This window comes from Ursus arctos, unplaced genomic scaffold, assembly GCF_023065955.2.
Source record: "Ursus arctos isolate Adak ecotype North America unplaced genomic scaffold, UrsArc2.0 scaffold_32, whole genome shotgun sequence".
Classification (NCBI taxonomy): Eukaryota; Metazoa; Chordata; class Mammalia; order Carnivora; family Ursidae; genus Ursus; species Ursus arctos.
The window spans coordinates 26,058,266-26,130,354 of NW_026623008.1; the positions used below are offsets into that span (position 1 = coordinate 26,058,266).

Sequence of the window (72,089 nt, forward strand, 5' to 3'; positions counted from 1 at the left end):
CATCATTTTTTGGAAGGCTATCCTTCCTCCGTTGAACTTCTTTTACATCTTTGTCAAAAAAATTCAGGCACAGCAAACTAGAAATAGAAGGGAACTTCCTTACATGACAAAAAGCATTTATTAAAACACACACACACACACACACACACACACACACAGACAGCTAACATTACACTCAATGGAAAGCTTAAAAAGTGTTGCCCTTAAGTACAGAAACACGATAAGAGTGCCCACTTTCACCACTGCTACTCAAGATTGTACTAGGAGTCCTCGACAGAACCATTAGGCAAAGGGTGGGAGGAGGAAGGAAGGAACATGAAAGAAAAAGGGAGAGAGGGAGAGGGACAGAGGAAGAAAGGGGGAGGGAGAGAGAGAAAAATCCATTTGATGTTTGAGAAATTGTAGATGGTACTGTTTTTCATTTTTTTTAAAGATTTTATTTATTTGACAGAGAGAGAGAGACAGCCAGCGAGAGAGAGGACACAAGCAGGGGGAGTAGGAGAGGAAGAGGCAGGCTCCCAGCAGAACAGGGAGCCCGATGAGGGGCTCGATCCCAATCATGACCTGAGCCGAAGGCAGATGCTTAACGACTGATCCACCCAGTTGCCCCTGTTTTTCATTTTGGTTTCCACATTTTCATTGTTTGTATAAAGAAATACTATTGGGTTTTGTGTATTTATTTTATATCCTGCAAACTTGCTGAACTCACTTTGTTCTAGGAAGTTTTCTTGGTAAAAATCTCTTGAGATTTTCTACATGGACTTTGTTGTCTGCAAATGACAGTTTATTCATTTCTAACTGGTATGCCATTTCTTTCTTTTTCATTCTATTCTGGAGGTATAAACTTTTAAATTGTAGACAATATTATCAAATAAAAGCACAAAAATATTTATTGAGCATACCTAATATGTGCCAGATAGCTACTGGGAATATATCCTTGAAAAGAATAAAATCCCACCTCACATGGAGCTTGCATTCTGGTGGGAGGTGATAAACCATAACTAACCAAATATGTCAAATATACAGTGACTTTGAAAGTGTTAGATAATGTGTAGAAAAGAGGAAGATTTACTGGAGTCGTGTCTTTGAGAGGAGAGGGATCTAGTTCACAAATGGAGGTGTTGGCCTTAGCTACAAATATGGAGAGTTCATCTGTTATAACAGAAGAAAAGGAATACACAGGTACAGGTATAGGTAGGTCAGGAGATATGACTGTAGAAGCTCATGGAACTTCTTTTCTGAGTCCTTCTGTTTTCTCAGTGAAATAAGAAGCAAGGTTATCTGCTGAAAATGAAGACAAAAGAAAAGGCATTAGATATTTGAAGAAAGAGGATATGACATGAAATAGATTTTAATAGATTAAAGAAAAAGTGTGTGATTGCTGGGCAGCAAAGAGGGATCCCTAGGGATCGATAAACAGAATTTAAAGAGAGCAGTCAGTAGGTATGGACTAGATGGAGAGTTGAATTGGAGATGATTTTGATTTTTGCCGTCTGAGTTCAATTACTCAAAAGTGGGGCAGAGGAATTAGGACATTTGCAATTCCAACTTACAATTATCAGTATGAAGTACCATTTTATTTATTTATTTATTTATTTATTTATTTATTTAAGATTTAATTACTTCAGAGAGAGCACACAAGAATGCCGTGGTCACCAGAGGGGCAGGAGAGGGAAAGAGAGAATCTCAAGCAGACTCCCCGCTGAGCATGGAGCCCGACATGGGCCTCGATCTCAGGACCCCAAGATCATGAGCTGAGCCAAATTCAAGAGTCAGCCACTTAACCGACTGAGCCACCCAGGCACCCCTTAAGTACCATTTTAATGTGTGGTACTTACCATATACTAGGAACATTAAAAAGGAGAAAAATAAAAAGTAAGTTTTTTATTTACATGATTTCATCCATTCTTACATTATTTTTAGGAAACGGTGTTGACTCTTGATTTTACTCCCTGTTTACACAGACCAGATTTTCTAGGAAGATGGGAAGGGAAGCGAGCAAGCTGGAAGTGGTTTTCTAGATTACTTTAAATATAAATGGTTTAAACGCTCCAACAAAAAGACAGAGATTGGCAGAATGACTTTTTCTTTTTAATACATTTTTATAAAAGATGTGTTTATTTATTTTTGAGAGAGAGAGCACAAGTGGGAGGGGGAGAGGAAGAGTGAATCCCAAGCAGATGCTGTTCTGAGTGTGGAGCCAACATGGGGCTCAGTCTCACGACCCTGAGATCACAACCTGAGCTGAAACCAAGAGTTAGATGCTTAACCAACTGTGGAACCCAGGTGTCCCAGAATGGCTTTTTTTTTTTTTTAAGATTTTATTTATTTATTTATTTAGTTATTTATTTATTTGGGTGAGAGAGTAAGCAGGGGGACAAGAAGAGGGAGACAGACAAGCAGACTCCACACTGAGCGCAGAGCCCAATGTGGGGCTCAATCCCATGACTCTGAGACCATGACCTGAGCCAAAATCAAGAGTTGGACACTTAACTGACTGAGCCACCTAGGTGCCCTGGCAGAATAGATTTTTAAAAAATACACAATATGCTGTCAAAAAAAACTTATTTTAGATTCAAAGACATGAGTTGAAAGTGAAAAAATGGAAAAAATATATTCTATGCAAATAGCAACAAAAACAGAACAGTGGTGGCTATACAATATCAGACTGATTAGAATTTACATGAAAAAGTTAACAAGAGGGGCATCTGGCTGGCTCAGTCAGTGGAGCATGTGACTCTTGATCTAAGGGATCATGAGTTCAAGCCCTACATTGGGTGTAGAGCTTACTTTAAAAAATAAATAAATACAAATTAAACATTTTTAAATTAAAAAAAGGTTATAAGAGACAAGTACATATATTAATGGAAATGTCAAATACAGCAAGAAGATATATCAACTGTAAACATTTATGCACATAATGACAACATAAAAATATTTATGAACCAAAAATTGACAAAATTAAAGGGAGAAATGGTTCTACAATAACTGATGGGAACGTCAGTATCCTACTCTCCATAATGGATGGAACAACCACACAGAAGATAAGAAATAGAGGATTTGAACAACACAATAAGTCAGAACTATATTTAATAGACATATACCTTTACCCATCAACAAAATACACATTTTTCATAAGTACATGTTTTCCAGGACAGACCATGTGTTAGGCCATAATTAAGACTCAGCTGATTTTGGGCACCTGGGTGGCTCAGTCAGTTAAGCGTCTGCTTTTGGCTCAGGTCTGGGATCAAGCCCCACATCAGGCTCCCTGCTTAGCAGGTGTGTGCTTCTCCCTCTCTTCCTCACTCATGCTCTCTCTATCTCTGTCTCTCTCTCTCTCAAATAAATAAATAAAATCTTAAAAAAAGAAGGAAGGAAGGAAGAAAGAAAAGAAAGAAAAAAAAAGAAAAGAAAGAGACTCAGCTGATTTTAAAAGGTATCTTCGGGATGCCTGGGTGGCTCAGTTGGTTAAGCATCTGCCTTCAGCTCAGGTCATGATCCCAGGGTCCTGGGATCAAATCTCACATCAGGCTCTATGCTCAGTGGGGAGCCTGCTTCTCCCTCTGCCTGCTGCTCCCCCTGCTTGTGCTCTTTCTCTCTCTCTTTCTCTGATAAATAAATAAATAAAATCTAAAAAAAAAAAGATATCTTCTCTGACCACAATGAGATGAAGTTGGAAATCAGTAATGGAGGGGGAGCCTGGGTGGCTCAGTCAGTTAAGCATCTGACTCTTTATTTCAGCCCAGGTCATGATTTCAGGGTTGTGAGATTGAGCCCTACGTCAGGCCCCACACTGGGCATGAAGCCTGTTTAAGATTTTCTCTCTATCCCTCCCCCTCTGCCCTCTCTCCCCCTCTCTTAAAAAGAAAAAAGTCAGTAACAGGGAAAACTGAAACATGCATAAAGCTACAATAATCAAAACAACATGGTACTGGCATAAAGACAGACATATAGAAGAATGAGATAGAACAGAAACTCCAAAACAAATCTTCACATTCATGATCAGATGATTTGCAACCAGATTTCCAAGACCATTCAAAGGGGAAAAGATAGTCTTTTTTCTTTTTTAACGGTACTGGGAAAACTGGATATACACATACAAAAGAATGAAGTTTAACTCTTACCTAACATTATAAATAAAAATTAACATAAAATGGATCAGACCTACAGGTAAGACCTAAAGCTATAAAACTTTGAAGAAAACATAGGGCACAGCTTCATGACATTGGATTGGCAATGACTTCTTGGGTGTGACACCAAATACATAGGCAAAAAAAGAAATAGAGGGGCTCCTGGCTGGCTCAGTTGGTAGAGCATGTGACTCTTGAGCTCCAGGTCATGAGTTCAAGCCCCATGTTGTATGTAGAGTCTACTTTAAAGAGAGAGAGAGAGATAGGGAAGGAAGGAAGGAAGGAAGGAAGGAAGGAAGGAAGGAAGGGAGGGAGGGAGGGAAGAAGGGGAAGAGGGAAAAAAAAGAAAAGAAAAGAGAAAAACTGCAATGAAACTACCTCACACCCATTAGGATAGCTATTGAAAAAACAAAAAAGGAGAAATTAACAAGTGTTGGCAAGGATGTAGAGAAATTGGAATCTTTGTGCACTGTTGGTGGGAATGTGAAATGCTATATCCTCTATAGAAATGGTTTGGTGGTTCCCCAAAAAGTTAAAAGTAGAATTTCTATATGGTCCATGAATTCCACTTCTGGGTATACACACAAAAGAACTAAAAGCAGGGTCTTGAAGAAACACCTTTACACTCATGTTTATAGCTTAAGCATGGAAGCAACAGAAGTGTCCATCAATAGATGACTAGAGAAGCAAAATGTGGTGTATATATACAATGAAATATGATTAACCTTAGAGGGAGGAAATTCTCACACATGCTACAGCATAGATGAAACTTGAGGACATTGTGCTAAGTGAAATAAACCGGTCACTATAAAACAAATCCTGTATGATTCCATTTATGTGAGGTACTCAGAGTAGTCATAATCATAGAGACAGAATGTTGGATGGTAGTTAAAGGGGCGGGGAAAGTAGGGGAATGGGGAGTTACTGCTTAATGGGTAGTATCAGTTTTGATTTGGAAAGAGACAGGTGCTGGTGATGGTTGCACAGCAGAGCAGTATGAATGCCCTAACACTACTGAACTGTACACTTAAAAATGGTTAGGATAGGGGCACCTGAATAGCTCAGTTGGTGGAGCAAGCACCTCCTGATTTTGGGGTAGTGAGATCAAGCCCTACAGTGTGTATGGAGCCTACTTTTAAAAAAAAGTTAACATTGTAGATTTTATGTTAGGTGTGTTTTACCACAATAAAAAAAAATTGGGAAAAATTGGGGGGAAAGAGGGAGTTGGACAACAGAAAGCCTCCAGCCAACAAAAAATAATAATAACCTGATAAAGATATCAGGTTAAGCAACTGTCCTGAAAAGCAAGAGGAAGCATAAAGAAATGGAAGTCGTGAAAGAAAAGTTGAGATATGAAGAATAGAAGTAGAAATAACTTCTGTATAAAATACATTCCAGAAAGGCATGGGGGAGGTAAATAATTTTCCAAAATAGCCCTACAATCAAGCAGTTCTTTTCTAAAAAATAGTATTACATGTGTAATATATATCTGATGCAAGAAAGAGCACTCATGATAAAGTAAATGCAGTAAAATGTTATCAGTAGGTGACACTGAGTAAGTGATGATACATGGATGGTCTTTGTATTATTCTTATTCCAACTTTTTGTAAGGTTGAAATTATGTTCATATTTTTTTTAAGTTTTTAATTTCCCAGATTAGAGAAAGAGACATATAAATGCTAAAGAGGGTTGATTAAAAATGCCTAACAAGATAGACTTTAAAAGTCTTTCCTAGGGGCGCCTGGGTGGCTCAGTAGTTGGGCGTCTGCCTTCAGCTCAGGGCGTGATCCCAGAGTCCTGGGATCGAGCCCCGCATTGGGCTTCTCTGCTGGGAACCTGCTTCTTCCTCTCCCACTCCACCTGCTTGTGTCCCCTCTCTCGCCAGTTGTCTCTCTCTCTGTCAAATAAATAAATAAAATCTTTAAAAATAAATAAATAAAAATAAAAGTCTTTCCTGGGGGGTGGGGGAATGGGATAGACCAGTGATGGGTAGTAAGAAGGGCACGTATTGCATGGTGCACTGGGTGTTATACGCAACTAATGAATCATCGAGCCTTACATCGGAAACTGGGGATGTACTGTATGGTGACTAACATAATATAATAAAAAATCATTTAAAAAAAAGAAATGTTTACAGTTGACTCTTGAAAAACGTGTTTGAATTGCATGGGTCCACGTATATGCAGCTTTTTCGATAAATACAGTACTGTAAATGTAAAATAAATAAATAAATAAAAATAAAAAATAATTATAATAAAATAAAAGCCTTTCCTGCATCTACTACAAGATTCAAGACTCTTCAGTCAGACTATCAACATTCCAGAAAGTGTCAACATTACTCTGAAAGGACACACAGTTATTGTGCAGGGCCCCAGAAGAATCCTGTGGAGGAACTTCAATCACATCAGTGTAGAACTCAATCTCCTTGGAAAGAAAAAGAAGACTGACAAATTCTGGGGAAATAAGAACTGGCCACTATTCCCATGATCTTCATTAACAGAATATGACCCAAGTGTATCACACTGAGCTTCCATTGCAAAATCAGATCGTGTATGCCTATTTCCCTATCAAGCTTATTATTCAGGAGAACCAGTCTTTTGTTGAAATCTGAGATTTCTTGGGTGAAAAATACATCCGCAGGTTTCTTACGAGGCCAGGTGTTCCTTGTTCAGTATCTCAAGCCCAGGAAGGTGAGTTAATTATTGAAGGAAAGGACACTGAACTTCTATCAAATTCAGCTGCTTTGATTCAGCAAGCTACAACGTTGAAAACAAGGATGTCGGGAAAATATTTTATGGTATCTATGTCTCTGAAAACAGAACAGGTCAGCAGGCTAATGAGTAAGAGCTAAGTTAGCTACAGAAATAACACGATGCCAAATGATTCTTAAAACCTATTTTGATAGGTAAAAATTGGGACCTCGCACTACAAAACACTTAGATCCTACAATATACACATACTTTACGTGCACAAAAATCAACTTGAAATGGATTTAAGACTTGAATGTAAAACCTGAAGTGATAAAACTCCTTGAAGAAACATAGGTGGTGTAAGCTCTTTGACCTTGGTCTTGGCAATTATTTTTTTTTATTTGATTCCAAAAGCAAAGACAACAGAATACAACAGACAATATGAGATGTCTCATAATGACAAAAAATGAGAAGTGAAGCATAGAATGAAAATGTCTAACATCATCTAACCAACGTCTCAAAAGGGGAAAAGTCGAGAATGAAGGAGAGCCAATACTAGAAGAGAATAATGGCTGATAACTTACTGGAACTGTTAACGCTATAAATTAGGAGATACAAATATACATCAAGAAGTGTGACAAAAAGACACCCACATCTGGGGTTCTTGGGTGGCTCAGTTGGTTAGCGTCCAACTCTTGATTTTGACTCAGGTCATGATCTCAGGGTTGTGGGGTCGAGCCTCACATGAGGCTTTGTGCTGAGCATGGAGCCTGCTTGAGATTCTCTCCCTCTCCTTCTGCCCCTACCCCCCTCACTCTCTCTCTCTAAAAAGAAAAAAAGAAACAGGGGCGGCTGGGTGGCGCAGTCGTTAAGCATCTGCCTTCAGCTCAGGGCGTGATCCCGGCGTTCTGGGTTCGAGCCCCACTTCAGGCTCCTCCGCTATGAGCCTGCTTCTTCCTCTCCCACTCCCCCTGCTTGTGTTCCCTCTCTCGCTGGCTGTCTCTATCTCTGTCAAATAAATAAATAAAATCTTAAAAGAAAAAAAAAAGAAAGAAACAAAAAAGAAACCTACATCTGAGCTATAGTGTCATACAGAATAAAAAGACAAAAAAAGACCAGAAAGAAAGAGATCAGGTATAAACGAATGACACATTGATAGCAGATTTCTCAATGACAACAATGGACAGAGGATAAATGGAATACTATTTTTAAGCACCAAGAGAAAATTTTTATCAACCCAAATTTCTGTATCCAGAGAATCTATTTTTTTAATAATGGCAAGATAAACATTTTTTTCAGAAGAATCAAAGAGTTCATCACTGAGAGGTCTTCACTAAAGAAATCACTAAGGAGGGGCACCTGGGTGGCTCAGTCAGTTAAGTGTCTGCCTTCAGCTCAGGTCATGATCCCAAGGTCCTGGGATCAAGTCCCACGTTGGGTTCCCTGCTCAGTGAGGAGTCTGCTTCTCCCTCTCCATTTGCCCCCACCCCACCCTGCTCATGCTCTCTCTCACTCTCTCTCTCAAATAAAATCTTTAAAAAAAAATAGAAATTACTAAGGAATATACCTCAGGAAAAAGGAAAAGAATAATTTCAAAAAAATCCTGAGATGCAAGTAATAATGGTAAACTAAGAAATTGGTAAATATGCAAGTATATTTAAACAAATACTATTAATAATTTCTAATTCCTGTGGTTAAAAAAAAGTAAGACTAGACAGCAATACTATGTAATTGAGAGGGGGCGATCAGATTACAAAAGTGTCCTAGGTCCATGGTTTTTTTCCGGGACTGGGTTAAAATATTGACTAACTTTATATTCTAAGTGTGCATATTAATACATCAGGGGAAACTTCTAAAATAATAAGAGTATATAACTTAAAAACCAGCAGAAGAAGAAAAAAATGGAATTTAAAAAATAAAAAATCATTGCAAAAGAAAAATAAGGCAAAAAACAGAGGGAGGAAAGATATTTTTAAGTTAAATTTATGTGAAAAGCAAACTGGCATAAAACATCCAAATATATCAATAATTACAATAATTCTACATGAATTCAACTTGTTCATTAAAAGAGACTGTTGTGGCGGATCAAGTCAGAATGGCTAAAATTAACAACTCAGGAAACAACAGATGTCGGCGAAGATGTGGAGAAAGGGGAAACCTCTTACACTGTTGGTTAGAATGAAAAATGGTGCAGCCACTCTGGAGAACAGTATGGAGGTTCCTCAAAAAGTTAAAAATAGAACTGCCCTATGACCCAGCAATTGCACTACTAGGTATTTCTCCAAAGGATACAAATACAGTGATTCAAAGGGGCATATGCACCCCAATGTTTACAGCAGCAATGTCCACAACAGCCAAATTATGGAAAGAGCCCGGATGTCCATCAACAGATGAATGGATAAATAACATGTGGTATATATATACAATGGACTATTACTCAGCCATCAAAAAGAATGAAATCTTGCCATTTGTAATGATGTGGAGGGAACTAGAGTGTATTATGCTAAGGGAAGTAAGTCAGAGAAAGACAAATACCATATGATTTCACTCATATGTGGAATTTAAGAAACAAAACTCATGAACATAGGGGAAAGGAAGGAAAAATAAAATTAATTTAAAAAGGAGATGGAGACAAACCATAAGAAAGTCTTAACTGTAGAGAACAAACAGGGTTGCTGGAGGGGAGGTGGGTGGGAGATAGGGTAATTGGGGGATGGGCATTAAGGAGGTCACTCAATGGAACGAGCACTGGGTGTTATATGCAACTGATGAATCATTAAATTCTACCCTGAAATTAATAATACACTATATGTTAACTAACTTGAATTTAAATTTTAAAAAAGGGAGAGACTGTCATAGTGGATATAAAAAAACAAACAAATTTAGCTGTGTTCTGTTCAGAAGAGACATGTCTAACACAAAGATCCAAACAGGTTGAACTTAAAAAGTTGAAAGGCATACAGCTAGCAAATACAATCTAAAAGTTGCCATAGCGGGGCACCTGGGTGGCTCGTTGGTTGAGCGTCCAACTCTTGATTACTGCTCGGTTCATGATCTTAGTGTCCTGGGACCAAACCCTGCATTGAGCTCCGTGCTCAGTGTGGAGTCTACTTGGGATTCTCTCTCTCCCTCTCCTCCTGCCCCTCCCTGCCCCCCTGCTGGCACTCTCTATCTCTCTAAAATAAATAAGTAAAAAATCTTTAAAAAAAATAAATAAGAGTTACCATACTACATTAATATTCCTAAAAATAGGCTTTAGGACAAAAAAAGATATTACTACATAATGATCATAAATTCAGGGGCCCCTGGGTGGTGCAGTCGGTTAAGCCTCCAACTCTTGTTTTCCACTCAGGTCATGATATCAAGGTCGTGAGATCAAGCCCTGCATTGGGATCTGAGAGCAGCAAGTAGTCTAATAAAGTTTCTCCCTCTCCCTCTGCCCCTTCCACTGTGCTCACTCTCTCTCTTAAAATATATAAATCTTTTTAAAAATGATCATAAATTCAGTGTATCAGAAAGAACAATTCTTTTTTTAATTTAAATTCAATTAATTAACGTATTATGTATTATTGGTTTCAGAGATAGAGGTCAGTGATTACATAATACCCAGTGCTCATTATATCACGTGCTCTCCTTAATGTCCATCTCCCAGTTACCCCATCCAGAAAGAACAATTCTAAGCTTATACATTCCTAACAACACAGCCTTAAAATATTTGAAACAAAAACATATATTTGCTGGAAGAAGTTAACAAATCCACCATTATACTTAGAGAATTAAACACACATCTCAATTATAGATAAAAAGAACAGGGGCACCGGGGTCACTCAGTCAGTTAAGCATCTGCCTTCGGCTGGGGTTGTGATCCTGGGATCCTGGGATCGAGCCCCACATTGGGCTCCCTGCTCAGTGGGGAGTCTGCTTCTCCCTCTCCCTCTGCCCCTTCCCCCCTACTCATGCTCACATGCTCTCTCGCTCACACTGTTTCCCTCTATCAAATAAATAAATAAAATCTTTAAAGAAAAAAGAACAGACAAAAAAGAAAGTTATAGAATATTTAAAGAATGCCAACAAGAGGTTATAGTCGATAGATATAAATCGAACCTCCACCCCAAAATTAGAGCACGCATATTTTCAAGCACACATGGAACATTTACAAAAACTGATCACCAACACATAAATCAAGTTTCAACAAATTTCAAAGAATTGGTATCATACAGACAATATTCTTTGATCATAATGCAGTTGGTTTATATCTCAATGACAAGGAAATTATTTTTTAAAAGTAGACATTTTTAGGGGCACCTTGGTGGCACAGTTGTTTAAGCATCTGACTTTGACTCAGGTCATTATCTCAGTGTCCTGGGATTGAGCCCTGTACTGGGCTCCCTGCTCAGTGGGGTGTCTGCTTGTCCCTCTGCCCCTCCCCCCACTCATGCTCGCTCGTGGGCTCTCTATTGCAAAAAAATGTACACATTTTTAAAAATTTATTTTTTTAAAGATTTTATTTATTTATCTGACACAGAGAGAGAGAGGAAGCACAAGCAGGGGGAGCAGCAGGCAGAGGCAGAAAGAGTGAGAAAATAATAAAACCCCTAAGCTTATAGCTGGAATGGCAAAGGGATACAGTCTAGGAGTAAGGGTGTACTGCCCATAAACCAGACCTTGACTATCCTGAAGCCAAGCACCAAGTCAAGACTAAAGTTGGATTAAGGGGAATTAACATCCCAAATCCCAACTTTAGTACCCTAGGTACCTAGCAAACTAAACAAAAATCCTTGGAAAGCATTTCTAGTCCAAAAATTATTTTTACAGGGGCGCCTGGGTGGCTCAGTCATTGAGCGTCTGCCTTCGGCTCAGGGCGTGATCCCGGCGTTCTGGGATCAAGCCCCATGTCGGGCTCCTCCGCTGGGAGCCTGCTTCTTCCTCTCCCACTCCCCCTGCTTGTGTTCCCTCTCTCGCTGGCTGTCTCTCTCTCTGTCAAATGAATAAATAAAATCTTTTTTAAAAAATTATTTTTACAAATAATTTTTGAAATACAGTTATCAACATACAAGCATAAACAGATGTATGAGGATACAGGACAACATGAAGGAAAGTAGGTACCAACAACAGAAATTTGTTGGGGGGGTTGCACCTGGGTGGCTCAGTCCTTTGAGCAACTGATCTTGGTTTCCGCTCAGGTCATTATCTCAGGGTCGTGAGATCGAGCCCCAAGTCAGGCTTCACACTCAGTGGGGAGTCTGCCTGAGAGCCTCTCCCTTTCCCCCTTCCTCTGCCCCTCTAGAAAAATACTGTAAGTAAAATTATGTACTGGATAAATGAGTGACAGCAGTTTAGATAAGCCCTAGAGAAAATTAGTGTATTGAAAACTAGATCAGAAGAAACCATGCTGAAGAAAGCACAGAAAAATAGAGATAAAAATTCAACAGAAAGACAAGACACAGAATGGGAGAAAATATTTGCAGATCATATCTAATAAAGGTGTATTATCCAGAATATGTAAAGAATTCTTGAAGCATCTCTCTGGCTCCATTGGAAGAGCATGTGACTCTTGATCTTGAAGTCATGAGTTCAAGCCCCATTTTGGGCATCAAGATAACCTAAATAAATAAAACTTAAAAAAAAAAGGATTCTTATAACTCAACAGCAAAGAGACAGTCAGTTTTAAAATGAGAAAAAAATTCGAGGGATGGCTGGGTGGCTGTCGGTTAAGCATCTGACTTCAGCTATAGGTCATGATCCTGGGGTCCTGGGATCGAGCCCCACATCATGCTCCCTGCTCAGCAGGGAGTCTGCTTCTCCCTCTCCCTCTGGCCCTCCCCCTTCCCCCCACTTGTGTCTCTTTCTCTCTCTCAAATAAATAAGTACAATCTTCTTTAAAAATGAGCAAAGGATTTGAATAAACATGTTTCCCAAAAAGATGCACAAATAGCTAATAATCATATGAAAAGAGGCTTGATGTCATTGGTCATTGAGAAACTACATATATTTTTTAAAGATTTTATTTATTTGAGAGAGAAAGATCGAGATAGCAACAGAGAGCACAAGCAGGGAGGAGAGGGAGGAGCAGACTCCCCGCTGAGCTGGGATCCTGATGCGGGGCTCGACCCCAGGACCCTGGGTCATGACCTGAGCCGAAAGCAGATGCTTAACTGAGAAAGCCACCCAGGCGCCCCGAGGAACTACATATTAAAATCACAATGAATTACCACTTTAGACTCACTAGATGGGCCACAGTCAAAAAATTAAAAATATAAACGTGAGAAATTAGAACCCTCCTGTACATTGCTGTTGGTAATATAAAACGGTGTAGCCACTGGGGAAAAGTTTGTCAGCTCCTCAAAATGTTAAAAAGTTACCACACGAGGGGCGCCTGGGTGGCACAGCGGTTAAGCGTCTGCCTTCGGCTCAGGGCGTGATCCCGGCGTTCTGGCATCGAGCCCCACATCAGGCTCCTCCGCTGTGAGCCTGCTTCTTCCTCTCCCACTCCCCCTGCTTGTGTTCCCTCTTTCGCTGCCTGTCTCTCTCTCTCTGTCAAATAAATAAATAAAATCTTTAAAAAAAAAAAAAAAGATACTTTAAAAAAAAAAAAAAGTTACCACACGACTGAGGAATCTCGCTTCTTCGTGTAGATCCCAAAGAACTGAAAACACACCGTTCACACAGACACTCGTACATGCATGTTCGCAGCATCACTATTCGTAATAGCTAAAAAGTGGAAACAATCCAAACCGGCTGATACATAGATAAAATTGGTATATGCATACAGTGGAATATTATTCAGCCAAAGAAGGAAATTAGATAGTGGTACATGCTAGAACATGGATGAATCTTGAAAACATGCTAAGTGACAAAAGCCAGGCACAAAAGGCCCCATTTATATGATTTCATTTATATGAAATGTCCAGAATAAGGAAATCCAAAAAGACAGTAGAGTAGTGGTTGCCAGGGGCTGGGAACAGGGAGGAATGGGGAATGACAATGTAGAGTTTCCTTTGGGCTGATGAAAACAATGTTCCGGAATTAGATAGTGGTGATGGTTTACAGCCTTGTGAATAGACTACAAAACGCTAAGTTTGACGGTATGTAAATTATATCTCAATTTTTAAAAAATATTTTTTTAAATATGTCTTTTTTTTTAAGATTTATTTATTTATTCGACAGAGATAGAGACAGCCAGCGAGAGAGGGAACACAAGCAGGGGAAGTGGGAGAGGAAGAAGCAGGCTCCTAGCGGAAGAGCCTGATGTGGGGCTCGATCCCAGAACGCCGGGATCACGCCCTGAGCCGAAGGCAGACGCTTAACCTCTGTGCCACCCAGGAGCCCCCTAAAAAAATATTTTTTTAAGTCATTTCTACACCTAATATGGGGCTCAAACTCAAAACTCCAAGATCCAGAGTTGTACACTCTACTGATGAGCCAGCCAGGTGCCCCTAAAGGAATGTTCTAAAAATACAAGAGAGAAAATAAAAGACATAAAGTGATCGTATAGCATGGTGGCTTGGGCAGTCCAGTTTATGCCTGTTGTCCCAAGGTTAGTACTTATAGTTACTACTAATAACTTAATTGTTGCTATAAGTGTCCCAGGATGGACAATAAATTAGTCATCCTAGTCATAGAGGATTTGATAAAAAGTTCTAACATTTGTTAAATTAGAGTCTTAGAAGAGATTGCAGCAAAATTAATATTTGAAGAGGTAATTGCTGATAATTTTTTTCTGAGAATTTTTTTAAAGATTTTATTTATTTATTTGACAGAGATAGACAGCCAGTGAGAGAGGGAACACAAGCAGGGGGAGTGGGAGAGGAAGAAGCAGGCTCCTAGTGGAGGAGCCTGATGTGGGGCTCGATCCCTTAACGCCGGGATCACGCCCTGAGCCGAAGGCAGACGCTTAATGACTGCACCACCCAGGCGCCCCTTTCTGAGAATTTTTTAAAAGATTTTATTTATTTATTTGAAAGAGAGACAGAGAGAACATGAGCAGGGGGAGGGGCAGAGGGAGAAGGAGAAGCCCAACATAGGCTCAGTCCCAGGACCTGGAGATCATGACCTGAGCTGAAGGCAGACCCTTAATGCTTAACCAACTGAGCCACCCAGGCGCCCCTGTTTAATTCACTTTAAATGAATGATATAAGAAAATATTTGTCCACCAATACATTTATTTTTTTTTAAGATTTTCTTCATTTGAGAGTGAGCATGAGGGTGGGGGCGGAGCGGCAGGCAGAGGGAGAGTGAGAGAAGCAGACTCCCTGCTGAGCAAGAAGCCCGACAGGGGGCTCGATCCCAGGACCCTGAGAACATGACCTGAGCTGAAGTCAGATGCTTAACCAACTGAGCCACTCAAGTGCCCCTGAGAATTTTTTAATGAAGAAAGACATTAATTTAGAGATTGAAGAAATCAAACATTCTGGGGTGCCTGAGTGGCTCAGTCAGTTAAGCTGGGACTCTTGATTTTGGCTGAGGTCATGATCTCAGGGTCCTGGGATGAAGCCTTACCCCCATCTTCCCCCCCATCCTGCACTCCCCCCACCCCCACCCAGCACTGGGCTCCTGACTCATCAGAGAGTCTGCTTGAAAGATTCTCTTCTGCCCCTCGCCCATCTCTAAAAGTAAATAAATAAATATTTAAAAACAAATAAAATAACTGACAACCTAGAATTCTATATCCAGTGAAAAATACCCTTCAAAAATGAGGCTGGCATAGGGGCGCCTGAACGGCTCAGTTGGTTAAGCGTCTGCCTTCAGCTCAGGTCATGATCTCAGATCCTGGGATGGAGTCAGGCTCCCTGCTCAGTGGGGAGTCTGCTTCTCCCTCTCCCGCCCCTCTCCGCCCCTCACCCCCACTTTTGCACACTCTCTCTCAAATAAATAAACAAAATCTTTTCAAAAATGAGGATGGCATAAAGATACTTTTAAGACTATTCGTGGATTCCATATTTGCCAATTCACCTACTCCTTAAAATTTATTTGTAATTCAAAAATCAATACTTCAGGGGCGCCTGGGTGGCACAGTCGCTAAGCGTCTGCCTTTGGCTCGGGGCGTGATCCCAGCGTTCTGGGATCGAGCCCCACATCAGGCTCCTCTGCTAGGAGCCTGCTTCTTCCTCTCCCACTCCCCCTGCTTGTGTTCCCTCTCTCACTGGCTGTTTATCTCTGTCAAATAAATAAATAAAATCTTTAAAAAAAAATTCTCAGAAAAAAATTATCAGCAATTACCTCTTCAAATATTAATTTTGCTGCAATCTCTTCTAAGACTCTAATTTAACAAATGTTAGAACTTTTTATCAAATCCTCTATGACTAGGATGACTAATTTATAGTCCATTCTGGGATACTTATAGCAACAATTAAGTTATTAGTAGTAACTATAAGTACTAACCTTGGGACAACAGGCATAAACTGGACTGCCCAAGCCACCATGCTATACGATCACTTCATGTCTTTTATTTTCTCTCTTGTATTTTTAGAACATTCCTTTAGGGGCGCCTGGCTGGCTCATCAGTAGAGTGTGCAACTCTGGATCTTGGAGTTTTGAGCTTGAGCCCCATATTAGGTGTAGAAATGACTTTAAAAAATATTTTTTTAGGGGGCTCCTGGGTGGCACAGCGGTTAAGCGTCTGCCTTTGGCTCAGGGCGTGATCCCGGCGTTCTGGGATCGAGCCCCACATCAGGCTCCTCCGCTATGAGCCTGCTTCTTCCTCTCCCACTCCCCCTGCTTGTGTTCCCTCTCTCGCTGGCTGTCTCTCTCTGTCGAATAAATAAATAAAATCTTTAAAAAAAAAATCAATACTTCAGCTTTTTCTCAGTCCTTTGAGGACATGTGGACATCTGTAGACACACACGTTCCCGACTGAAGTCAAACAAGAGGACAGTGCGCCTTCTTGTGCCAGCTCTCCTGCAGAAAGGACCAGAGGGCGGCGACCGTGGGGAACAGCCCTGTGCAGTGCACGAGGTCCCAGCTCTGGGGCGAGCTGCGCCGGGTTTGGACGGTCACTCGGCACCTGTTCGCAGGGCAACCTCACGCAAGTCACTGGACACTTCTCTTTTGTCAAAGAAACAAAATAGAATCTACCGGGATAAGTTGTTTTTAGGATTTAAAATTATAATCTGGGGGCATCTGGGTGGCACAGCGGTTAAGCGTCTGCCTTCAGCTCAGGGCGTGATCCCGGTGTTCTGGGATCGAGCCCCACATCAGGCTCCTCCGCTATGAGCCTGCTTCTTCCTCTCCCACTCCCCCTGCTTGTGTTCCCTCTCTCACTGGCTGTCTCTATCTCTGTCAAATAAATAAATAAAATCTTTAAAAAAAATAAAATAAAAATAAAATTATAATCTGGGGGAGCTCTATGTGTGCGTGCATTCTCATTGAGGTTTTTTTTTTTCGACCTGGGTCATTTTTTTCTCCTTTGCATACCTAGTAATCATCAACTGAATGGCAGAAATTGTGAATTTACTTTGTTGAGTACTGGATAGTCTTCGGAACTTCCTTGATCTTTGTTCTGATTCAGTTACATTTCTTGTAAATAGTTTGATCCTTTTGTTCTTGTTTTCATAATTAGGTTGGTGGTCTGAAACAAGGCTCAGTCTAGGGCTAATTAGACTGAGGCAAGACCTGCCTGAGCATTCTCCCAGTGAGAATGATGAGATTTTCTAGTCTGGTTGGTGGGACCAGGCACTATTTTCAGCCTGATGTGAGTACCGGGCACTGTTCTCTAATCCAAATAGTTGTATCTCGACCTCAGAAAGAGTCTTCACAGACATGGGCTGATTAGTACTCTGCTGAATAGTTGAGGGAGACCTCTACAAACATCCAGAGTTTCCAGGCCAACATGCAAAGAGTTTGGAGAGCAACCCTCATGTCCCCACAGCAAGAAAAAGCTAAATGTACTGACAATCAACGGTTCTTCTTAGATCCATCAGAAAGTTGAAGTCAGAAGGCAAACTGCTGCCCCCGAACTGGAGAGACCGAAAGGAGACAGACAAAAGTCACAGCCGACTGGGAGCAGAAGCCCAGGAGCAGAAACCTGCAGCAGAAGCCAGCACCAGTAGAACACTTCATACTGTGGACAAGCTTGAGAGTTCAAAACTCCAGGGGCCCACCCTCCTCCCGCTCTTAGGGGGAGGTTCCACGCTTTTGTGAGTTTTACCCCCAGGATCCCAACTGGTTCTCAAAGAGAAGACTAGAGAAAAATCCCCCTGTGCTTCCAGCAGGAGGAGGGCGGGAGTGACCACTGTGAAATACTTGCAGATCTCTCTGTTCTCACTAACAAGGCCTGCCCTCAAGGGAAACCATTTTGCCAGAGCCTAATTGACTAGGGTTTTACCAAGGCTTAACAGACCTAGGGGAAGGAAAACACCCAACTCAGGCTCACTGATTGAGACCTAACCATAGGACTACAGAATGCTTCCTCTTCCCCCAGGCCCGACCACCACCTCAGTAGTGTTCCCGTGTAATAGCAGAGAATTACAGCTAAAGGACTGCAAGCCCCAGACCACATTTAAGGAGTCTCTAGGAATACCCAAGACAACAAGGGAAAGAAAACAAGGACACCAAGGGAATTTTAGCCTCTAACACCACAGCTTCCTGAGACAGTAAACACAGCCTAATTCCTAGCAGGGTAGACATAGTGCTTTACACTAAAGGACTCCCTGCTTCCGTTTCTTGTATCCAGGATCTGGGTTGTCTCACTGGGTAAAGCTGTCTTTCCTATGAAGTCTAGCCGCCTGGCATGCTCAGCAGCATCTCCTTTAACTCACACTTGGCTGACCTCAACTCTCCCAAGGCCATGTGCTGGGACGATTAGGAGTTTCTCCTCATCTGTTTCCCGTTTCTCAGCAATCATTGTCCTTCATTGTCTGATGTCCAGTGCTGGAAAACCATTACTTCTGTTATGTTGCCCGGGCTCTGGGGGGGTTGTTCTAGGCAGTAGTGTAAATTTGGTTCCTGATGCCTCATCTTGGGCAGAAGGGGAAGTCTTTTTAATCTTTATATCTGGAATGAGTTCTTTAAAAGTTTGTCAGGGGCACCGGTTAAGTGTCCGACTCTTGACTGTGGCTCAGGTCATGATCTCATGGGTCGTAGGATTGAGCCCTGCGTTGGGCTCTGCATTCAGCTCAGAATCTGCTTGAAGATTCTGTCCTTCTGCCCCTCCCCCTACTCGTGCACACTCTCTCTCTCTCTGTGTCTCTCTAAAACAAATAAATAAAGCTTTTTAAAAAGTACTAAAGATTGCCCATCTTAAGCAGGTGGTGCTACACAGAACCTGGTCGTCACATGTGGAAAGTACCTTCTTCAGAGCTGAGTAACAGACAGACGACATTCTGTCCCTACACAAATGGCTTCAGACTACTTATTATTTGAGTTAGCAGACCTGCCTTCCAGTTTTGTATTCTCTCTGATTACCTCTGCATTTCATTTAAACACACATATTTTAGGGCTTACAAATACCTGCCACTGCACTAGGCTATGGGTGACGAGATGAGTATAATCTGATCACCTGAAAACACACACACGCATTCACAAAACATTTTTTCAAAGATTTTATCTATTTATTTGTCAGAGAGAGCACAGCAGGGGGAGCAGCCGGGAGAGGGAGAAGCAGGCTCCCTGCCGAGCAAGGAGCCCCACGTGGGACTCGGTCCCAGGACCCTGGGATCAGACCTGAGTCAAAGGCAGACGCCAAATGGGCTGAGCCGCCCAGGCGTCCCCACAAAACGAATGTGATACGCTTTATAAGAACTGCTAAAAGCATTATGGGAATTGTGAGGGGCAATCACTTGATTCAGGTGCTGGATAAGGGGCAGGGGTCATAAATAAGGATTTGGAGACGGTATTAAGAAATGCCGACATTTGAGGCAAACGTCTAAGAGCCAATAGAAGTTCCCTTGGTAGGAAACAAGAAACTCTAGGGGGCGCCTGGGTGGCACAGCGGTTAAGCGTCTGCCTTCGGCTCAGGGCGTGATCCCGGCGTTACGGGATCGAGCCCCACATCAGGCTCTTCTGCTATGAGCCTGCTTCCTCCTCTCCCACTCCCCCTGCTTGTGTTCCCTCTCTCGCTGGCTGTCTCTATCTCTGTCGAATAAATAAATAAAATCTTTAAAAAAAAAAAAAAAAAGAAACTCTCTGCAGAGAGAACAGCCTCTTGCCATAAGCAACACTTGGCAGGTCCTCCTCACCTTCGGCATGCTAACTCAAAGCAGCCCTTTTTCTTTTTTCTTTTCTTTTTTCTTTTTATTTAAGTAATCTCTACGCCCAACATGGGGCTCAGACTCATGCCTCAAGATCAAGAGTCACACGCTTTTCTGACTGAGCCAGCCAGGCGCCCCGAAACAGCCCTTTTTCTACTTTACCGCTTCTGATTTGCTGGAAGCTTACAAAACAACTGACAAGCTTGGTATTCTACTGTAAAGCATTGTTAAAGAGCTCAGAGGGAAAGACTTAGGGGCTTTTTCTATGAGAAAATTAAGAGCAAGAGTTTTAATACATGACCTAGGGGCGCCTGGGTAGCTCAGTCGGTTGGGCGTCTGCCTGCAGCTAAGATCACGATCCCAGCGTCCTGGGATCGAGCCCCGTGTGGAGCTCCTTGTTCAGCGGGGAGCCTGCTTCTCCCTCTCCCTGCTGCTCCCCCTGCTTGTTCTCTCTCTCTGTCTGTCAAATAAATAAGATCTTTAAAGAAAAGTTTTAATATATGGCCTAATACATCCTGTTTTGTAATTAACTGATTACTTTCTGGGGTCTTGAGTATCTTCAAACTGAGAAAAGTATGATTGTATCTGAGACTTCATATTCACAGAAGACACTACTTGAATTCATCAACAAAAAAAAACATACTTTTAGACCATATTTTACATGTAATCTACATATTTAAAGAATATAAACTTCATTATGAGTTATGGATTTAAACACCACTATAAATGACATGGGACTAGAACTTGGGGTGCCTGGCTGGCTCAGTTGGTAGCGTATGTGACTCTTGATCTGAGGGTTTGAGTTCAAGCCCTACACTGGGTGTAGAGATTACTTAAAAAATAAAATCTTAAGGGTGCCTGGGTGGCACAGTCGGTTAAGTAACTGCCTTCGGCTCAGGTCACGATCTCAGAGTCCTGGGATGGAGCCCCATGTCGGGCTCCCTGAGCCTGCTTCTCCCTCTCCCTCTCCCTCTCCCTCTGCTGCTCCCTCCTCTCGCTCTCTCTCTGTCAAATAAATAGATAAAAATAAAGAAAGAGAAAAAGAAAGAAAGAAAGAAAGAAAGAAAGAAAGAAAGAAAGAAAGAAAAGAAGAAGAAGAAGAAGAAGAGAAAGAAAGAAAGAAAGAAAGAAAGAAAGAAAGAAAGAAAGAAAGAAAGAAAGAAAGAAAGAAAGAAAGAAAAAGAAAAAGAAAACACAAAGGGCTCGAAACCTAGGGGAGCTGATGATAAATCGAAGTTTGAAGAACCAGGAGAAACTCCAGGGGCGAGAGTGTATGTCTACTCAAGCAGACAGCAAATTCGCCCTTCCTCTGTCTTCTCTGAACAGAGGGTTCTGGTCACGTCCTCCCCAGACTGGATGATCCCCAACTGCGTTGATGAAGGTGATCTTTTTACTCAGTCTACCAATTCAGATGCTAATCTTCTGGAAACATCTTCAAAGACACACCGAAAAGTAATGTTTTACCAGCTCTCTAGGCATCTCTTAGCCCACACTGGCACGTAAAATTAACTGTCACACCCATCAGCAGGTCAATGAAGAAACAAATTACGTTATAGCCATACAACGAATCTCACTCCACAATAAAAAGGAACCAACAATCGATAGTCACAACCACATGGATGAATCTCAAAATAATTTTGTTGAATGAAAGAAGCTCTGTATTATTTCATTTATAAAAAACTCGAGAAAACGCAAACTAATATAGAGTGACAGAAAACATCTCAGTGGTTTCCTGGGTGAGGAGAAAAGGCTGGGTTACAAAGGAGCAACAGGAACGCTTGGAGGTAATAAATATGTTTATTATCTCGATGCAGCTGTAGTTTCATGGATGAGCACATATTACCAGAACTCTCCAAATTATACACTTTATATATGTACATTTTATTGGGCCTTGATTACGTTTCAATCAAGCTGTCGTACGTTGGCTGAATTGGTGAGTCTCACGTCCTAGGAACTCTGTAGACATTCAGGGATACTGACAAGTAATACGAGAGCAACCTTTTCATGTCCAAATCACATTTCTTGGACACAGAATTGGTGAGTTTCTTCGTTTTTTGTTTTGTTTTGTTTCCATGGAAGCAGAGCCTGAGACAAGGGCTTGGACGTATGTAGTTCCTCTGGGAGGAGCTCCCAGAAAGGAGTAAGGAGTGGGGAAAGTGACCTAAGGAGAAAAGCGGACCAGGGGTTGCCTGCAGACTGATAGGGGGAAGGGCAGTAGTCAGAGGACTAAGGGGCTCAAGGAAGATTTTGGGGGGAGATGGGCACCCTCATTACGTCGACTGTGGTGAAGATTTCATGGTGCATACATATGTCAGATCGTATCAAATTTATACTTTAAATATGTGGGCTTATTGTATATCAATTATACTTTAAAAAAGCTGTGTTTTAAAAAATATTCCTCATGTTTTCCAGTGTAAAATAGACTTGTGTGAATATTTATAACTTTGTCCAACTTGCTCTGTCCTTTGGTAAAACAAACCTGTTGGATTCAGCTTCCAGCTCAGAGGACTAGTGCTGATTTGTCCTTCTGCTGTGAACAACCAGAGAGCTAGGCGAAGTGTGTTAAGCAACTATCCGTTGTACACGATGCATTAGTTTGCTGGAGCCGCTTTAACGAAATAGCGCAGATTGGATGGCTAAAACAACGTAAATTAATGTTCTCCAATTCCGGAGGCCAGAAGTCCAAGATCGAGGGGTCAGGAGGTTCGATTTCTTCTGAGGCCTCCCTTTTTGGCTTTGCCAACGGCGTTGTTCTACTGTGTTCTCACACAGCCTTTGCGTACGACCTCTGTAACTCTTCCCCTTCTTGTAAGAACACCAGTCTTACCGGTTTAGAGCCCAAACTGATGACCTCGTTACCTGTCGAAAGGCCCTGTCTCCAAATACAGTCACGTTCTGATAAGTACTGGAAGATAAGACTTCCATGTATGAATCTGGGAGGGATACGAGTCAGTGCATAACAAACAGGGAAACAGGCCGAGCGGCTCTGTGATCCCGAGAGAGAGAGAGAGAGAGAGAGAGAGAGAGAGAGAGTGTAATAAACGAGGTGAGTGCTTGTCCAGCAATCTGCCTGGAGGCATTGTCCGACTCACTGCAAAGGAAGGAGGCCCCAAGCCCAGCATGATAGTCTGGCTGCCCTGAGGAAAAGAGACGGTGTTTGATGAGGCTGAAGCCGCTGGAATTTGGGGAACAGACTACTAGAATGGAGGAAGCTATGCAGAGAAAGAAATCTGTATAAAAATCCGTGGCAGAACACTGAGCTGTGCACATACAGAACGAGACTCCACAAGGTCAAAGAACAATTATTTAAAATTGAACAACCGAAGAGTTGTAAGATGAACCTAGAGCTTGCACAGACCCGGGAAACATTTGTGTTCTGTCTAAAATAGAACACGATTCAACAACGGGGGCATCCAGCAGAGACACTAGAATTAGCTCCTGGAAAAAAGGCCATATATACATATATATGTCATTTTCCCTAACTTTTGAATTTGTTTAAAATATATTTGAGTGTTTAGGCAACAATAATGCATTTCTAGGGGCGCCTGGGTGGCACAGCGGTTAAGCGCCTGCCTTCGGCTCAGGGCGTGATCCCAGCGTTATGGGATCGAGCCCCACATCAGGCTCCTTCGCTATGAGCCTGCTTCTTCCTCTCCCACTCCTCCTGCTTGTGTTCCCTCTCTCGCTGGCTGTCTCTATCTCTGTCAAATAAATAAATTCTTTAAAAAAAAATAATGCATTTCTAGGGGTTATAACACAAGTAGAAATAAAGTATGACAATAACACAAAGGATGGGGAAAAGATGTGTTCAGGTTCCAACTTCTATGTGAAGTGGTATGTAATTGTCAGTAAAGAGTAGTAAGTTAAAGGTGCTACTGAATCTTTAGAGCAAGCACTAAGACAAACTGAGGAGTAACTAATAAGTCAGTAGAAAGAATAAAATGGAATACTAAAAGTATTCAATTTATCCAAAGGATAGCAGGAAAAGAGGGAAAAGAAACAACAGAATAGAAAACACATAAGATAGGAGACTTAAGTCTAACCATATTGCTAATTACATTAAATATATGGCCTGAAGTGGACTCCAATTGAAAAATAAAGACTGTCGAATTGGCTGAAAAAGCAAGATTCAATATGCTGTCTATAAGAAATGAACTTTAGGGGCACCTGGGTGGCTCAGTCAGTTAAGCGGCTGCCTTCGGCTCAGGTCATGATCCCAGGGTCCCGGGATTGAGCCCCACATCGGGCTCCCTGCTCAGTGGGGAGTCTGCTTCTCCCTCTATAGCCTACCCCCCTCCCCCGCTCCTGATATCTCTCTCACTCTCACAAATAAATAAGATCTTTTAAAAAATGAACTTTAAATATGATAAAAGAGAGCTCCAATCTTGTGGAGGATGGCAAGGAGTAACAAGACTCCAAGGAAGATGACGAAACAAGAAAGCTCATTAGCTGGCCAAAATTCCATATGTGCTAAAAATGAAACTCAATGGATCCAAATAAGACAGGTTCTTTAAAAAAAAAAAAAATTTTTTTTTAAGCTCTATGCCCAACATGGGCCTTGAACTCACAACCCCGAGATCAAGAGTCCCATGCTGTACGACCTGAGCCAGCCAGACACCCCAAGCCAGGTTCTTTTTTTTTTTTTTTTTTTTAAGATTTTATTTATTTATTTGACAGAGAGACAGCCAGCGAGAGAGGGAACACAAGCAGGGGGAGTGGGAGAGGAAGAAGCAGGCTCATAGCGGAGGAGCCTGATGTGGGGCTCGATCCCAGGACCCTGGGATCACAGCCTGAGCCGAAGGCAGACGCCTTAACGACTGAGCCACCCAGGTGCCCCCAAGCCAGGTTCTTTTTACTCACAGCACAGCAAACAGCAGGGTGACACCAGATGCCCTACTCTCCGTCTGGTTTCAGAGGAAAAGAAAATCCTCCTGCCAAGGGTGATCCATCTACTTGCACTGTGGACTCAATACTCTCCTCTGCCCCCAAACCTTTGTTTTTCAGAGTATCTTCTTTCCTGTCCTTAGTCTCTTTCATGAACTCTTGTACTCAGCCCTGAATCCTGGTGTTCTCCGAGGCGCGGCCTCAGATTCCCCCTCTTCTGTATGCTCCCTGGACAATCTTACTGATGCCCATGACTTCAGCTGTTACCTATATGCTAACGATGCCCAAATAAACACCGCAAGCCCAGCAGTCCTCCCTGAGCTTCATGTGAACGTCCGGTTTTGGACTGTGTGGTACGCCACAGACACCCCTTCCAGAGTCGAGGCCCTTGCTGCTCCCCCAGCTTTCTTACAGGCTCATGAACTGTATCCCTTTCTGGGAATTGTCCTCAGTTGAAGGAGATGCCTCATCCAAGTTTACGCCCACCCTTCCCCCCACTCCACTAGAGACAGCCAATATCCAGTGGGACAAAGAGGCTTGGCCCCCTTCCGTCAATTTGGGACAACTCTGAAGGGCCATTTCATGAATGGCTGAGACCTCTGTTGTAACATCAAACGTCAACTTCCCCTCTGTCTAATCCTGCTTCCTTTCTATCTGTCACATGTATTATTGCTGAGTGCACTGCTCGTTTAATCTCCACACAAATCTCCATTTAAAACAATATCCAGGACCATCTGGCTGGCTGTCAGTGGAGCGTGCAACTCTTAACCTTGGGGTCATGAGTTCGAGCCCCATGCTGGGCATAGTACTCAAAAATAAATAAAACAATATCCAACTGCCTTCTACTATATAGATCATTCTCTTTATTTCCATGCTGCAGCATATGGCTAGGAGTAGTAAATGGTGAGAATAATTTAAACTTAGGTACCTACATAAAGTGTCTGACATAGAAGTGGAACATATGAAAATGTTAAGTTTCTCCCCCTTTACACCTGCGTAGACCTCCCCACCAGAAGAGCATCTTGAGGATAGGACGTCTTTTCATCTTGAGGATAGGACGTCTTTTCATCTTCATTCTCTCCACTTATTTAAATACATGTCTGGCACAAAAGAGACAACAAAATCTCTTGCAGGTAAGTGATTGTTTCATGGCCTTTTGGCTAAATCAAGCGTATGCTGGTAAGTGAGAAAATGAACAAGTAACTAGTTAGCCTATGAATTTCAAGACCTTAGTGGTCTCAAAACATATCTGCACTGAGAGAATAAATACTAGTCAAAAAACAAAAACCCAAAAATTGTACCTGCAAATTCTGACACTCCTCCCATTGCAGGGGGTTGGTATTTCCCCTCCCCTTAAATCTGGTTGGGACTGTGACTGTTTTTGACCAAGTGTGAAAGCGACAAACCCAAGTCAGAGAGGTCATGCAGCTTCCATCAGGTCTTCTTGGGATGCTTACTCTAAGGGAAGCCAGCTGCCATGTAAGTTTGACTACCCTGAAACGGTCATGCTGAAGCCATTGGCACACCGGTCAACAGCCCCAGCCAAGCTCTTGGCCAACAGTCAGCTTCTGCCAGTTGCCAATAAGCCATCTTAAATGTAAAGCCCAGACCCCAACCAAAATGGCCAAGTCAAGCCGTTTCTAAATTCCTGACCCACAAGACTGATTAAAGTACCAAAATACTTTGCGTAATGTATTATACAGCATTAGTAATCAGAACAATTCCTGCGTTTAAGAGTAGTTTGCTCTAATTTTTGCCTAGGGCATGAATCTCAGAATCACCTTATCAATTTCAAAAAGTCAGCTGGGACTGTGTTGAATCTATGCATCAATTTGGGGAATATTGCCATGTGAAGTTATTTGAGAGAGCAAGAGTGCAAGAGTAAGGACAAGTGGGAGGCAGAGACGGAGAAGCAGACTCCCCGCTGAGCAGGGAGCCTGATGTGGGACTCAATCCCAGGACCCCGAGATCATGACCAGAGCCAAAGGCAGACACTGAGCCACCCAGGAGCTCCAACTGTTAAGTCTTTATATCCATGAACACGAGATGTTTTTCCATTTGAACCTTTCATTTCTTCCCAGTCTTTTTCATGCTCAATCTCTTGGTAGTTTGTGTTATCCTTCCTCTTGCCTCAGGAACGTTTGGAATTCATTTTAGATGCAGAATATTACAGCCCCATGTATCATTTGCTAAAATCATGTGGACTTTGTCACATTTTGAGCTCCGAGCTTTCTTGGGCTTGCTTTCTCCCACCTTGTCTCCGTACCTAACGTTTGTCCGGCATTGTGCCAAGTCCTAAAATGCCAATATTCCAACATACGACTGATAGGATTAAGAATCCCTATTTAATTAATACAAGGCTAAGTAACTTGTCGAAGCCTTTCCCAGACCTCCCAATCCCTTCAGTACAAAGGACCTACTACTAATTTTCCGCCATGGACTCCACGGTCTAAAACCTTACCGGAATGAACATCCTCCTCTATTTCTTGCTATCAAGTATAAAACTACCTATCACACACCTAATTACCCAGTATAAAGGGGGAATCAACTTGCTGCCTGTGAACCCTGGTGACTAATACATTTTAGAATACCGTGTGTTCCTTTCATGCATCACTTTCTACCCACCGCCCAAAGAAATGTTCGTTTTATCGATAAGCAAACAACTGCGGCAACCTGGCAGATAGTACAGCTAGACAATAGTTCTACACCTGGAACTCCAGCAATGAAGACCTCCTCATGCCTCTAACCACATGGTACTGCAGAGAATTTTTGTCTTGAGAGCCATGAGGCTCCTAAGGTGGCAGAGTTAACAAAGTTGAACCAAAAAAAAAAAAAAAAACAAAAAACCAAGGGGCGCCTGGGTGGCGCAGTCGTTAAGCGTCTCCTTCAGCTCAGGGCGTGATCCCAGCGTTCTGGGATCGAGCCCCACATCGGGCTCCTCCGCTGGGAGCCTGCTTCTTCCTCTCCCTCTCCCCTGCCTGTGTTCCCTTCTCTCGCTGGCTGTCTCTGTGTCACATAATAAAATCTTAAAAAAAAAAAAAAAAAAAAAAAAAAACCAAAACCAAAAAACTGAGGGACGCCTGGGTGGCTCGGTCGGTGCAAGTCCGCCCGCCTTCGGTGAGGGTCACAATCCCGGGGGTCCTGGGATCGAGTCCCACATCATGCTCCTTGCTCAGCAGGAACCTACTTCTCCCTCTGCCTCCTGTTCCCCCTGCTTATGCTCTGACACAATAAAATCTTTAAAAATAAAGGACTGAGAAGATTCTGAATTTGGGATGGCTGGCCTCTTGTTTAAAGATACGCCAAACACAGTGTGGAGGACTAGGAGCATGAGATTAACCAAAGCGTCTTGATCTCATCCCTGCCTGGTACTGAGAACACACAGGTTTTCAAAGCAAATCCCACGGGAGCAGTGACTGCGCTTTGACTTTCACTCTCTTCCTTTGTGCTTTTGCAAGGAACCCTGAACAAGATGTTCTCAATTCTGAGCTCCCGCTAATTACAGCAAGCTAACGATCAGTGCTTCCTGAAATTCTGCACTATTAGTAATGTGGCCCACAGAGACATAGCAACAGAATTACCTTTTAAATTATGCTTCACCCCTTTTCCTGAACAAATGCTTAAGCGGGTACCAGAGAGCCCTTCTTACCTCTTACTGACCTCTTACCAAGTTTCAACAAGAAATGACTAGAGTGAAGGGAGAAACGCAGACTTTACTTCCAAATTTCTTTATTAAGCAGACTGTATAGTCAATTCCAATAATCTTTTCCCTACACTTACATTCAAAGAATCTATCCATATTTTACTGCTTATGAAATTCCGTTTCTTTTTAACTTCAAGAAATTGCTACTCAGGGTAACCCAAACATAGTAATTTGGCAAGATGTAATTCTAATTCTGTGGTTCTTTGTGAAGTCATGTGAGTACCCTATAACCTTCAATCTGACAGTTCTTTGGGAAAATACAAAAGTGGGATACAAGATGGTATTATGCCCGAAACCCAATCAAAGAGGGGCATGTAGTTAAATTGCTCTATTCGTCACATGCTGATTTTAGGAATAAAACCTATGAAGAATGAAGGCAATTTAAAAATATTGATGGCTTAATCAGTTTAGTTAGGACAAGGGCCTAGGAAGGGCCGTCAGGTTATCAGTAATTAATGTTGAAACAGCTCTGTCAAAAAGCCCAAGAGTCCTGAATCACCATGTTCTATGCCCATGTCACCTAATAACAAGGTGATGACATATAAGGAAAATTTTAGAAAACAAAAAGTCCTACTTAAAAACAAAAACCAAAACAAAAGCACAATCAGATTTTAAAATGTCTTTATTAACAACAATTAGGCTGCTCATTCCTCTTTTCCCTCTTCCTCATGGGTTTTCTGGACACAGTTCACCTGATCCTGCCAATTAAAAGAAACAGTTACTCCAACAAAAGATGTTAAGAATCCGAGTTGTCAAACACTTACCTTGAGCACTAAGTGAACTTTTTAACACCAAAGTAACTAATCAAGGAATGAGGAATTAACAGTATTTAATGATCTATATAGTTGAAGATTAAGATGCAGATTATTTTTACCACCAGGCTTTGTCACCAGCTAGCTGATTCAAGTTTGCTCCCATTCACTACAACTTTAGTAGCAACCACGCTAAGAAGGGAGATCTTTTAAAGACACTCCATTAATCGGCACCTTCCCTAAGGTTTAAAATCTAGTCAATTACTTATCGCTATTTCTACCTTATTCTACTTACTCTTGTTTAAATGATTACAAGAGCCCTTTAACTGAGTGATAATCTAACTATATACCCATCTGTATTACACGAGGGGACAGCAAGCTACTGTCTACCCACTACCTTTTTGCAAACTACTGGCACACAGTCATGTCCACTTATTTACATACTATGACTGCTTTCCCAGCTAGAACAGCAGAGCTGAGTTGCCCTTTAAAACTGCCAACCCTTCCAGGACATCACCAACTCTACGTGACCCTATCGTAGAACCATTTGGTTAAAAAACAGGCAACTTTCAATTTTCCAAACCCTCTTTTGCACAGTTCTATGGACACAGGCAAAAAGACGAACAAACTCCTACAGAAAACTAAAGTTCCTGTTTTTCTGAGGCTTGAGCCAAACCAACAAACAAGGCATCCAACCTCAAGAGGGCTGTTAAAAGGACTATAAATATTTACATACTATAAAAACAATGCATTTCCTACATAGAAGTTTTAACATAAAGTTAAAGTGAAATATTCACACACAAGCAGTTATGTTTTTAACACCCAAGAGTTCTTCTGAAGGCAGTTTACAGAGTAAGAAACATTCAACTTACCTAGATACTTCCTCAGTCTAACAAGCTGCGGCTTTTCTTGTTGGCTCACGTTGTGGGATGTCGTCTTGAGACTAATAGCTTATCCACCTATCATTAAAAATATCATCTTATTAAAACAACATGTATAGCATATTACATTTTTTTTTAAAGATTTTATTTGACAGAAAGGCAGTGAGAGAGGGAACGCAAGCAGGGGGAGTGGGAGAGGAAGAAGCAGGGAGCCCGATGCGGGGCTCGATCCCAAAACCTGATCGTGACCTGAGCCAAAGGCAGACACATAACGACTGAGCCACCCAGGCGCCCCGCATATTACATTTTTTAAAATTAACTTTAGTGTGTACATCTTATTCTCACATCAACAAGAGGCACATTCTTGGGCCCAAGTCTGGGTTCCAATCAGTTCCAATTTTTCTTTGGTTTTGCTCTGTTATTGCTTAGAAAAGACCCAGCCCACACTACCGTTACTTTCTTCTAAATTTTCCTCGCACACACTTTTGGGATTTTTCCTCCTACCCCTGACTGGACTGTTCTCTACTATTTGCTGGGTAAGTAAAAGAATCTTAAGGGATTCTGAACGGGTCAAAAGTGGAATTTCGAGTTCTAAAAATACGGCATTCCTCCACTAATTCAAGCCTTCTTTGCCTGTTACATAATCCCGTGTCCTTTCTTAGAATTGAAACAAAACATACAATACTCTGTTAGTTCCAGGTGTACAACATAGCTTCAACCATGTACCTTCTGTCAGTCTTTACTGACACTGTTATAAATAAAATAGTCCCCACTTTCTCTCTCCACACCCACGTTTGCTTTTTTAAAGTTTATTTACTTGAGAGAAAGAGAGAGAGAGCACAAGCGCATCAGAGAACACAAGGTGGGGGACGGGCAGAGGCAGAGGGAGAAGCAGACTTCCCGCTGAGCAGGGTCCAATGTGGGGCTTTATCCCAGGACCCCAGGATCACGACCTGAGCCGTACGCTTAACTGAACCACCCAAGGTGCCCCCCACATGTTGTTTTCAAAAACAAAAACACATGGATATTATCTTAGGAGAAGTAAACATCTCAAAAATCAAACACGTTTCACCCCACAGAGCTACATCACATTACTTAACCATTCCAACAAATCACACTCGAAAGCCTTCTACAGATTAGGATTTCTAAGGAAACTTACTTGAAGTGAGTGAGTACCCCAGTATCAGCCAACATCAATCATTCTTACCTAAAGAATAATAAGAGAAAGTTAATATAAAAGACAAGGGTATAAAGGTTTGAAAATGCTAGTTAACTTCAAAATTTAAAGAGTAAAATTCCAGAGACAAAGATTAGGGGCAAGTTACAGCATTAAAAAAAAAAAAAACAAGAAAAAAAAACAGGAAGAAACTTGATGGGGGGAAAAAAATCTAAAATTATTCTTGTGTAAAGTAATAAAGTAGACAGCTCAATTCAAATAAAAACTGTATCTTATTTAAAATACAAAATCCTATCTGCTATTTTCACCAGTCTGAGCACAATCAAGTTTGACTGCAACCCAAAATATACTATCCCTTATGTGAAGGTATGTGACAACGTTCACCTACCAAATGAGTTTTAACATCAGCTCTCTTTTCATATAAAAGCACATACCCTGCTCCCCATTCAAGTATGTCTTCCGTTCTCAGGCAGACTGACCACCTGCAGCAGTCCTCCTCCAAGAGTGCCCTCCCCATTCCACAGTACACAACAATGCAGTTGTTATCCTGCAATCCTCTGTATTTGCCTCGTTCTTTCCCTCCAAGTCCTCACTGAGTTTTCAGTTAGGGCAGGGAAGCTAGGCCTTATTCGGGACAGCAAGGAACCTGAGTTTTTCTGAGGAAGAAGACATTCACCTTCACTATATATGCCTGGCAGGGCCACAGTGCACAAAAACCAGAAAGATCAGCCTTAATTCAAGTTCCAGGTTTTTCTTCCTCCCTGATGATCAGTTACTGCCAAGGGGATTAAAAAAAAAAAACAAAACAAAACTAGAGCTCCCTGTTGCACATGTACCATCCATAAGGGATACTATATCGTTTTGCATTCTCCCCCGTTCTCCAGATTATCCTATCCTGCATCCAGCCCCCTTCTCACCCTCCAAATAAAGTCTTTTCAGCACTGGTGTTCAAAAGCAACATTTTTATGGTTGATGGTTTATCAACTGTGAGATTTCCACAGTTGAGTCTTAAAAATTGCCAATCATTATCTAGCAGCAATGACAGATGATTAGGAGCAGTCAAATCCTCAGAATTCTTTCCCTAATCGGCAGCCATTTGAGAACTGCACTAGCTGACAGAACACTGAAACATTATCAGCTAAAGCCAAAACCAAATAAAGGCCCAGAACAAGCATCCTGGCTCTCTCAAACCTGTCCAAAATCATTAAGGGAAAGGCAGTAAATGCAGGACTATGGATCATGTCACTGCAGCTGACAATGATTAACAATAGGACACATGCAACCCCCATTAAGGTTAAAAGTCCAAAACTAGTCACACGCATCTCTTTTCTTGGGGAAAAATGAGACTATTATGCATTCTTTGTAGGTTTTACAACCTTGTGTGAAGAGCACCCATTCCATTTCTTTCATCTTTCAGAAAGCACCGGAAGCTGTTCCAAGGGCCTAACAGTACGAAACGCATTCTGGCATCACACCTCTGAACCTCAGACCATTCTCATTTAAAAGAATACTTTTGGTTTGTAACAAGAAAAGACTATGAAATACAATGCAAGCACCTCGGTATAGTGTTGTTACTGCAACCCATTTATTCCCAGCTTTTTGAGTGATTTTAAGACCCTCTACACTAAGATTCACAGATTATAGCTACATACAAATCGAAACTAGTAAGAATGGACTTAAGTCACAGGTTTCTCATGTGAAAGTGCAAAAACCTATTCATCTTGAAATAAGTAGAAATGAGGCAAAATTAACCCCCCTCCCCAGTGACGTTCCTCAAGTCCATTGATTATAACAAGTACATTCTCTCAAAACTGTTATTGGCTGTTAAGAAATAAACCTGAGCTTTTATTTCTAAGCACTCGAATCACTAAATCACGGTAGCAAGTATTGGCCACCGATTTAATGAATTATGCCACAGGAAAACCCCATCAGGGTTGTACGTCAACTTAGTGACACTCTGGTCACTAATACTGAGCATTACGTTTGCGCTGCATTATGTATTATTAATATAGAGCTAAACTAGTCACCATTCGCTTTTTTACCTAACAGGAGAGTCAAGGTATTTGCTTGAACAGACTACATATTAAAGTACCAATTTGTCCCCACCTTGTGAATCGCTTGCCAAAGAGCAAGCCATTTTTCTTGATACAATGGAAGAAAATTCTCATAGTCATGAAGAGTTTTCACCGGCATTTATGCAAAGTAAACCGTACTTTCCAGTTACAGAGCAGAAAGCATTATACATGAAAGCTGTTTCTCGTGCATGCTAGCTGAAAACCAGCTCGGAGACCAAAGTTAAGTTGAATTGAGGTCTGGAACAACAGTTGATGTAAAGCTTACAAAGCTTAAGTCCTAAGCAACGAAAGAAGGTGCTTTTGAAGACTTTTTTCTTTTTTTGGTGAACATCTTGGATTATATAACATCACATCCCTAAAGCTAGTAAGGGAACCAAATTCGAAAAGCTACTCTGAACATTTGCAGTTATCCTACAGAATACGACGAAGTCTTAGGAGTGGGAAGTGATTCCCAACATGTATTCAACTGCAGGCAAGTCAACATGCCACACCACTTTCCCCCAGGTTTAGAGAGCATAGACGTATTTAGACAAGTCACATAACTTGAACTATACACATTAGATTCCCACCTAAGCCCACGTTAGTAACAAAGGTATTCCCATGAAGCCCATTAAAAAAAAAAAATTAAATCACATTACAAAAAAAAAACCACTGTACTTTAAAGTCTTAATTCGCTCAACCTGCAGAATAATTACCAAGATTGCATTCTGAAATCGGTATTGCTGACCTCTGAGCAGGTCAGTTTGCTACAACAGAGACTCGGTATCACATGCTATATAGTCCATGTCAAGATGCTAAAAGCATTCTACTTCCCAAGTATGGTTTGATTCCCTCTCCCCCACACCACTGATGTGCTCCAGGTTCTCTTCAGTTACAATGCAACTAAAGGAAACCACGCAACTGAATCAGACATACCAAAGAATCAAGTTTGCACTTTTTATCTGAGAACTGCAACAGCACTGAATTCTGCCTGACAAATTACAGCTCTAAACCCAAACCCACGCAGTTTTGATAGAAACTAGCTTTACCATACAAGTGTTAGGTGCTGCACTGTAATTTCATTGTCAGAAGTGTGATGTCAGAATGCCCACGGAATAAAAGTACATAGCAAGTCACCAAGTTAGATTATATTGCTTGTTACCTACCTGTATGCAGTCGGCAATGAGAATCTTGGAGCAAGCAGGAATACTACATCCGGGTCCTAATGTCCATTGCCATTTGCGGTACTACGTTCCTCACAGTTACGCACTGCAGAAATGCTGGCTAAATGCAGTTATGTAGCAGGCCACTACTTTAATAGTGCATAATTGCAGTCCAAGAACACCAGAAAACATTCCGCCACAACAAAGTGGCTTGCCCAAGAAAAGCCAAGTATCTAAATTTTTGTCTGCCATAATATGCCACTTATAAAAAATTGCACAGGCGTAACGTTACAATTTCCCAAATTATTATGTTTATATTAGTGGTATAATACACCTATATATAGAGTGGTGGGGTTTATAGTACTTCTTAGAGGAGTTTAATTAGTGTTCTAAGCCAAGAGGATTATGGTTTCACTGAATGTGAGCCATTGGGTTGATCTTGTAAGGTACCTATTAAATACAATGGGGTCTCTCAGAGAATGCAGTTTTTAAAGATTAGGAGTAATAAGCTTAAAACGATCAGTGTTCCTCTTAAACAAAATTATGAGAGAAAGTGGAGAAGAGGAAATGGGGGCAGGTGGTTTCTTTAAATGAGAAAAATGGCTGAAATACTTCGAAAGTACTACATTCCCTTTCCCACCCCACATTTCATAACAGCTTTTAGGAAATTCCTTTTTAAGATGATTTAAATTCACATTAGTCTAAAAACTATCATATGCATTGCAAGACTTATTGAAAGTCTATTTGAGTAGCTTACAACCCTTGGTACACTGCTGTTTCAGTGATGAAAGGCAAAACTTAGTTGAAACTAAGCAACATTATTTGCTAAACGACGTTTAGCAATTCTACAGCCCACAGTAAGGCTATCAAAGCCACAACTTTCAGGAGATTATCCATTAGCATCCTTCACCACTCTTCAAAGGTACAGTACTAACAAAAGCTTATTTTAGGGGTCTGTGCCAGCATCCCTTATAAAGAAAGGCATGTAATCTGAAAAATAAACTGAAACATTAATTTTATAGGCAGATTTTCCCACTTCCCCACCAGCCCCCACCCACACACATTCAAGTTCACCCTCTGTGGGTGTCCCATGAACACCCCTTCTTTTATCATTAGTGGAGTCCCTACCATACAATTCAATCAAATTGTAATGGATTCCTTTCAAATCCAGACCCTTGTTTCCACAGAAAACCTCATACGTATCACCAATTGATGACTTAGGACAAAACTTCCTCATTGATAGAATTATGGTAGAACTACTACCCATTTCCAAGTGTCTTGGTGAAGAAATAATGAGTATTTTCTAAGGAGATTCTCTTCCTTAATTAGCACACCATATACCTGTCAGTCACACAACCAGAATTGGGTGACAAGCCTTTATACTCCACTCGTGTTTTACTTTTAGTATCACCCAGTTTCCTATGCAGAAAAAGTGCTCAATTGTTTCAACGATAGATTTCCCTTTGTACTCAGGCACAATACTAAACTTCAGCATTTTAACCAAGATTTGATTTAGAATTTTACTTCTTGCCAATTAGCACCAAGAACAGAGGTGAAAAAGAGGAAGACACATTCCACAGTAAGAGTTCTGTAATGTACAAATTGAATGGAAACATAACTAAGAACAAAGCCAAACCATTCAATTACTTTACCTACTTTTAGGAAGTTGTTCCTCTACTAACATACATGACACTGGGAAAACAGGTTCCCGTTGTACTAACAGACAACAGTAACAATCTACTTTAGTATTAAGTCAAAATGTCTTATCCTAATGGAAGGAGATTCAATGAAGTTGACAATCAACTGACAACACCATCGAAACACTCCAGAACTTTATGGTGGGAGGAAGGGCTATTTGTACTGTGTAGCATAAGCAACTCTCTCCAGATTTAGTGCTACATCCAAAGTAAACTATGGAAAAACAGATTAACAAATATTTTACAGTAAGAATCGTTATCTGCAACCCTGTTTGTCATTAACAGTCACCACTAGTTCTTAGACAAGAGAACAAGTAGATTTTTATAGTCCTACAGATTTTGACCACCAGCAGTAGCACAAGGAGATGTAAAAGTTACAGAGTACAAATGCATACATAGCTAAACCTACTTTATGGTTACTACACTTCTTACTTTCGAGTTGCATTTTTCAGACTAAACCCCATCTTCATAAATCGCTTGAAGTAATACATGAAAAGACTTCATGTTTAACAATCTTTAATTCAAATGTGAAAGTTCAATACAAGCCATTTGTAGGGCTTGGGACTTGTTCTTTTAAAAACAAGAATGGAGGAATGCAACAGAATTGATCTTTCCACTTTTTCTTCAGAAACTTTCAAGGAAAGGATAGATCATAGGGCCATAAAGATCCATGTAGTCATACCCACTTTCTCCCCCTGCCAAAAGTCTTTCACCCATTCCATAATCTTAATACACATTCCTGAAGGAAGATTTACAGTTCAGCTTGCTTACATAACCATTTAAAAATACTTAGCACCAGCTTGCTTCCTATAATGCCAAACAAATCAAATCATGAAACTACTTCAATATGCATTTCTTCTTTTTAAAACAAGGGGGTACTTATTTGTAGAAAGCAATACTTAGCCTACAGATACATTTCCCAGAAATGGCATGTGCCATTCGAAGGCCTAGACACGCTCATGCTTTCAAAGTGGAACACCTAGCCTAATGTGCATAGAAGCATGAATGGCAAAGTTGAAGATCAATATTATAACTATTTTTTCTATTTATTTGAAGCACAGTAAAAAAAAAATTGGTACACTTTGGAAATTCAGTGGCACAAGGTACACTGCCATAACTTGAGGGACATTATACAGTTAAAAAAAAAAAAAAAGAAAGAAAATAAAAAGGAAAAAAAATTCCCCTGTTTGAAACACTGTATTACATAATTTTACCTGCCCAAACAGACCATTTACAAATATTAGGTCAATAAACTAACATCCATAAAAAGGTAGCTTTCTTACTAAAATGCAAGAATTTAAAAGATTGGTATCTAAACAAGAAAAGACAAAAACAAACTGGAATGAAAACCTAGGTATCACATCTAAAATCGGGGCTTTTTGTTTGGGCCTTCATACTCTTCTCTCCCTCTACCATATCCTGCTGGAGTTCCAGGCCCCATTCCTCTAGGACCCTGTCCACCCACAGGCCCCGCACCTCCCTGCCCAAAGCGCTCAGTACGCTATTGGAACAGTAATTAACAGTTCATTATATGTAGTTGATGTCCATGTGTGTTAAGTAAATATTTTAGAAGGTTCCGTAGTCAACGTTCGTCGATACAATCACCAATGAGTCGATCCACAGGTACCGGGAACATAGAAAGGAAAAAAGGGTAATTTGAAAATTAGTTTACGATAATACATGCCTTGTGGTATGTTCCCACTTGAGCCATTCTCATACACCTGTTTCAAAGAATAGGTCTTCCCTGTAGTGCTAAAAAATTTAAGAATTAGTGCAGATGTGAAAACCCATTCCAAAATGAGTTTTAAGAAATTTCACATCAGATTAACCCACTGGAAAAGCTTGCAAACTTCTCACTTTCAAGGTCTGAACAGGAAATTTAATTTCCAAGTAAGCCTAACAAGCCCAACCAGACAGATTCAATGCACTCAATGAAGTGACAAAGACCTACTCACCAGTTAGTGGCATGAGCTGCGTTAAGAAACCTTGTGCTTTTCAAGATCTTAAGACACATCTGCTAAGTTGCAGAAATCTTAAAAGATTCAAAGTTTTAATAAAATGCTACCAGACTACAAAAAGAAAAAAGCATAAAAGACTAATAGATTTAGTCACTTAACCGGCACAGTAACTTCATTAAAAAAGTGTTGCCATATTCTCACAGGCATACCGCCTTCAGAACCACACTATATAACCAGAGCCAATTACGTTCACAGTAGTCTGCACTGCTGCAGACTGACTGAGTATACAGCCCACCCCCACACCGGCCCAACTTTTCCTTCGGGTCTTTGAAAGTCCACTGGTTAGCTATGGTTCCACGTTTTGGCTATTTCCCAAACAGCCTGAATACCAAGCTTAAGTAACTGCAATAAAGCAGGATTTCATTATTCCACCTAGTATTAAGTACTTCTAATCTGAGAAACCTTTATTCCCCAAACAGGAAAACCCTATAGATATGCAAAGCACAGAAGCCTCAACTATCTTTCAAATTCCATTCAAAATAAGTTACTGAGAGCATAACTCCAAAAATGGGGGGGGAGGGGGCATCAGGGTTTAACTGTTCCTATACATAGTTTCAACACGTTTCCTACTAAATACTATAGGGCTACTTTAAAAACTAAATCTCAGTCCTTTAAAATATTCTCAAAATCCTAAAAATGTCAGGGTTTTAGCGCATTATGCTGTGTATCTCAAAAGCTCTAAGAAAATTTTGGGGTTTCACGATTATGTTATTACAACATCTTAGAACTCTACCTGTTACACGGGACATACAAAGAACCTTAATTGTGGGAACATCACGTCAAATTAGGTTTTACAAATTTGATACAGACCTACAATCTACCTTTTAGAAAGCATATGAACCAAAATGTTACCCACAGTACTTTAAAAATTCAATTTAAAGAAAGCTAGTAACACTATGTTTTAACCCAACCAGCTATTTATGATTCTAATGCTCAAAACACCTTAAATAGATTTTAAAAAGATGAAGTCCCATACTAAATCCTCATACTCCTGCATGTAAAATGAATCTACTGAGCTACATGCTGAAAGGAGCTTCCCTCCTTTACCAAAAGCCTGCAGGTGAACCAGTCAGATTCAGTTCAGTTGTGAAAATGCACTCTTCTCTAAACCCACCTCTAAATCCAATATTTAATTTTCCTACGGATCTGTAAAGCCCTAACACAGCCACTCAGACCAATTCACTTGGTGGTTCTAAAGCCTCCTGACAGGCTATCTGTACAGTTAAAATATGAAAGCATCAAGAATGTTCAGATCAAATGCACACAACTAGTATGCTTAAAATCGTCACTGATTTGTGCTATCCTGTAGCAAAATGGAGATGTCCGTTTATTTTAGAAGGTGCACCTACTGACAGGCCCAGCAAGTGGGAAACGACGAGTCAAAACCGGAAACAACTCCCTTTTCATGGGTAGAAACCACACCAAATATAGGTCAAAGTCCTACACATCACTAAAAGATGCCTAAGGCTATAAACTACAAGTCTGATTCATACTTATGGCAAATGTCAGCTTAATGAATGAGTTTGCCATGTGATTACTCTCACTTGGATGTAGAATCATCAGGTCCACCATCTAGCATTTCGAATTTGGATTTGCCATGTGCTAGAGTGCAAAAGTACACAAGCAATATAAAGGAGAGCACCTATGTCTACTTATTGCCAAAGAGAGAACTCCGACATACTACTGACAGCATTGACTTCTTGTTGGCAACCGTTTCTGTTTAGGTTACCACACACTGAGTTCTTCTATGTTGCCAAAGTACTCCTCAATATTATGATTTACATGATAAGGGAACTAAAAAGAGGTCCAGTTACCTACTTAAAAAAACAAAAACAAAAACAAAAAACAAAACACACACACGTAAGTTGTGAAAAATGAGAATTTCCTTTGTACTACGTCATACAGGATACATTACCATGTCGCTTCCCATCATGGAACCACTCATGGTTGCTGGTGGGACTCCAGGATTAGCTTCATAACCTATGCCACCACCACCACCTAGAGGTGGAAATTTCTGGCCTCCTGAACCATAGGGATCTAGGAAACAAAAATGCTGGTTACAACTCAACCAGAACACTGCTCTCTAATGGTACTGCTAATTTGATTTTCATGCTTACCTCCCATGTTCATTGCTCCTCCACCACCCATTCTCATGTCTCTTTCTCTCTGCAAGAAAAAAAAAAAAAAAAAAAAACCCTTTCATACACCTGGTACTATACCCATATAAAGAATTCTTGAGAAGATAAGAAATTTCCAAAACTTAAAAAAAGGTTAGGACTACATTTAAAACCAATATTCTGAAACCAATTGGTGAGACTCAATTACCAAAAAACCCCTAAAGCTTCTTCCCAACCAATGAAATCTTTAGGCCCAGCCAAGAAGATAAAACTTAAAGCATATTAATAACGGTAATAACACACTTGTAAGAAGAAAAAGAACGGCAGTGAAGTGAAACGTCATTATTTAATTGGGTAAAATTTCATTTTCGGTACCTACAAGTTTTGTAGACAACTCCAATTACATTTCAAAAGAATTTTACTTACTGGATCCATGTAGCCCATCCGGCTATAACTTTCCTCTCTTTGGCGTCTCATTTGTTCTTCCATTTCACGCTGACGAATCATCATCTCTTCTTCCCTTCTACGTCGTTCTTCTTCTTGCCTGAAACATTCATCAAGCATATAAACTAAAGCGTCATCCACATCTTTTAAGAGCCAATATGAAGAAAGCTAATAGTTTGCCTCAGACCTTTACAAAGTCTAGGTTAGAGCAAACACACATGATGGCCTGGATAGAGTACAAAATGGACATAGAAGCATTCTGGCAAAGAAAAGAGGTGTCATTAATCAAAACTTTAAATTCTACTCCAACTTTGTGTTAAACCAACACTGACACAGTATTTAACCTCTCTGTACTCCATCAGACTCACCTGCAAAATTTAGGTCTATCTTTTCCTCTAAATGTTAACCCAGAAGCAAAGGCTTATTAGCTTAACAAAATTTTACCTTAGTTGCATTTCTTTACGTTTCTGCATTTCTTGATTGTGAAGTTCTTCCATGCGTCTTAATTCTTCCTGGCGTCTCATCAGATCTGAACATTAGAAAATTGTTTTGAATCCACATTAACGGGGTTCTAAAAAGTTCAAAAAGCAACTGATCCTATCAGTGAAATTACACAAAAAGGTCTTTTACCTTGACGCAAAAGATTTGCCTGATGCTCGTGATAGGCGTCTTCCATTTCACTTTCCAATTTGTCTTTTGCATCTTTCATGTTTTTTTCAACTTGTTCCCTTTGCTGTTTTTCCATTTCATCCAGGGACTTCCATCGCTGAGAATATTCATACTCAAATGTGCCATGCTGGGCAAAACGAGGCGGCGTTTCTCTTTCCCTAACAATATTTAAACATGAACCAATTTGTGGACACACACAACAAATACTACTTGATTGTCCTAAAAACAAAGATGTCCCCCCAGCCTATCACATGTAAGAACTGACAAAGGCAAAGGCCACCTTGGTTCATGTAAAATAGCCTTACCTCAAAAATGACATATTTCAGGGGCACCTGGGTGGCTGTCAGTCTGACTCTTGATTTTGGCTCCAGTCACGAGATTGAGCCCTGCCCCAGCAGGGAGTCTGCTTGAGATTCTCTCCCTCTACCCCTACACCTCCACACCACGAGCACTAGCCCGTGCTAATAAATAAATCTTTACCAAAAAAAAAAAAAAGTAACATGTCCCAGAATGATGCAGTAACAGAGAGTATCGGGCACTGGAGATAAATCCTACCTTCCCCATTTCCTAATTTTATTTCCTCTAACCAAATTCCTCTTCAAGGAATACTTTTTTTTCAATCCTTAAAAAGATACCTATTCATCACGCAGTTGTTTTAAGGACAAAACAAAACGGCATATAAAATATACCTATCTCAGCAACAAATATCAAGCATTTGAACATCTCTGCTTTAAAACCTCTAAACTTCCTGAGCCTGAGATTTTTATCAAGCACATGCATTTCAAAGAATTTTGCGTTCTCTAAGCAAAATTCAAAAATTATTACAAGTTCTAATTTGCAATTAAAAATGCTTAGATTAAATCAATCTTACTTTTGATACATTGGATTCTTCTGTGCAAGTTTTTCAGGAAGGCCATCTTCATCATCTAATTGTTCAAGTGGTTCCACAATGACTGGACGAGGAGTTCTAATAACAAAAATGGTTCCAACTTAACTGGTTTCAGTTTTATCCCAACTTCTTCATTCAATAAAATTAAAATAAGCATATGAACTTACGTTGTCAGTAAGAAAACACCTTCACTGCATCTTTCAAAGGCTTTTCTTGCTGCCGGCTTAGAAGCAAATTCAACAATGCCTTTCCCTGTAGATCTCCCACGATCATCCACAATTACAACAGCCCTTTCAATAGGACCAAACTGGCTAAAGGCTTCTTCCAACAGTTCATTGGAAACATAAGGTGAAAGATTTCGAACGGAGAGGGCAGCAGCATGTGTGGCAAAGCGAACCCGAAGCTGTCTACCTCTCATGGGTGTATCATCAAGTTCGGCTTTGGCAATTTCAGCCAATGCCCTAGATTCCTGAAAGTATCAGACATACTCATGTTAATATGACCTCAACATTGGTTAATGCCCACTCTAAAACTATCAAAAGCCTAACTCCCACTCCCTCTCTTCCTCCAGCTCAGTTCAAGTATCTTCATGCAGCCCTCCCTGACACCACCCAGGGTAGGTAAAGGTCTTATCCACCTCCCCCCTCGTTTCCTGGTATCAACAATTATTCACAACACAACAGTTGCGTCTTTTTTATAAAAATGAGGAAAGTTCTAAAAACCAACTTATTGCTGTTGGTTTGAACATCAGAGGTTGTTAATAGCAAAAAAACAAGGAAAAAACCCTCTAAATCCACATTAAAAAAAAAAAACTCACAAGTTTAATAAACCCAAATCCTTTGCCTTTATTGATAAAAACTTCTCCTGGTTCTCCATATTTAGCAAATAGTCTTTTGAATTCATCCTCTGTGATATCAGCAGGTAGATTCCCAACAAACAACCGACAACGCTGAGTGTAAGTTTTCTCTCCAGGCCTCCTCAAGAGAGACAAGTTGGCTTTAAACCCCTAATGAAAAAGGAAGGAAATTTTCAGAAACCAGTGACCTTAGCAAGTAGAAAAATCCAGTAACAATGTTCGCTGTTCCCAGACTGGGTAATACCACCAATCGGGTTGCTCTTCTGTTCCATTTGAAGTCAAAGTCAAGATTCTGTATTTGTGGATTTCCAACATAACTATCCAAACATCAAACAGCCCAAACCATCCTGAACACTCGAGAACAGACCTATAGCCCTGTGTAGACTCGACTCTACATAAGCAACCTCATCAACCGTATATGTTAAGTGTCCCCGACAAGCCTACATCGTAGCAGACATTAAGTTAAAATGGTGATCAAGTATTAAATGAAAAGAATGTGATCAAAATCCTGCCGTCACCCGCACGACTTGTGCCTGCGCTTTTAAGGCCGGAACTCCGCCGACCTCTCCAACCCTACAATTCACGTTCTACTCTGGTTCCCAAGATCCGCTAGCTTTAACAGGGCCCAGCACAGCTTCTCATTGCTGCCTCCTCAGGCCACCCTCCCTCGGTCCTCGGCCAGCCTGGAGCCCAGCCCGCGACCAGCTAGCGGACCCACGCCGTCCGCCCCTCGCTCCGGCAGCGGCCCCGCCCTCCACCGCCCGCGCGCACGCGCCTTTTCCGGTCTCCGACAAAATGGAGGCCGGGAAGGGAAGGAGGAGGGGGCCGCCGCCATCTTAGGGAAACCGACGCGCAGCTCCGGGAGACACTCACCTCTGAGTCGGAGATTTTCTCCTCGCTGCGGCCGCCGGGCCCGCCGGGCGGGGGCCCCTGGTGGTGCTGCTGGTGGTAGGGCGGGTGGTGCTGCCGGCCTCCGCGGGGCTCCCCGCCGCCTCGGTGCGGCGGCTTGGGGTGGCCGCCAGGAGTGCCTAGGCCCGGGCCGCCGCCGGGCTTCGGCCCGCCTGGCATTTTGCCGCCTTTCGGGCCTCCAGGTCCTGGGCCCTGCTTAGGCCCGGGGCCTGGACCCCCTGTGGGTGGAGGCGGCGGGCCGCCGGCCTGAGGCGGGGTGGTGGGGACCCCGCTGCTCGGCGGCGCGGGCGGGGGCGCCCCGGGGGGCGCCGAGGTGACAGCGGGCGGCGGGGTCGGGGTGGGGCCCGGCCCCGTAGGCGCCCCGGAGGTTGGAGGAGTGGCAGGAGGTGCCGAGCCGGAGGCCGGCGGAGCGCTGCCCACTCCGGGAGCCGGGCCAGGTCCCTGAGGAACGACAGGCTTGGATGAGTCCTGTGGCGGCGGCGGCTGCTGATGCGGCGGCTGATGCGGCGGCTGATGCGGCGGTGGCTGAAGCGGCGGCGGCTGCTGTGGTGGCGGCTGCTGCGGCGGTGGCTGCTGCTGTTGCTGGTGCGGAGGCGGTGGCGGGATCGGGGGCTTGGGGCCACCCTGGACCGGGCCGGGCCCCATGGGTCCGCGGTTCTGATTGAGGCCCATGCCGGGCGGCGGGGAGCGGAAGTCGTGGAGGCCGCCGCGGCCGCCGCCTCCTCCACGCCGGTGGAAGCCGCCACCGCCACCGCCACGGCTCCGGAACCGGTCCCGAGACATGTCTGTGATCAAGGGGCGGTCGAGGCAGAAGCGGAGAAGACGCTCAGGGAACGTGGAGGCCACCTTGCTTCGCACAAGATGGCGGATGACACAGGCGGCGCGCCGCCTTTGTCCTCCTCTTATATAGGCCGGCTGGCATAGCCCCGCCTACTCTTCGATCGGTAGCTCCAATAGCCAATTGCAAGTACGGTACTTGATGACACTAAGTTACGGAGCGCTAATCTTTCCGATTGGCTTCCGGATGAGAGGAGGGCGGCATGGGTAGGGGGGGAGTGAAGTTTCCAGTTGGCCAATGAGCGGAAAAGGAGTTGGCTGTAGGCCACTGTGATTTGCTGTGAGAAATTTGAATGGGTTCGCCGGAGCAATTTTCCCTGATAACCAGGGCCCTATCAGCTCCTGGGGAGTGATGTTAGAGGACCCTTTTCTTTCTTGATTACCCCCAAGAGCTGCTTGCCTGTATTCTTGCCCGGAAAGAACAGATGTTCTCCCGTTCAAAAGAATAAATTACTTGTGCTTACTACCTACTCTACCTTGTGCTGGGCCAGTTAAGTTAGAGAAATAAAATCTTACCGATTTCACACGCGCAGTCTTATTGGTTTTATCTTGGAACCTCCCTGGAGTACAGGTTTGTTTTAGTATAGACTTCGGAATAGGCTTAAGTTAATGCAGTCTTTGTTCAAAAAGAAAAGAAATTTTGACTGTGTACATGCGTGTGTATAGACTAGTAAGTTACAAACACAAATCACGAAAGGAATATAACATTTTCTTTAATTCCACTAGCACTGGGGCGTCTGCCTTCGACTGAAGTCATGCTCGCAGGATTCTGGGATCGAGCCCGCGTTGGGCTCCCCAGTCACCGGAGAGCCTGCTTGTCCCTCTGCCCCTCCCCCTGCTTGCGCTCTCTCTCCCTCTCTCTCTCAAATAAATAAAATCTTTTTAAAAATTCCACTAGCACTCAACATTTTGTGAATAGATTAAGATAGTTTAAGATTACAATGTTAAAGTATCTATTTGGAATCAGACAGTGGGTAGTATCCTTCTTACTTCAAGCTCTCTAACTTTGAAGTACCCTAGCCATGTCCCTTAATACCCCTTCTAGTTACTGTCATCTATGGACCTCTTTTGATGGATCATTCCTTCCTCAATACTAGCTCATGGCTCATTGTCTTCCTTTCCATCTCTACTTCTCATCATTCAGCATTTATTTGGATGACTACCCAATACTCTGTTGATTCTTTACCTCCAACAGTCTTCCCTTCCATCCTACAGTACCACCCAACCCCCTTCATAGTCATCCTTTGTTTGGTATTGCCAGTAACTACACCATCTCTAAAACCTCCTTTCAAGCATCTCAACTGTCTGATCAATAGTAACTCTGATTCTCTGACTTCCTCAAAACCTTCAAATCATTGAATATATTACTTTTTCACTTTCACATTCCTGTATTCATAACTTCTCTCACCAGGCTTAGATGTTATGATTGCTTACAAATACAATTCTTGTTTTTCTCTTTCTCCATTATACTCACCTAGTAAAACCCCGCACAAGAGCTGAGGCTTTCACTTTAAATTCTTGACCACAAGACTTAAAATGGCATTAGACTTTTTTTTGGCAATCTTACTGAATCTCACTAGTAAATTCACTTTCCCACTTCCCCACTTCCAGAGATAGTGTATTTCATGCTTTCTGTCTTCAAACTCCTACACCTTCTTCTCTCTCGTCACCATAACTAATTCTCCTATTTCTTTGAGAAAAGACAAACCATCAAAGAGGAGCATTCTCATCTGGGTGGCAAGCCTACTTGTATTCGCACCCATCCTCTCTCTCTTCCTTCCTGACACCATGGAAGGTGTGTCTTTGCTCCCAGACCCCTCCTCTAGTGCTGTGGAAACCCCCCGCCATGCCTTCTCGAAGGATTTTTCCTTGCTGTATCATCAATTACTTCCGGAACATTACCATTTTAAAAATAAACAAAACCTTCCCTTTATCCTTTAATCTCATTTCTTCATTCTCCTTTGCAAGAAAACTAAAACAAGTTGTCTACACTAGAGGTCTCCATTTCCTCACCTCAATTTCCTCTTAAATCTACCCCAATCTGCCCACCCTTCTCCTCTTAAAGGATGCCTTGCCAGGGATGCCAGGGATGTTGTAGAATCTAGTAAACATTTCTCTATAATCATTTTCTCTAAAATCATCAATTTTTACCTGTTAGCGACCTTCCACATAGATGGCCCTCTGTTTTTCATTAAATATTTTTCTCACTGGCCTCTGTGACACCACACTGATGATTTTTCTCTTGTTTCGGGGCTCCCTCTCCGTTGCCGACTCCTCCCTCATAGGACTTCTAAATGCTGAGATATTTCAGAGCTCATTTCTAGACACTCTTTAACAGCTGTTCTCTCCATATGTAGATAATCTCTTCAAGACCAAATACCATCGAATCTTGAAATTTGTATTTCCATGGTAGGGTAGGTCTGTCCTCTGAGTTCCCATGTCATATATTCTACTACTTATTAGACCTCCCCATTTAGAGATCCCACTGGCATATCAGATACAGTATATCTAAACTGAAGCTCTTGATTTTATCAACCTAAACTGTTCTTCCCCACAATCTTCCCCAGCATACTAAATAGCATCACCTAGTTGTTAAAAAAACAACAAGGATTCGGGGCGCCTGGGTGGCACAGTCGTTTAAGCGTCTGCCTTCGGCTCAGGGCGTGATCCCGGCGTTTGGGGATCGAGCCCCACATCAGGCTCCTCCACTGGGAGCCTGCTTCTTCCTCTCCCACTCCCCCTGCTGGTGTTCCCTCTCTCGCTGGCTGTCTCTCTCTCTGTCGAATAAATAAATAAAATCTTAAAAAAAACAAAAAAACAAAACAAAACAAGGATTCATCCTCTTCGTAAAATCCAGAACTCGGTTCTACCTACAGAGCATATCACGAATCCATTTACCCCTCACCATCTCTACCACTATAACCTAATCTTTTTCACCTCCATCTCTCACCTTAATTACTACAACCACGTTTTAGCTTGTCGTCCTTCTCTCTTTTTGGGTGCTCTCTTTCTGGGTGCTCTCTAATCCATTTTCCATATGGCAGCTAGGGTGATCTTTGAAAGAAATATAATTAAGGGGTGCCTGTCACCCTGTCAGGGCTCAGTTGAGTTTCCCACTCTTGATTTCTGCTCTGGTCATGATTTCAGGGTCGCAGGATCAGCCCCTCATGGGCTCCCTGCTTAGTGGGGAGTCTGCTCAAGATTTTCTCTTTCCCTTTCACTCTGCCCCTCCTCCCCAAATAAATAAATAAATCTTTAAAAAGTATTTTATTTATTTATTTGAGAGAGAGAAAGTGCCCTCGTGGGAAAGCACGAGCGGGGGGAGGGGCTGAAGGAGAGGGATAAGCAGACTTCCCACTAAGCAGGGAGCCTCCCAGGCGCCCTGTATATAAATAAATCTTTTTTTAAAACCATAATTTAGATGTCATTTTCCTCCCTTATTTAAAGGCCCTACAGTGGCTTCCCATTGCTCCTAGAATAAAATTCAAACACCTTACCAAAGTCCACAAAGCCTGACCCCATCTGACCCCCTGTCTGCTTTCCCAGTCTTTTTTTAAATTTTGTTTTCATTTAGTAAACTCTACCCCCAACGTGGGGCTTGAACTCACAACCCAGAGATCAAGAGTTGCATGCTCTTCTGACTGAGCCAGCCAGGTGCCCCAACCCAGTCTTATCTGTCTAGTTCCCTGACAATATCGACTTGTTCTTAGGATTTACTTTGTCTGGACGCTTTTTGCTTCAGGGTACTTGGACTCGCTGTTTACTCAGCCTTGAAGTGCTTCCCCCCACACACACAACTTTCTGCAGTTATAGCTTCTTCATTCTTCTATCTCAGCTTGAATGTCACCTCAAAAAATCCTTCCCTGCCAACCACCACATCTAAAATAAGCCTGTTACACCATCCTGTCCATGGTGTAATGTATAGAATAGCTCTCTTCGCACATTGTATTTATTCTGTGTGTTTCTTCACTTGTTTATCCTGATCTCTGTTAGGCTGGGATTCTGAGCCTTAGGTGTTTTTTGTTTGTTTGTTTGTTTGTTTTTCTGAGAGAGAGAGAGAGCAAGAGAGAGCACAAGTAGGGGGAGGGGCAGAGGGAGAGAGAGAAACTGACTCCTCACTGAACACGGAGCCTGGTGGGACTCCATCCAGGCTCAGTCCCGGGGATCCTGGAATCATGACCTGAGCCGAAGACAGATGCTTAACTGACTGAGCCACCCAGGCGTCCCTGTTAGACTGGGCTTCCGAGTCTGAGTTCTTTCAGGCTGTACGGCTGGTAGCTAACACAGACGCTAGCACAGAGATGCTTCATAAATATGGGCTGAGTGAATGAATGAAAGCATAGCACTGAAAAACAGGTTCTAGCTCCAACTCCGGGGCCTGGTATCAAGATCCTCCACTCTCTCTCTCTCTCTTTTAAGATTTTATTTATTTATTAATGACAGAGCTCGAGAGAGAGAGCCCACGGACAGGGGGAGGGGCAGAGGGAGAAGCAGGCTCCCCGCTGAGCAAGGAGCCCAATGCGGGACTCGATCCCAGGAACCCCAGGATCACGACCTGAGCCGGAAGCAGATGCTCAACTGACTGAGCCACCCAGGCGCCCGACCCTTCACGTATCTAACACACTCCCCAAGTGGTACATACTCCTTAGGGAACTTGCAAGGCTTATGCAAAGTGTTTAGCAGTTTCTCAGTGCTCAGTAAATACTAACTATTGTTAGGAAAAAATCGGAGACTTCTAAAGACCTTTGAGTATTGAAGACAAGTGGAGTTCAGTAAAAAACTCTTGTTAGTGTAGTCTTGAAAAGGCAGTTAAGAAACTTGTTAGTGTAATCTTGAAAAGGCAAAGAAGTTTGTAACACTTCTTCTTCTTCTTTTTTTTTTCTGAATCTGAACTTTATTTCTTTATCTGGGGGCTCCTGGGTCACTGAGTCTGCTAAGCATCTGACTTTTTTTTTTTTTTTAATGCATCCGACTCTTGATTTCGGCTGAGGTCATGATCTCAGGGTTGTGAGATTGAGCCCCGCTTCAGGCTCTGTGTTGGGCATGGAGCCTGATTAAAATCCTCTGTCTCTCCCTCTCTCTCTGCCCCTCCCCACCCTCTTAAAAATAAATAAAATAAAAATGAGTTCTATTTTATTTATTTTTTATTTTTATTTTTTCGTGTGGAGCCCAACACAAGACTTAAACTCACGACCCTGAGATAAAGACCTGAGCTGAGATCAAGGGTTGGAGGCATCAATTGAACCACCCAGGCTTAGTGGGGAGTCCCTATTTTATTTATTTATTTAGGATTTCATTTATTTGAGAGAGATAGGAAGAGAAAGCATGAGGGAGGGGTGGAGCAGAGGGAAAGGGAGAAGCAGGCTCCCTGCTGAGCAAGGAACCCAAGGCAGGCTTACTCTCAGGAACCCGGGATCACGACCTGAATCAAAGGCAGATGCTTAACCGGCTCAGCCACCCAGACACCCCTATTTTATTTATTCTAAAGCAAGCTCTATGCCCAGTGTGGGGCTTGAGCTCATGACCCCAAGATCAAGAGCTGCGTCTCTACCAACTGAGCTAGCCAGACACCCCTGTTTAATAAAGTCTATTCTTGAATTTAACAGTAGATTGAAAGAATGATCCACCACAACTAAGTAGAGTTTTTCTTAGGAATAGTGGGATGTCTTAACGTTAGGAAAGTTATTAAGGTATCAGAAGAAAAGTATTAAGCTAATATATCCCATCAATACATAAAAACCAGGTGTATGCTGAAAAGGCATTTGAGAAAATTCAGCACTCATTGAGTTTTACATTTTTGAAAAATTTGAAACAAAAGTATACTTCTTCTAGAAAGTCTTTATTATATTATATTGAATGAATTCAGATTGTACCAGCCACATTCAGAAATGGAAAAGTGGTAATTTCCTCCAATCTACATATTGGGAATAGCTGGTACTTAGTGACCATTTGCTTTGTATCAGGCACTCTATTATCTCCATTCATCTTAACAATGCTATGAACTAGATACTGTGATTATTTCCATTTTACAGATGAGGAAACTGGAGCTTACAGAAGTTTAGTAACTTTCCCAGCATTTCACAGGTATAAATGAGCTGGGATATGAATCCAGATCTCTCTAAGTTGACATTTCAAGCTCTTAGCCTTCTCTATACTTCCTCCTCTTTCATTCCAGATGTTGATGCTTAGGTTCAATTATAAACTTAGTTATTAATTTTTTAAAAGTACATGAATAGTATACTCACACATATTAACTGTAAAAGATTCAGGTAATGAATACATTTCTAGAATAAAATCCGACCTTCATTCACTCATTCCCACTCTATTGTTAAAAGCACCAAAAGGAAATTTCCTTACTATAGTAAGAAACAGCTGCCTCAATAATAGCCAATATCATCATAATAACCAAAATTAATTGGTCATTTACCATATGCTAGACACTTTTGTAAATATTTAATATTGAGTTATCATTATAACTATGAGATTGATGGTATTGTTTTCCTCATTTTACAGATTAAAACACCACCACCACTGTAACCCCAGCAAATGCAGTAATGACGTCTCACCTAGACTTTTGCAAAAGCTTCTTAAATGGTGCCGTAACTGTCCTCCTCCTTCCTGTTTTCCAGGCAGCAACCAAAATCATCTTCTAAAAAAAGCAAATTTGATGGGGCGCCTGGGTGTCTCGGTTGGTTGAGTGACTGCCTTCAGCTCAGGTCATGATCCTAGGGTCCTGGGATCGAGCAGGGAGCCTGCTTCTCCCTCTACCTGCCACCTCCCATGTTTGTGCTCTCTCTGTCAAATAAATAAAATCTTAAAAAAAAAAAAAGCTAATTTGATGCTTCTTACTCTCCTCTTTAAAACTCCTTCTTGGGGCACCCTGGTGGGTCAGTCAATTAAGCATCTGACTCTCAATTTCACCTCAGGTCATGATGTCAGGGTTGTGGGATCAAGCCCTAAGTCAGGCTCCGGGCTCCAGGCTCCGGGCTCAGCAGGGAGTCTGCTTGAGATTTTCTCTCTCTCTTTCTCCCTCTGCCCCCCCTTATTTATAAATAAATAAATAAATAAATAAATCTTTAAACAAAACAAAACGAAACACTCCTTATTGCCTTCGCGTTACCCTTAGGAGAAACACACAAAGTCCCAAAGTCCTGAAGCGGCCCTCCATTTCTCTGGCCATCACATTCTTCCCTTATCTTTCCCTCTTGCATCCTTTGCTCGAGTCGCACTGCCTGCTTCTGAGTTGTTTTAACTTACCATGATCTCACCTGAAACAGTCTCCCTCTGGCCACCCTCTTCCCACGTTTTGTTAGCTCCTATCTGCATTTCAGGACTTCACTCATACCTCCCCTTCTCTCGAAGGCTTTCTGTGATCCCAGAGACCAAGCTGCTTCACTTGAGTGTCACCCTGTACTTGACTCTCCTAACATCATCTCACTGATGGTGGAGACCTTCTAAATCGTACCCTCTCAGTTGTGAGATCATGAGGAAGCAATGACTGAGATTCTCTATTCACTGTCATAGCCCCAGAGCGTGGTGCTGGGACACTCAAGATAGATTTGGATGAATGAAAAGATGAGTGAATGAATGACTCCATTAATCTTTCCTTTTCTGAGCCACTGAAGAATGCCCCCAGTCATCAATGACTAATCCCAGCACCACTCTGTAGTTCAGATGTGTGGCACATTATCCTGGGTGGCACGTGGAACAATCTTCACCTTGTAATATCCTGAATGTGGGTGAACCTACAATTCAAAACTATAATTACAATAAATAAAAAGTATAATTATCCTCTGGTTCAACTTTTTGTGAGCCTAGAAGGGTAGGGGATGGAGATAATTTGCTTGCTGAAACGCATTGCTGCTCCCTAATGAATATTAATGGCACTGACTTAATTTGCATCTTAAACCGTATCCCAGGGCCTGAGAAGCCATGTTGGTCAGCTTAATTTGTGTTCATTTAGCTTCGTGGTTCCAACTTTGCAGAGGCTATTCAGTTTCCGGATCTTTGGGCACTTGCTTCTGTTGCCTCATGCACGCAGCAGAGGCCTCAAGTTACGTTGCTGGGGAGGAGAAAAGAGGGCACCTAAGCTCCCCAAAGGCACACTCCCCCAGAGTCCGTGGCTCCTGGACGGGCCCAGCGGGCCAACTCTCACGGTGCAGTAAAGATCCTCACCACTAGGTGTCTCAGTGGCCGTGCCACTTCCTCCATCTCCTTGGAAAGCAGCTAGCTGCACACACTCCATTACTCTATTGTTGCTGAGCCTCCAAAGCAAAGAGCATTTCCGAAGGGTTGATTTCAACACTGGGTAAATTTTCCAGCAGATCTCATGAGTAGCTAGATCGCCTCTCTCAGTAATAGGAACATTGGATCCATCGCAGGGTCTCACTCTTCTTGCTTTCCTTCGTTTAGGGATGATACGCTGTGTTGGCCGTACATGTATTTATTTATTTTTATATCTATGTATTTATTTATGCGGGGAGGAGTCTTAGCCTGAAGTGATGAGGATATTCTACCTGAACTTGACCACCTCTCACCCCCGCAGAACGCAATGGCCTTCCAGGCTTCCTTCACACAGGTACGATATAGCCTTGAAGACGTTCGTCACTCTTTGCAGCTAAATTGACCGCTTGGACTGATTTTAAAGGTGAAAAAAAAAAAAAAAACTTAAAGAATCGCCAAATGGAGGAAGATAGCACAGAGAAAGATCCCATATAAACGATTTTTTACCCTAAGGTCACATCCAAACTGGATGAGAAACGAAAGAAATATTCAACAAATGATATTGGAATAATTTGTGCACACACAAATTACAAAACTAATTCCAGACGGATTAAAGAGATAAATGTATTATTAAATCAGACTGAGAAAGGATGAGAAAGAAATACAAGTGAATACGAGGAACAGACATTTCTAAGGTTTAAGGTGATAAAATAAATTACAAAACAAAACATCAATAATTTTCTCTGCATGAAGATTGGAAATCGCCATGTGAAAAAAAAAAACAACAAGAAAATAACAGCTAAAGGTTAAACTGAAAAGATAGTTGCAAAGAAAAATTATAAGTGGTGAATACTTCCAATATATAAAGAATTTATACAATTTTATAAGCCAAGATCCCAATAAACAGCCAAAATAAATGAACAAACATATAGAAAATATTTGGCTTCACTGATAATTACAGAAATGCAAATTAAATTGAGATACCACTTTTCCTCTAAGTTAACACAAACTGAAACAGCCACTACTGATACAGTACTTCCGGAAAATAATTTAGCATATCCTTCAGCAAATGTATTCTCTCTCTCTCTTCCCACCCGCCTCTCCCTCCAGCTGCCTCCCTACCCCCTTTCATTCATTCATTTTTATTCAACAAATAACCCTCTGTGTGCCTGCTAGGTGCTGGAATCTAGCCTAAATTCTAAATACAGGAAAAACTTTATGTACAAATTTGCTCATCTCAACATGATTAGTAATAGCCTCAAATTGAAAACATTCTACATTGTCATCCACAGACAAGGTGACAAAATGTCCTGTTTTGCTTGGGACAATCTTGGTTCATGCCCGATGTCCCCGCGTAATTAATAAATGGTGCCCCCTATTAAGACAACTTTCTGGCTTATTGGCAGTCAAGTATGTTGAGGCAGGGCCAACTTTTCTAATTTGTACAAAAGCACCACTGAGATTAGCTGCTGTCTGTTCAGTTACTGAGGTTGGGCAATTTCTGGTTTTGTCTCTATTTTTCTATAATTTCCAGATTTTCTAAAATGGACTTTATATGCACATGGGCTTTACATGCACATGGGCTTTACATGAAAATTTAATTTTCACAACCCTATAATTATTCTTTTTTCTGATTTCATTGCTTTCTTTTTTTAAAGGTAAGGATATTGGAGTACTGAGAGATTAAGTTACTTACCTAGAGTCACAGAGTTATTAAGTGGCGGAACCAAGAATTATATACACGCAGTCTATCTCCATATCTTTAAACACTAAGGTATCCTGCCCATAGTGATAACTATATCCAAATGGGCTTCTTACACATTTATGGGAGAATAAAGACTACCTATGCTCATAAATGTTATTTGAAAAGTACCAAAATGTTCTCTCTTTATTTCATAGAAAAAAAATATTTTCCCTTAAATCCACTAATCAGAAGCATATTTTAAATAATTGATTTTTAAGAAACTGAAAGAGGCAAAAGTTCATAAAGAAATAAGTAAACGGTAGGAATCCCAAACACCACGTTATGAATGTCTCTTTTTGATAGATGTTTATATTTCTGTGTAAATTTCAGCATACGTTAAATACACACAGTAAAAATATCTGTTTTAGGGTTGCCTGGCTGGCTCAGTCAGAAGAGCATGCAACTCCTGATCTTTGGGTTGTGAGTTCGAGTCCCACGCTGGGTATAGAGCTTACTTTAAAAAATATATTAAAAATATCCTTTTTAAATGTATTGGTGGGGGGTGCCTGGGTGGCTCAGTTGGTTAAGCATCTGCCTTTGACTCAGGTCATGAGCTCAGGGTTCTGGGATCAAGCCCCATGTCAGGCTCCTTGCTTATCAGGGAGTCTGCTTCTCTCTCTTTCCTTCTGCCCCTCCCTGCTCCCCACTCCCACTCGTTCTCTCTCTCTCTCTCTCAAATAAATAAATAAAATCTTTAAAAAATAAATGTATTGGTGGACAAACATTTTTCTTACATCACTAATTTAAAGTGAATTGAACATGGACGCCCGGGTGGCTCAGTCAGTTAAGCGTCTGCCTTTGACTCAGGTCATGATCCCAGGGTCCTAGATCAAGCCTCACATGGGGCTCCCTGCTCAGTGAGGTGTCTGCTTCTCCCTCTCCTTCTGCTTCTCCCCCAGCTCGTGCTCTCCATCTCTCTCTCTTTCTCTCGCTCACTCTCTCTCTGAAATAAATAAATAAAATCTTTTAAAAACAAAAAAAAAACCTGGGGCGCCTGGGTGGCTCAGTTGGTTAAGCATCTACCTTCAGGTTGGACCATGATCATGGAGACCTGGGATCGAGCCCATGTCCAGCTCTCTGCTCAGTGGGGAGTCTGCTTCTCTCTGTCCCTCTCTCTCTCCGGCTGTTATACATTACAGAAGGGCAAAATTTAAATTATTTCCCTAAAAGAGATCCTGGTATATTTAAGTATCACCTCACCCATCTGAATCATACTCTGCTGGTACCAATCAATTAAATTCCCTTTAATGGGCTTGAGTTGGCTAAAGAGATCATGTTGAAGATTGGCTGTAGATGTCTCATCCATTATGCTTTGACATCTCCGACTTTCATTCTCAGACACTGGAAGCAGCCTAGGTTGGCTATGGAATGAAAGAGATTCGGGTTCCCATCCCAGCTCCATCTCAGGCTGTTTGTCCCTGGGCAAGTTACTGAACCTCTCTGAGCTTCAGCTTCTCATGCATAAAATGGTAAGCTAATAAAACCTCCTGGTGTTGGCTTGGGGATTAAGTGAAATGGGTCATACTAAGCACCTAACACAGGGTCTGGCTTCTACTAAGTTCTCAATTAAAGTTAGTTATTATTATCATTATGACGTCCAAGTTGTGGGAACCCAACTGGGGCTTTTATGTGGTGACTCTGGTTGGATGGGGTCAGGTTTGAAAATAACTTCACTGGCTTGAGCAAAGAAGGACACAGTGGAAGCACAGCTTGAGTGACATTTCTCAAGAGACCATAAGCGAACAATCTAGAAGGGCAGGGCAAAGCCGGCAAGATCATCAAGACTGTTTTTTGGCAAGCATGCTGGGCACTGCTGCGGGGGTATCTGGGGCAAGCCGGATTGAATTTTAATATCCTTCAGACCACAAAGGGGATAGGCTTCCTGTCCTCCTGACACTGCAGTACAAGCCAGTTGGGGCACTAGTCCTTCCCTCCTAGTCCATGGGACTGCAGCAAGAGCAGCAAACAGTCTTTGTTGCCTCTGCCTCTCCTCCGACATGCCCAGAACGGGGCCTTAGCTCCAGGTTAAGTGCTACCACTGAGGGCTCTCATGATCATTGCATAACATGCCTAGAGACTCCGTGAACACAGAACCACACTGCGGTTGGTGGGGGAGCAGGAACAACGTGGGAGGCAGCATGCCTTGAAATCCCTTTGCCATCTTTCAAATTCCAACTCAGGACTGAGGTTGTAAGGATTAAATGAGATCATGCAGATTTAGTACAGCGCCCACCACAAAATGTTGGCTATTAATCGTCTGTGTCTCCATGCTCCGTGTGACCTGGGATGCAGTGGGCATTGGTTGATGAAAGGTCATCTTCCTGGACTTCCTTAGGCAGGGCCTACCACTTCCTCCTTTGGGCTCCTAAAGAGTCTGCCTTGGTCTGTTCTCGGTCTGTCATCGTACTTATCACCTATATTTCATTGCTATTATCTGCTGACTTGCATGTTTCCTCCACAAGGCTGGGAGTTCTTCGAAGGCAGACACCACAGCCTCCACTGTGAATCATATCTTAGTTGCTTAGAGAATGTTTAATGACTGTTAACTAAAGCAAAAAAAAAAAAAATATATATATATATATATATTTTAAAGATTTTACTTATTTGAGAGAGAGTGGGAGAGAAAGAGCAATCACGAGCAGGGCAGAGGGAGAGGGAGAAACAGACTCCCTGCTGAGCAGCGAGCCCCGAGAGACTTGGGGCTCAATCCCAGGACCCTGGGATCATGACCTGAGCCGAAGGCAGACACTCAACCGACTGAGCCACCCAGTCAGCCTAAAGCAAAATATATTGAAAGAAGTATGCATTTTAGAGTTGTTATAGACCCAACTTGAATCCCAACCTTGTCGTTAAAGCTGCAGTGTCCCTAGTAGGTTACTTCACTCAGAGTCTGTTTCTTTACCCAAAAAACAGGGATGATAAGAACTCCCCCCCCCCTCCCCAACACTGCTGTGAGGTTAATCCTCACAGACACTGGAAGCAGCCTAGGTTGGCTGTGGAATGAAAGAGATTCCTGCACTATCATAGGATAGTGCCTGAACAACCCCTCCCCCCAACCTGGTCAGTTTTAGGGGCTCAGTGAATGAGTTCCCTTCCCCCTCTGAGGGCTTACACTAAAAAAACCAAAATGCCAATCTCTGGACTCTGAGTTTCCTTCATTGATGAAATTCTCATGGAGTAAGAATCCCCAAGATGAATGAGAATTACTCTGATGTCTCTGGCTAAGCAATGGGTGTCTCAGCCGAGGGCAAAGTCTAATGTGTTGTCACTGGGGTTAATGAAGTCTTCTTTGACATTCTTCCATAATGGAAGAAAACACCTTCTCCTTGGGGTTAATTCAAGGAACACTACTCACAAGAGGGAAAGTCTGAGGCAGGAGTCATGGGGGGGGGGGGGAGCTCCACACCCCCAGCTCAGGCAGCAGCATTCCTTCCCAAACCTCTTCCCAGACACTAATGACACTCCCAGGCCCTGCTAAGTGCGCCCTTCTCCTCTGGGGCCGCCCCAACCAGAGCAGAGCTGGAAATAGGACTCAGCATTCATCACAGCCGGTGGATGGCTGACACCAGGGGCCGAGCCGGCCAGAGGGGCTCGGAATTTTAAATAAGCACAAATCTGATTGGACAGAGGTAAGAGATGATTGGGGGCGGGGGGAGGTAAACCAAAGGGGTAAATGGAGAGATTTTTACAAATGGCCGTCTAAGCCAGATTCTGAGGTTGCGCAGTAGCTTCTCCTCCGGGGCCTGCATTACCCCCTCCCACCCCTCCCCCACTGTCTTTTTACTGCGGGTTGAATTTAGACCACAAACCACGTGCCTGCGGCCTCTTCGGAGCCCTCCTGGCAGTGAGAATCCGATGCTCCTGCAGCGGCCCGGTGATCCCGGCCCAAGGGCACACGGCCCGCTCCTTCTGGTTTCCCCAGTTGGCCCCCATCGTTTGGGAGGAAAAGACGCAGCCACACCATAGATGACGCCAGGAGCCAACGGCCTAAAGCTCTGAACCGCACGTTCAGAGAACTGAATGAAACCCCTCATCTGCCCACACCCCCTTTGAGTTCATCGCTTCGCCACCCCTCCACCACCGCTTGCTGCCTCCTTGCTCCGGCTCGTTGCTTTCCCACCGGGGCCAACTCAGGGCAGCGTGGCCTCTTCGGCGCCCACTGCTCCCCTCAGTTAAAAAAATTTTTTTTGCAGAAAATTACCTCAGGGGCGCCTGGGTGGCGCAGTCGTTAAGCATCTGCCTTGGGCTCAGGGCATGATCCCGGCGTTCTGGGATCGAGCCCCACGTCAGGCTCCTCCGCTATGAGCCTGCTTCTTCCTCTCCCACTCCCCCTGCTTGTGTTCCCTCTCTCGCTGGCTGTCTCTATCTCTGTCGAATAAATAAATAAAATCTTAAAAAAAAAAAAAAAAAGGAAAGAAAAATAAAAGAAAATTACCTCAGCCTCGCAAGTTTGAACCCATGATTTTGAAAACACTCAAAACCCGTACTTCTAAAACATCCAGACCTCCAACTTCTTTTCTTGGGATATTTTATCCAACTCCATAAGAGAATGGCCCATGCTGTGTTTCTCATGCTCTCAAAAGTCTCAAGGCGTTGTCTACCCCTAGATGTCTTAAATTCGTTTCTGTTTTATAAGAGAACAACAGGGCGCCCGGGTGGCTCAGTCCCTTAAGTGTCTGCCTTGGGCTCAGGTTGAGCCCAGAGTCCTGGGATCAAGTCCCACGTCGGGCATCCTGCTCGGTGGGGAGTCTTCTCTGCCCCTCCCCTGGCTACTGTTCTCTCTCTCTTGCTCTCGCTCTCTCTCAAATAAATAAATAATATAAATAAATAAATAATATATAAAATATATATATAAATATAAATAAATAAAATTTTTAAAAATATGTAAGACAACAACAAAACCAAAAATATAGAAACAAAATGCATTCCTAAGAAGCAGTAAGCGTAGCTTAAAAAAATTTTTTTTTTAATTTTTAAGAATTTATTTCTTTATTTGACAGATCGAGAGAGCAAGAGAGAGAGAGAGAGAGAGAGAGAGCACAAAGAGGGGGAGCGGCAGGCATAGGGAGAGGAGAAGCAGGCTTCCCGCTGAGCAGAGACTCCGACAAGGGGCTCCATCCCAGGACTCTGGGATCATGACCTGAGCCAAAGGTAGACGCTTAACCGACCGAGCCACCCAGGTGCCCCAGGAAGCATAGCTTTTAAAAAGCACGTAGAGGGTACAGCCTGACTGTCTGGATTTGAATCCTGGGCCCTGCCACTTACTAGTTATATGGCTTTTCAAGTCTGGGAACCTCTCTGGGCCTCCCTGGAATACGGGGATGATAACAGTAGTACTTACTTGCAGCATTAGGAGGATTAAATGACCATTTAAAGCACATAGAACAGCATTTAGCACATGAGACATGCTATAAAAATATATACTACTGAGGTGCCTGGCTGGCTCAGTTGGTAGAACGTGTGACTCTTGATCTTGGGGTTGTGGGTTTGAGCCCCATGTTGGGTGTAAAGATTACAATAAATAAATAAACTTTAAAAAAAGAAACTACTTAAAATATATATATACTATTATTTTACTAGAATGTAGATTTGAACTTCTCTATGTAGGTAGCAGCTGAACTTTATATCCTAGGTCTTTAATAGCTTAGTCCCTCTGGTACATGCAGACAAACCACCAGTCTTAGCCGTTCCCATTTAAACCCTGCTCCAACCTCTTACCAGTCTCCTACTTGTCCACCTGACTGCTCATTCTTACAGGAATAAAGTAACTCCCATCCTCGAAAGAAGAGAATGAACCCACCTGGTCAGAACCTCTGCTTTGGTAAAACTGTAGTGGCTCAATTTCTAGGTTTGAAGAGACTTCAACTCATGGAAATGAGATTGCAGAGTTGAATGGAAAAACAGCAGCCCCCCCCAAAAGGAGACCCAGGACTGAATGGGTTAAAAGGGTCGACGGAGTCCATAATCATAGACAACAAAAGACGAGCGAGCTTCGATGCCTGAAATTCGGCACCTGTCACAACCACAAGACTGCAGTAGCACTTTGAAAGGTCATCAATGTCCCTTTTGAGGCAGTCCAGGCCTTTCTTCAGTTCTCATCCTTCTTGAGTCTTTGTAATTCCTTCTGGGCTCTGCACCAAAGCCTGCAGGCTCCTCAGAGGAGTGTTCAGGGGGACAGTGGCAAGGACACTGTCAAAAGATTATAAATTCCCATTGCAACTAAAAATATTCTAACTGTGTGGTGATGGATATTAACTAGACTTACTGTGGGTGATCATTTCACAATGTATACAAAACTCACATCATTGTGTTGTACACCTGAAACTTAATATGCTAATTACATCTCAATGAAAAGTTAAAAAAAAAAATGGTAACAAGGAACCACCGCTAAAACAGAACAGCAGAGATACTACATAAGCCTGAAAAGATGGGAGCTAGGGGTGCCGCTTCCCCCAAAGCCGCTGGGACAGACTTACTACCTTCTCCCTTTTGTCTCTTCTATTTGCTTTCCTAATGCTAAGTATAAACATCACAAGGAGGAGAGGAGAGACCTTTCCTGGGAGGAGATAACAGGGTATAAGCATGTAGACGAGTTAATAATGTCTTTCTTTCGTAGCACTTACCTAATTTATCTATTTATTAGTTGGTTTCTTGGCTTTTTCTTTTCTTTTCCTTTCTTTTTAAGATTTTATTTATTTGAGAAAGGGAGAGAGAGAGAGAGAAGACGAGCAGGGGGAGGAGCAGAGGGAGAAGCAGGCTCCCCATTGAGCAGGGAGACCCACACAGGGCTCTGATCCCAGGACCCGGGATCATGACCTGAGCCAAAGGCAGGCGCTTAACTGGCTGAGCCACCCAGGGGCCCCTTCTCTTCTCTTCTCTTCTCTTCTCTTCTCTTCTCTTCTCTTCTCTTCTCTTCTCTTCTCTCTTTAAAGAGGGAGAGAAAGAAAGGCTGGGCAGAGGCAGAGGGAGAGAGAGAATCTCAAGTAGACTCTGTGGTGGGTGCAGAGCCCGACACGGGGCTCGATCTCACAACCCGGGGATCATGACCTGAGCTGAAATCAAGTCGGACGCTTAACCAACTGAGCCACCCGGGCGCCCCAGTTTCTTGGCTATTTCAGTTACCCCAACACAATGTATGCTCCAGGAGGGCAAGGAACAGTCCCACAGTCTTCCTTAGCCTTTACCCCCAGTAACCAACACAATGCCTGGCATATTGTTACAGATTTTAAGATGGAAAACAAGCTATAAAAAAATACTAGAAAAAGATATTGGAAAACATTTATTTTTATGTTCTTGGGATACATAAAACCTTCCTAAACTGGAGAAAAAATCAAGAAGCCATGAAGAAAAAGATAAATAGATCTAGCCACATTAAAAAAAAATTCTGCCTGAAGAATAATAACTAGCAATTAATTATTTGTCCCTTTATATGTACCAGTTTCTCATCTAAGTACCTCACACATCTTAACTCATTTAAGCATCCTAATAAGCTTATTATTGTCTCCCTTTTACCAATAAGGGAACGGAGGCACAACACGATTAAATATTTGGCTTCAAATCAACTGCTAAGTGGGGGAATCCAGATTTGAACTCCTGCAGTTCAGTTCCAGGGTCCATGCTCTCAACCATTACATTGCAGTTTATCGTGGAAGAAATGACAGCAAAATTTTAAAAACAAGCAAAAGACTGGAAGAAAGATTTTGCAACATGTATAGTAGACAAGGGCTTAATAGTCCTAATATATGAGTTTCTAAAAATCAATAAGAAAAATACAGATAATCCTGTTGAAATATTGGCAAAGATTCTGAATAAAAAATTCACTGAAGAAACAAACACAAACGGTCAATAAATTCCTCACCAGTAAGCAGTGATTCCTAAACCTATAACCGTAGTGAGCAGGACAAAAAGTAAAATATTGCAAGTATCCAGGATTGGCAAGGGTGTGGAGAAATAGAATAAACCAGTTAAACTGCTTTCCTATTTTATTTAATGGGTTATTTTTCATCACTCTCATGAATGATTGACTAATCAATAGTGATTGGCTAATCAATGAGTGTTAATATTTAAATTGTCCCAGGTTTGACCAGTGGGAGCCCCTTCAAGATGGCACATGTGTCCTTTTGACATGTTCCATTCTTCTTTGAGTACTACTTACTTTCTGGCACAACAAAATATTTGCAGGTTCATTCTATCCCAGCCCTGTAATCGGTATTTCTCTAAGGGATCCTGGTTCCTTGTAGAAACCAAGTGTATTCGGTGTCATTATATGTTATTACACATGTATATAATATATTATTTACTAATTATTTTATCATATTACTAATGTTATTAAATATTTATATTATCAATGTAATTGATCGTTAATATAATATATGCAGATATTATATTAAGTGTCATTGCATTTAGGTCCTCTCGAAGGGCTAGAAAGTGTATGTAAAAATGCTTCATGATGAATATTAAGTAAAATAATCAAGACAGAAAATCGTACATACAGTATGGCGGTTTTCATTAAAAACAACAGGCAGAGGAGCCTGGGTGGCTCAGTTGGTTAGGCGTTTGTCTCGCTCTTGATCTCAGCTCAGGTCCTGATCTCCAGCGTGGAGCCCACTTAAAAGAAAAAAAAAAAAACAACACATTGACAGATATAGGAAAAGCCTGAATTATGACATTTGGAGTGATTTTTAAAATCTCAATTTGTATTCCAAATTTTCTGAAATGATTATTTCTTATTACTCTTTTGGTAAACTTTTATTTTAGAGTAGATTTAGATTATAGAAAAGTTGGAAACATAGAAGATAGTTTCCTTATTCCCCATATACAGTTTCCTCTATTATTAACATCTTCTGTCACAATTAATGAATCAATATCAATCATTATGATGAATGAAAGTCTGTACTTCATTCCGATTTCCTTAGTTTTTGCCTAATGTCCTTTTTCTGTTCCAAGATCCGATAAAAAATATCACATACCTTTAGTCGTTATGTCTCCTTAGGCTCCTCTTGGTTGTGAAAGTTTCTCAGACTTTCCTTGTTTTTGATGACCTTGGTAGTTTGGGGGAGCACTGGACAGGTATTTTGTAGGATGCCCCCTCAGTGATTTCTCTGATGTCTTTCTCATGATTGGACTAGTGTTACAGTGTTTTGGGAGGAAGACCACAGAAGTAGAGTATATTCTCATCACATCAAATCAAGGGTACTTACATTACTTGTTGGTATGTTACTTTTAAAATGAAAAAGTAAATGTGCTTTTTAAAGTTCTGACTAAGAACAACAAAAAAAATACAGTTCGGACAATGAACAAGTGTAATGCCTTTTTTTATATATTAGTTTAGGATATAAATTTGGCAGCTATAACAAAAAGAAACAAAAATATTAAACAATAAGTTAATTTCTTTCTCTCTAAAAGATCTAGACATAGATCTCCCCAGAGCTCCTAGGGCAATATGTTTAACCAAGTTGATAAAAGACCCAGTTTCCTTCTATCTCATGGTTCTGTCTTCCTTAACAAGTAGCTTCCAGGGCTACAATGGAAGCATCCATGGTTGCATGGTTATGGTGGGTGCTCTAGAGCCTGCCATCATATCCACTTCCAGTGGGAAGTGGACAATACGTTCTTTTTTTTTTAAAGACACACCTGCAAGATGCACACTTCATTCATCTTGCTCATATTCCATTGGCCAGAACATAGCCACATGGCCATACCTAGCTGCAAGAGGGACTGGGAAGCATAGTCTTTTCGTAGACAGCTCTGTGCTCAGCTAAAACTTCTATGATGATTAAAGAAAGGGACGCTGGATTTGGGGGAGGTAATCAGCAGTCTGTCAAAGCTGGAATGCAAGCATACTAAGGGTAAAAGATGGGTATGGAAAATCTAACACTTTAGTGGCTATTAATCATTACCTTTATCACATTACCAACAAAAATTTCAATGTGAACACAAGACATTTCTTTATCTAAGGTCGTTTAGCTACTTTCACTCTACATAGTCCCCAACCTCATGCTACTTCCACATTTCCCTGTCCCATCCCATTCTCCTTTCCTCTCCCTCTCAGAGGCAAAACCAAACTCCTCGATTCGCTTGAAGTGGCTTACCCAGCTACAGTCATGACCATAGCGTTTCTCCTTCTCCTTCAAGAGGATTATCAAGATATTTTTCCAAGTGCTACTCTCAGAGAAACGTAAAATTTCAGCACCTTTATGCTAAGACATCTTTCCCACCAACAGGTAAGGTAAAATTCCCCTGTGTCTGCTACTACCCGAACTTGTCTTCATATGGCAACCAGGACCATAAGCCGGAAAACCACTGTCTGCAGCATACTCCCTGGCCCCATGTAGGACGATAATGTTGAAAAAGTTTGTTCTTAGGCGACGTCAGTTTTTCCCTACGCTCTTCCCCTTTCCCTTAGCTTTCCTCTTCTTCCTTTCCCTTCACGGGACTCTCAAGCCTTCCTCTTGCTTTTGATTTTTCAAAATAATTCCTGAACTACCTTTGACTAAGATATAAATAACAGTAAGTCCTCTAGTTACTAATTTCAGGGCCATTTGCATTCTAACAAGCCTAAGGAATGAATGTCTAAAGAATAGAATTTCAAGTACCTCATATTTCTCGGAGGAAACTCTTTTTCTTTAATATCATTCAGGCAAAGGATGAGATAAAAACAAACTTTTACTTAGCAGCTAATATGTACTAGCCATTGTGTCCAACACTTTCACATAAGTCAGTGTATTTAATCCCCACATTAATCCTGAGTGGCATTATTATCCCTATTTCACAGATAAACTGAAGTTCAGAGAGATATAACCATTTGAACCCAGGTCTCTCCAATCTCCTACATCTGCATTGTTTCTATTATAGCAGTTGTGACTATTTGCCTGAAGAAGAGAAATGAAGGATTCCCCAATCTCATGGGGCCAAATCTTCTCTGGAATTACCCCCAGACAGATCTTGGACCAGAATTAGCAACATAGGGGATGGTTGCAAGAGATGAATAAATTCTATTCCTGGCCCAGACCCAGTTGCTTTTGTGGTGCTTCCCAAGTGGCCTACAGTAGAATCAACGGGGACCCTTTATCAAAATGTGGTCTCCTGAATCCCTCCCCGAACTGCTGATTCCCTCCAGGGACACAGCTCTGGAATCTGCATTTTTAAATAAGATTCCCTAGGGGCGCCTGGGTGCCACAGCGGTTAAGCGGCTGCCTTCGGCTCAGGGAGCGATCCTGGCATTCTGGGATCGAGCCCCACGTCGGGCTCCTCCACTATGGGCCTGCTTCTTCCTCTCCCACTCCCCCCTGCTTGTGTTCCCTCTCTCGCTGGCTGTCTCTATCTCTGTCAAATAAATAAATAAAATCTTTAAAAAAAATAATAAATAAATAAAAAATAAATAAGATTCCCTAAAGTGCACTAAGTTTGCAAATCACTGGTTTAGTGACTAAACAGAAAAGCAGAGCTATCATCCTCCTTCCAAGACTGCCCATCTTTGTGAAATTTTAGAGCTCGTTAGCACTCTTGAGAGGCTGGGAACCAGAAAGGCTAAGATTCATACTTCTAAATTATTCATTTAACAATTATTTATTGCATGCCCTCAAATATGCCAGGCAGAGGAAAGAAAACACATTGCTTTTGAAATGTATTAGAAGGGAGGACAAAAAACTGGGGTGGGGGTGGGGAGGGGGACTTGAGAGCAATGGTCAAGAAGAAATTGAGAAATTATTTGACTGGTTGATCACTTGAGCAGACTTTCAGGGTCTCCAAAGAGGTGGCTGAACCGTCTGGGAGGACAAAGGAGTTGCTGGTTACCCGTGTGCTCTCATGTTACAGGAATGGAGCGTGCTTGTCCGGATCTGCTGAGCAAAGAAGGAAAGGGGAGAGACCCATTTCTCCTCTGTGTCTAGTAGAAAAGCCAGATTGTTCGCTTTCATCTAGCTGGGGAGGAGTTCATTTCCATATATGCAGCAGATCGAGATTTTGTAGGACCCCTGCTTTTACAATTCTGGAGGCCCTCTCCAACAAAAAGAATGCAAAATTATGAGTGCAATATTAAGTATGAACGTAAATCTTTGTTTAGAATGAGAAAAGAACTCAAGACAAATTACTGAAGACTCAGATTCCCATTCCTCTTTTCTGAGATCTTTAAGCAGTTTTCCAGAAATGTTTCTTGATTGCATCCTGCTTCCTCTCTGCAACTCCCAGACTACAACTCCCAGCAACCCCCGCTCTCCCAAGGGCCCACGCAACTGAGGGGCCCTGAAATTTAAGCTTCACCGACTTCACAAAAAATCCTTTACCTTCCTTCTTCCTTTTAAGGGAAAGTGCTAATCTGATCCAGTGGCCTTTGCTGTAGGCTAACTCCAGCAAATATACACAAGGCCAATTAAACTGATTTAGCTGGGGGAGTAATCTTGACAGAATAAACTCTGATGATGGTGGGGGTACAGGTAGAGAAAATGGATTATTGAATGGGAGAGAGTTACCCCACTTCATTCTTCCTAGGGAATCTGAAAACAGCAAAGGGGATCTGTGAGCATTGCAATGTAGTTTAGGCATTTGCCTCACCCAGGCTGTGCAAGCAGGATAATAAAATTGTTTGGACTTGAATTTATTAATTCACTCAGGTTGCAAGAAGTATCTCTCCCCTGCTATTCAGAAATCCTCACTGACTCTCACCTGGTATGAGTAATACACACCAGGAAAGAGAATCAATACCTTCTTAGTGAATGCAATTCGTTTGGCGGATAAAAACATGGGGTTCAAGGGGAGAGCTGTCGTAGTAAAAATGTTGAGGAGTACTCTTCTGGTCTAAGCTCCTTACTTCACGGATGCTAAATCTGTGCCGAGAGAGAGGAAGAGATGTATTGAAAACCAGAGTCCGGCAGTGGCACAGCCAGAATAGAATTTCCAGTCCTGACTTCCCTTTGATGAAACGATCTTCCCAGTTCAAATCTTAGTTTCTAACAGGAGGCACAGGCATGACCCAGGAGGCAAATAAAAAGAACCTGCTACATTGGGTTTGGAGCTGCTGACGACCTGGTGAGGAGGTGGTGGGCCGGGCTAGGCCTCTGGTGAGCGCAAAGTAGCCGCCACGGCTGCAGGGCTATTTGGCAGCCGGTATCAAAAGCCTTGAACGTGTGCGTGCCGCGTCCCCGGATCCTGGAATTCTAGCTCTCAGAATTAACTGGGCGTAATCAGAAGTGGGTGTAAAAGGCATATATATGTTTACTGCAGCGTCATCTAGAACTTAAAAAAATGGATCTAAAATTTTATACATACACAGAATGAAAATTTCAGTAAGAGCAGTCTTTTTTTTTTAAAGTTTTTATTTATTTATTTGAGAAAGAGAGCATGAGCAAGCGAGCACAAGCGGGGAGGTCAGCAGAGGCAGAGGGAGAAGCAGACTCCCCACTGAGCAGGGAGCCTGATGTGGGGGGCTTGATCCCAGGGCCCTGGGACCATGACCCGGGCCAAAAGCAGCGGCCCAATCGACTGCATCACCCAGGCCCCCCAGTAAAAGCAGTCTTATCATGAGATTTTCCTGCCAGTCCCCACCCCCTAACTAGTTCCACTGGTCAGACTGCGGACTCAGTTACCTGTATTTTTTTCCGGTATCTTCCTTCATGTCTCAATCATATCTGCTCATACTGCTATTTCTCGGTTTTTCAATTCAGACATTATTCATTGATTCCTTATTATGGTTAAGTGAGGATTTAGCTCCTCTCACTCACCTCTCCCACGTCCTCTCTTCATTCTCCCAGTATCACAGTTGTTTGCTCCATCATAATCAATATTTGCATTATTCCGATTTCTCAAGCGTTATTCCTTTCTGTGCCGCATAGAACACTCTGATTGCAGTTTAGCTTCCATCCTTCTGTTGTATGGTTGCTTTTCCTCCAGCTAATCCCTCACTTTTGCATTTGCTTATTTTTCAATATTCGTAAAACGAACTGTCCTTGTGTGTGCCGTGGGGTCTGCTGTGTGCCCGTCAATATAATTTTTCTTTCTTTTTAAAAAGATTTTATTTATTTATTTGAGAGAGATCGAGCATGTGAGTGCACCCACATAAACAGGGGGAGGGTCAGAGGGAGAGGGAGAAGCAGGCTCCCTGCGGGGGCTCCATCCCAGAACCCCAAGATCATGACGTGAGCCAAAGGCAGACACTTAACCAAATCAGCCACCTAGGAGCTCCTATGGCTATCAGTATTATTTTTCTACCAGTCGAACATATCAGATATTCTATCAATTTCATTTTTCCCCCTAGACATCTCTGTTCCAGAGACTTCTGTTGCTCCATTCCAGAGTAAGAGCTGGATTTCTAGGTCTGCCACAAGCTATTACCATCGGATTTCTTTTGGGACATTTTCCTGTGTTGTGTTTTCTGTCTTCTCCATCTTAGTTCTTTTTCTACGTTTTTCCCTTGTTTTACTGGAGAACATCCTCTAGGAGTTTCTCCAGTAAGGGGGCATGTAAGGTAAATCTATTGAATCCTTGTAGATTGGAAAAGTCTGAATTCAATGTTCACACTTAACAGTGTGGTGAAGTGAAGAAAACTAGATTCCCCCCTCAGAATTTAGAAAGTTCTTACTCCAGTGTATTCTAGCTTCTAGTGTTATATTCTGATTTCAGGATGTCGTCTGTTTTCCCCCTCTCTAAAAACTTTCAAGAAATTCTTTTTATAGCTTGTAAACTGAAGTTTTAGGATAATTTTATTCTTTTTATTCATTGTGCTGGGCACTTTGGTAGGCTTTTTGAATCTGGAGACAATTTTTCTTACTATGAAAGTACATAAAATATCAGTTGTGCATGGATTCCTTCTTAACACAGAAATAGTAATAACATAGTTTGATTCTCTTCAACTTCTCTATATTAAATTCTCAAACTCCCCAGCGTTAAAAGATGCAGACCAGAAAGGGAGCTATTTACTGAGGTTATGAATGGCCACAGACATACTGAACCCTCCTTAAAATTATTGTATCATTGACTCATTAATTTCATTTTTTTTTAAAGATTTTTTATTTATTTATTTGACAGAGAGAGACAGCCAGCGAGAGAGGGAACACAAGCAGGGGGAGTGGGAGAGGAAGAAGCAGGCTTTTAGTGGAGGAGCCTGATGTGGGGCTTGAACCCAGACCGCTGGGATCACGCCCTGAGCCGAAGGCAGTTGCTTAACCACTGCGCTACCGGAGCACCCCTGACTCATTAATTTCAAGTGGAGAATGAAAACACAGTCCACGTTAAATATACAAATTTCCTTTCTTTTTTTAAAAGATTTTAAATTAAAAAAATATTTTATTTATTTGAGAGAAAGAGAGAGAAAGAGAGAGTGTGCACACAGCATGTGCAAGCGGGGGGGGGGGAGGTGGGTGGGCAGAGGGAGAAGCAGATTCCCCTCTGAGCAGGGAGCCCAACTCAGGGCTCAGTCCCAGGGTCCTGGGATCAGAATCTGAGCCAAAGGCAGACGCTTAACCAACTGAGCCACCCAGACACCCCCCGCTTCTTTTTAAGATTTTATTTTTAAGCAATCTCTATACCCACCATGGGGCTTGAACTCAGAATCCCAAAATCAGGAGTCGCATACTCTTCCAACCAAGCCAGCCAGGTGTCCCATACATAACATTTCTTAACTTTTCCTTTTCCCATTCGACTCATATTGGGTGATTGAATTTTGCATTTCTTTGGTTCTTGAGATATGTATATGTCACTTATTCCTAATTCTTTTTTTTTTTTAATTTTCATTTCTTAAGCAATCTCTACACCCAACGTGAGGCTCAAACTCATGAGCCCTGGATCAAGAGCTTCATGTTCTACCGACTGAGCCAATCAGGAGTCCCAGCCATCCTAACCATTTTTAAGTGTACCGTCCAATAGTGTTAAGTCCGTTCACATTATTGTGCCTCCACGATCATTATCATCCATTTCCAGAACTTTTTCATCTTGCAAAACTGAAACTCGACACCAATTAAACAACAACTCCCCTACTTCTCCCTCCAATAGTCCTGGACAACCACCATTCTACTTCCTGTTTTTATGAATTGGACTACTTTAGATACCTCATATCAGTAGAAAAATTTAGTGTTTGTGTTTTTGTGATTGGCCTATTTCACTTAGCGTAATTCTTCATTGTTAAACCATACCACAGCATGTGTCAGAATTCCCTTCCTTTTTTTTTTTAATAAATTCCCTTCCTTTTTAATGATGTATAATAGTCCATTGTATGTATAGACCACATTTTGTTTATCCATTCATCCACTGATGGACATTTGGGTTGCTTTGACCTCTTAGCTATTGTGAATAATGCTATGAACATGGGTGTGCAAATATCTCTTTGAGATCCTGCTTTTGATTCTTTTGGATATAAAAAGTGGTATTGATAGATCATATTGTAATTCTCTCTTTTTAAAGATTTTTATTTATTTATTTGTCAGAGAGAGAGAGAGAACACAAGCAGGGGGAGTGGCAGGCAGAGGGAGAAGCAGGCTCTCTGCTGAGCAAGGAGCCCAACGTGGAACTTGCTCGATCATGACCTGAGCCAAAAGCAGATGCTTAACTGACTGAGCCACCCAGGTGTCCTGATCATATTGTAATTCTATTAATTTTTTGATGAACTGTCATAGTGTTTTCCATGGTGGCTGCACCATTTTACAATATTTGCCTTTTTAACCGTGTTGATATTTGCATTGATGCTATGAATCAATGGTGGGTTAACCTGCTGTCACCATAACACAGTAGCCCCCAACCGAATATATATTTTTTACTGCCACACAATCACAGTAAAACAATGTTCTATTTTTTAAAAAAGATTTTATTTATTCATGAAAGAGAGAGAGAGATAAAGAGAGAGAGAGAGAAGGAGCTCATGAGCCTGGCCAAGGAGCAGCAGAGGCAGAGGGAGAAGCAGACTCCCCACTGAGCAGGGAACCCCATGTGGGGCTCGATCCCAGAACCCTGGAATCATGACCTGAGCTGAAGGCAGACGCTTAACCAACTGAGCCACCCAAGCACCCCAGTAAAACAAACGTTCCTGATGAAGTAGTAAAAATTATTTAATTTTAATTCTCCTAAATCTTGACTC

The 72,089-nt window shown here is 42.0% G+C and overlaps 1 protein-coding gene and 1 pseudogene across 3 annotated transcripts; one reads left to right on the plus strand and one right to left on the minus strand.

Moving 5' to 3' along the window:
• The first annotated feature begins 1,112 nt into the window (after positions 1-1,112).
• LOC130542330 (60S ribosomal protein L9-like) lies at positions 1,113-6,977 on the plus strand (annotated as a pseudogene).
• Positions 6,978-29,201: 22,224 nt separating this feature from the next.
• Positions 29,202-45,111, minus strand: SFPQ (splicing factor proline and glutamine rich). 3 transcript variants are annotated; one of them, XM_048221772.2, is made up of 13 exons: positions 44,188-45,111; positions 43,276-43,464; positions 42,626-42,927; positions 42,441-42,536; positions 41,531-41,727; positions 41,345-41,429; positions 40,883-41,000; positions 40,457-40,505; positions 40,255-40,376; positions 34,628-37,822; positions 31,390-31,437; positions 30,222-30,308; positions 29,202-29,295 (listed from the first exon to the last, which is right to left on the minus strand). In XM_048221772.2, exons 1-10 carry the CDS (start codon positions 45,004-45,006, stop codon positions 37,685-37,687), a joined length of 2,115 nt encoding a protein of 704 aa, XP_048077729.1. In that variant the 5' UTR covers positions 45,007-45,111; the 3' UTR covers positions 29,202-29,295; positions 30,222-30,308; positions 31,390-31,437; positions 34,628-37,684. The 3 variants fall into 3 exon arrangements, with proteins under 3 accessions (XP_048077729.1, XP_026372493.1, XP_044246572.1); XM_026516708.4 differs by lacking the exon at positions 34,628-37,822; XM_044390637.3 differs by having other exon boundaries at positions 31,390-37,822.
• Between the last annotated feature and the right edge of the window lie 26,978 nt (positions 45,112-72,089).

Coding starts and splice junctions, on each gene's coding strand:
- SFPQ (XM_048221772.2), bottom strand. CDS start 45,006: ATGTCTCGGGACCGGTTCCGGAGCCGTGGCGGTGGCGGTGGCGGCTTC. Junction 42,928..43,275: donor GATTTGGGTTTATTAAACTT/GTGAGTTTTTTT, acceptor TGATACTTTCAG/GAATCTAGGGCATTGGCTGA. Junction 41,001..41,344: donor CGTAAAGAAATGCAACTAAG/GTAAAATTTTGT, acceptor TGAATGTTTCAG/GCAAGAAGAAGAACGACGTA.